Here is a 72,089-nt window from a genome sequence, read left to right on the forward strand (position 1 = left end):
GTTTAAGGCTATGTCTTGGTTACTTAAAATCTACTCCTATTACTATTATTGAAATTGAAGCTAAAGAGCCACCCCTTACACTAGGCAGACAGTTTTGTACAGATAAGTTTGTAGCTACAGCTATCTCAAAAAACTTCAGCTATTTAATAAATATTCGCAACTTGAATACATTAGATTTAAGTCACAAATATTAGCGTAACAAAAAAACTCCCATATACTTTGAACGTTATAGGAAATTGACAATATTTGAATAATAATTGTATCAAAATAAAATACCACCAATTTATACTAAACCTTTTAAGACTCTCTTCTCCAAGGTAATAGAAACATATTATATGGATTCAAACCTTCCAAGAAGTATGATCAACAAAATAATTAAAAATAAGTGGCCTGCATTTCAATATATTTTTACTGACGGCTCTAAAATTCAAAATAAAACAGGTTGTGCAATATATCACTGTAATTCTGATTACAAAGAATCATGTCGATTGCCCAATGAAGCTTCAATACATACTGCCGAACTATTAGCTTTATTACTTACGTTAACATATATAGCTTCTATTGGTATGAATAATTATATCATTCTGACCGATTGTAGAAGCATTGTAGACAAACTCACTTTTATCAAAACCACAAAAAACCTAATCAATATTGAGATAGAAATAAAGAGGTTACATTGTGATATTATTTCCGCAGGTAGCTCGATTATTATTTGTGGGTTATAAGGACACTCTGGAATATTAGGAAATAAGGAAGTCGACAAATTAGTTAAAACTACAGCTTTAACCAAACATAAAAATAAACAACACACTTGTACCAGTTACCGACATAGACAATATCAGTAGAAACAATTGCAACAGTTCCAGTAGAAACAATTGCAAACAAAGATGGCATCGTTTATACAACCAAAGTACAACTGGAATACATTTTAGAACTGGCCAACCACTAATTCTCAATGAGAAATGGTTTTAAATATGAGCCAAATAGGTTATTTATAAAAACAATAAACAGAATAAGATCAAACCACGCACTCACTCCTGCATACAAACACAACATAGGTATCACTGGTAACCCATATTGCTCCTGTGATTAAGTGGGAGATCTACAGTACCTTATATTGGAATGTGGACAGTACAGACAAAGTATCAAAATGATGTATGAAAAACTAATTGAGCTAAATTGTCCATTGCCTGTCAATTTGAATACAATAATTTTTTCAAATAATAAGCAGATATTAAAGGTATCTACGAATACATAACGTCCTGTAAATTTAAATTATAAGTAGTTTTAGGTAATAATATTAAAAATTGTAAATATGCCAAAAACTGAAAAAATGTGTATACGAACATATTACTCCCTATAAATTTAGATTATAAATAGGCTTAGGTAATAAAATCAAAAATTGTAATTATCACAAATAGTCTTGCTAAATGAAGACATTACTGAACTTTTTGAAGTTGAAGATGTTTGAGCTAACCTTATATAATATTTTAGTGTTATGGAAAAACCTGAGAAGAATCATCAAATATGTATTATGTTTTTATTCTTTATTAAATTTTTCTTTAGATAATTTAATTTATTCCTGCCACCACAAATTGTATAATTAAAAGAGATATTAAAACAGTTAAAAGAGATATTGTGATTTCTTTGACAATTAATTAAATATTTATGTGTTCCGAAATAAGTCTTACATTTATCTTACAGATAGGTAACCACAACATAATTTGACGTGAAAAAACGGGTATATTTTATTTTATTTTATAAATAAACTAGGTATATATATATATATATATATATATATACATAATATACATATACATATAAATATATATGGATATATATACATATACATATTATACATATACATATTATACTTATACATATATATATATATATATATATATATATATATATATATATATATATATATATATATATATATATATATATATGAAACGGGCCATAGGAAACTCAATGGAAAATTCTAAATTGTTGAATACTTGCTTCCCTAATTATTTTACACCGAAAGTTATAGGGGACTATTTGTAGAGGATCGAAATCTGTATTGAAATCAAATGTTAAAATTGTTCTTCAAATTAAACGTATTCCAAAATTTTGCAAAAATATAATACATTTTTCAGGCCACCCCCAATCAGACAACATGCAGTGCAAGAATGTGTATGATGTGTTGCGTTTGGTCATATTGATGTTTCTGATATTTGACAATATTTGAATTGTCAATTTTTTTTTGTGATTTATTGTTTAAAAAACAATAAAGTTGATAAGGGAGAGGACCCAGTTGAGACGAAAATAGCAATAATAAAAATGTTTTATCCGGACAATTGTGCGCGAATTGTCAGTTCTTTTTTTAGCATAAGATATCCCAATAGGTCAATTCCAAGTCAATAATTTAAAGGATTTTACAAAATTTTGAAAATACTGGGACCATGATTTCTAATTTTACCTGTACAAAAAATATTGCTGAGGTACCAAGAAATTTAGAAAATTAAAATAAAATAAAAGTAATAATAGCAATAGTAGAAAATCCTAAAATAAGTTCTTGGACCATTGCAGACCAGTTTATTACTCATAAATCCACGGTCTTAAACATTTGGGAAAGGAATAAATTTCGTTTATATTAATTTCAATGTCATCAGGAACTAAGAGAAGGAGATGCTGAGAGACGAGTGGAATTTTGTTATGAAATTTAGGAGGGGGTTAATGCAGACAGACAATTTTTAAAAAACATTTTGTTTAGTGATGCATTAAATAATGAACGAAATGTTCAAAATTATAGGATTTGGTCGACAGGAAAGCCTGAGGATAGAAAGCCTGATGGATGAGAAAGAAAGTCAATAGGCTTTTCTGTCGACGTGGGTATGAAAGCCATACCCAATATCATCGAAAAATAAATGTCTGGTTAGGAATATTTAGACACAATATTATTGGACCATTTTCTATTAAAATTAAAATTCATAAAATTTTTAGACTTGCTACAAGAAGAGGTTTTACCGGGACTTGCAGAAATAGCTCCAGATGAAATAGAAACTTGATTTCAAATGGATAGATGCCCTGCGCACAAAAAGTGGGAGGTTAAGAAATTCCTTAAAAACAGTTTTTATAATTATTTAATTGTACTTAACTGTAGCATTAAGTGGCCTCCGAAATCGGGAGATCTAGCTCCGAACGATTATTTTATCTGGGGGCATCTAAAATTAAAAATCTATTCTGACAAAAAATTATTATTTTTCTATTATTATTATTCTGACAGATAATGCGATTTATTGAAGAGTGTGCAAAAATAACGTCACACGTTCTGGCTAATGTTAGACGATAATTTGACAATCGATTGGAATACTGTTTAGTACAAAATGGCTGATTGTCTGAACATTTGTTATAGTTTTATTTTTAGAAATTATCATAAATTATTTTTAGGAATAAGGATCACAGTAAAACTATATTGAAATTATTTGAATTGTTGTCTAACCTGAAATTAATTGAATTGAACGATTTCGATTGAAGCGATTGAACATTATTGCGACTTTTAGTCAACTGAGTAGATTTCATTACCTATATTGCTTTGTAAACAATATAATTTATTATTTACAAAGTAATATTTATCGTTCAGTAGTAGCAGTAGTATTTAGTAATATTTATTGTTTATAATTTAATCATAAAATAAAAATATTGACAATTCAAATATGGTCAAATATCTTATATCAATATGATCAAACGCAACACGTCATACACATTCTTATTAGGCGTGGCCTGACATTTAGGGGTGGCCTGAAAAATGTATTATATTTTTGCAAAATTCTTTAGGTGTACTTCGTAGAACAATTTTAACATTTGTTTTTAAAACAGATTTCAGTTCTCTACAAATAGTTGCTCATGACTTTCGATATAAAATAATTAAGGAAGCAGGAATTCAACAATTTAGAATTTCCCATTAAGTTTCCTATGGCCCGTTTGACGATTTACCACCCTATATATATATATATATATATATATATATATATATATATATATATATATATATATATATATTGAGATGATATTAAACATAGGAGAAAAATAGTGTTTAAAAAAAAATAATTTATAAGTTATATACTAGAGAATATTATAAAAATTATTTATATGAGGGTATTCTTTAGAAACTAGCATATAATAAATGTAAAAAGTTATTTTTTTAATAATTGTGATATATTTAAGTGAGCCATGTGCATAGGCAACCAAATATACTCTGAATAAGTGACAGTTAAATAATAATTGAGTGTAGAATGGGGTTTTTTATTGATTTGCATGTAATTGCGGATTTGAAGTAGTGTAATTTGTTAATTTAAGGTGTTTGATTAGCATATAAGTTTGTATTCTGATCTGAAGAGCCTAAATGTCGATAAAATTCTCAATAGAAAAGTAAAGAATTCTCTGGGACACGGAAGTTAACCCTGTTTTGCGAGATAGACAATTCGAGAACATTCAGAGATTTAGGAAATAGAACAATTCAAATATGATTTCTTGCCAGATGATTCTGGAACATTGAAAATATATAAATACTCGGTGATTTGGAAAAGAAGACACACACACAGTTAGTAAGCAGTCAGTATGAAGTCAGTATAAAGTCAGTCGGTCATATTTTCAATATAGTGAAGTCAGTTGTTCAGTAATTTTAAGATAGTAAGGACAGAAAGTCAGTCAGTTAGTCAGATTTTCAAGATAGTCAGGTAGAAGGTCCAGATGTTCAATATAGTAAGTTCAATGAAGATTAAGAAACAGAACAAAGAGAATATTATTGAAGATTAAAAAATTATGTTATGTATATTGTGATTGGAGATATATTTATTGGAGTTAATATATGGTTTGGTGATAAGAAGAAAAAAAAATATTATTAGAAAGAAGAATAAATAGAAAAGAGGAAAGAACAATATTTTACTGATTTTTAAATAATATTAAGAAGAAAAATATTCTAAAATGGTGGAAGCTGATAATTAAAACATTGTGGAGTATTTTTTAAGGCAAGTTTACAAAAGAAGGATAACCGAGATTGACAACGAAGACATTGAGTGGTGATTAAAATCTTTTGGAGAACAGTTTCATTTAGGCATTCAGTGACAGAAAGGTGCAAAATTTTGTTAATATAATTTAATTAGTGTCATAAGAATTTCAATTTAAAGATATTTTGTTTTATATTTACATTGTCTATATAATTTAATTAGTTTCATAATAATTTCAATTTAAAGATAGTTTGTTTTAAATTTACATTGTGTATATTAGATATATATGTGTGTTTCATAATAGATATAATAAAGATAATTTCAAAAAGTGCTTACAAACTAATTCTTTGAGAACCGCGATAAAATATATATATATATATATATATATATATATATATATATATATATATATATATATATATATATATATATATATATATATATATATATATATATACACTGTGTGTCAGCCAAATGCAATAAATTAGCTAATAAATAAATGAGGGAGTATTCGAAAAAACGGTCGAACACTTTGATTAGTATTTATAGTTGCGCATTTTTTTCCATAGAAACTTTTTATACGGGGTGTATCAGGTAACGGTGACCAATACCAACTTGCTTATTTTAAATAGAACACCCTGTATATTAATTAATTTTTAGATTCCTCAGGTCATTTTGGACGTTTTTTTTAATACAATGTCGTATACCTATCTTTGACTGTTTCGGAAATATTAAGTAAAATGCAAAAATTCACATTTAGAAAAAAAAATTATCTATTTGACGAAAGTCGTTACAACATTTTTAAAAACTTCTAAATAATACAAATCTAAACAATATTGTCAATGTAGGAGATGTTCAAAATGCTCCCCACGAACGTCTTGGCAACACCCTAACCGTAAATAGAAATTTCTTCTAACGTTACTCAACATTTCAGATGTGATCGATCTAATCGCAAGCGTTGTTCGTCTTCGTAAGTCAGCTAAGTCAGTGGGTTTAGCTTTGTATACAATACTTTTCACATATCTCCATAAGCAAAAGTCTAATGGCGTCACATCGAGGGATCGTGGTGGCCATTTCATCGATCCTCGCCTCCCTATCCACCGATTTGGAAATATTTGGTTGAGGTACTGCCGGACATGGATTTGGTAGTGGGGTGGTGCTCCATCTTGTCGAAACCATATCATATTCGCTAGAACTTGTGGGTTTCCTGGATCAGGATACAAGTTGGCCAATTTTGGCACTACATTATTTTGGAGCAATGCTAAATAATTGTCACCATTCAAATTGCCATCTATGAAAAAGGGACCTACGATCTGATCTTCAATAATTTCTGCCCACACGTTAACCTTCTCACGGTTTTGAGTATTGCCTTCTCTCATTCAGTGAGGATTTTCCCTGGACCAATAGCGGTAATTTTGCTGATTAGCATGACCGTGAAGAGTAAAGGTGCACTCATCAGAAAACAAAACATGTTCTAATTGGATCACATTGCTGTCTAAAATTGCCATCATTTGTTCACAAAAATACGTCCTCCTGTCAAAATCATCTTCCATGAGCTCCGGAGTGTGTATAATTTTATAGGGATGCATTTTGTTTTCTTGTAATATTCGAATAACCGATGAATAGCTAATATCAAGTACTGGGGCTACTTTTCAAACAGATGTATGTAGGTGTTCCTCAAACTGAACATCTAGATTCAGACATAGAAATAAGTAGCAGGATTAAGCAAGCCAGAACAGCATTTACTAATATGAGAACCTTGCTAAGCAACAGCAGCCTTAACTTAACGCTTCGATATCGCTTTGTAAAATGTTACATTTACTCCATACTGCTATATGGTGTAGAAACCTGGACCATAAAGGCCAATGTGATGAACCGATTGGAGGCCTTTGAAATGTGGGTATTTAGAAGACTACCTAAAATTTCCTGGACAGATCACACAACAAATGTCGAAGTATCAAATCGAATGGGCAGAGAACGAGAATTGCTGCCAATATTAAAAAGAAGAAAAACTGCTTATCTGGGTCATATATTTCGAAATTCCAAGTACCAATTCTTAAAGCTCATTATGGAAGGAAAGATAGAAGGAAAAGAGATTGGACAAACCTAGATGCCCACGCACTCTTTAGAGCACTCAAGACCGAGAGGCTATGCCATAATTGTCGCCAATATCCACTTATTGGATATTGCACCATAAGAAGAAGTTCCTCAAACTCAAGCATAACAGCCAATTTGGTATCCTTACTTATTACATTGGCCTATCATGGCCCAGCTCGTGGAATTGCTTCTCTATTTTACTAATTGTGCCTTGAGATATGTGCGGCAAATCAGGAAATGCTTCGTGAAATAAACAAGCTACTTCCATTTGCGTCCGTGTCTTATCTCCATAGCCAATCATCTGTATAATTGTAATTTTGTGCATTTCTTTTAAATGAACCATTTTTCTAGCTTGCGGTTAATGAAATTTAAACGACTTTCTTTTCTAAATGTGAATTTTTGCATTTTACTTAATATTTCCGAAACAGTCAAAGTAACGTAAAGGACATTGTATTCAAGAAATGTCTAAAATGATCTGAGAAATCTAAAAATTAATTAATATACAGGGTGTTCTATTTAAAATAAGCAAGTTGGTATTAGCCACCGTTATCTGATACACCCCGTATAAAAAGTTTTTATGGAAAAAAATGCGCAACTATAAATACTAATCGACGTGTTCGAGCATTTTTTCGAATACTTCTTCATTTATTTATTATCTAATTTATTCCATTTGGCTGACACACTGTATATATAAATGGACACAAGGTGTCCAGAAACTCTCATGACAAACGAAGATCGGAGAGTCCTCAGATAATTTTAAGACAATTTTAAGACAATTTAACCCAATTCACCTAGTCCTAAAATGCTTCCTAAGAGAGCTAGAGCTCTTTTAAGATGGCGCATTGTAATTAGTTTTTTTAAATACATCCAGAACGCTTCTATGTAGAAAAACAAACATTGGTACGATTATTTATCCACTAGAGTTGAATCGATTTCATAAATTGCTAATTTCTAGTACCGATCATAGGCGTCCGTTTTGTGTAGGTCAACGGTTATTTAAACGCACAACTTTTTTTCTTTACCTTTTAAGCATTTGTGAAACTAAATTATTAAATTTTCAGGTATTCTAGTACTAAAAGTTACTCGATAAGATACACCGTTGTCCAGAAACATTTATTTGAAAATTTTTCGTTTTTTAGTCATAAAAGTTAAATTGATATTTTTTGCACTAGTTGGCTTTGACCTATCAACAGAAGTATAACCTACGTTTTTCATTATCAAATTGTGGTCGGTTCGAGAAGTTTATCTATTAGTTTTGTACTTTGTGGCATTTAAATATAACAATTTCAATTCAACAAAAATGGTTTTTGCTAATGAGGAATACGCTGATATGCTTTAGTTTATGGCGAAATGAGGTGTAACGCTCGAGCAGCACAACGTAGATACTCTGAAAAATTTTCTAATCGTAATCCCACTTACTCAATATTTACAGCTCTTCATTAACGATTAAGAGAAACAGGTTCAGTGGTCCCAAAAAGAATGAAAGAGAACGACATGATTATGTAATAGCACCACATAAAGATGTTATTTTAATGGAAGTTACTATGACTAACTAGCAGCACATGAAGATGTAGTTTTAATGGACATGACTATCTGCCATGTATTCTACAATTTTAACATCTTCCGTAGGAAATATCTTACACAACGAAAATTTACATCCTTTTCATTTTACAAAGGTACAAGTACTGCTACAAGGAGATTTTCCTGATCGTGAAGCTAGATGGTTACAAAATCAGAAACATCAAAACGGCAATTTGTTTTGGGTACATTTTGTTTTCGACAAAGCTACATTCACAAAAAATGAAATTTTTAATGTGCATACTGCACAATATAATCCGTATGTTGGTAAAAATTCTCACTTTGTTCAAAAACTTAATAGGTTTAGAATAAGCGTGTGGATATGAGTTGTTAACTCCCAAATGGTGCTGATTACTTACATTTCCTGCAAAATGTTTTACTTGATTCATTAGATGATGTGTGTATAGCAATATCAGAAGAACGTACAGATGTGTCTATATTCTCATGAATCGCTGGTAAATTCTAATACATACATCTAAGACACTGTAGAAACATAGTGTTAAAATACTTGAATAATGGTTGCACTGTTCCCTAAGGAAAAAATTTTCAAGAGTATGTCCTGCGCGGTTTTGTGGTCTTGAAATTTGTATAGATCTAGAGTTTCCACATGAGACAATCTCATAACTTGTTAGGGAGATAAAAAAAACAAAAATATAAATTTGTTAAAATTACAACCTTCAATAATTTGCAAAGTTGTCGAAGTAGAAATAGCATACGTACCAGTTCAATACTTATCTTTAAACATGCTTACATCATGTTAAAGTCATCAATTTCGATCCCTAAAAGTTTACAACTCTTACCACTTGTCATCTAATATTCTTTTCATATCGCTGTTTCACCCTACAAGTTTAGATGCTTGTTACTCTATTTCAGATGTATATTTCACATATTTTCTTACTTCTCTAGTTAGTTCATTTGGATTTCAGAATTACAACAATTTATTTTCTCTTTGATATCACGATAGTATGGTATTTTATACAAAAAGTAAATTATATTTACAATAATATATTTTTACCTGTATAAATTATATTTATACAGGTAAAAATAATGTGGTGGGCTAGTGCCATTGGCTTTAAAACTCTCCACGATTAATTTTGGTGCCTTCCTTAATTTTAACTGTGTAGAAACTTTTTAACTTTTGTAAGGGATAAATTACAAACCATGAAAAAAGCGGTCAGACGAAAAGTTAAACGTAATCCTTTGTCATGTTTAAGATTAAGGCCTAAATAACATTTCAGTTGTATGTTACATTGATTGACATTGTATGGCGTAAGAAATCAATTTTTACAAGGCATTTGCGAATGGTTTGGCAAAAATAAACTCACCAGTTTGTAGTACATGTAAAGACTGAGATATACTTTAACTATTTATAACAATTTACAGAAGAAGTTTTTTACTTTACTGTTAGTTTATTCAAACTATGGTATACAGCCAACTACTGGGATCGTTTCCTTTTTTAAGTTAAAAATTAATTTCTTGGGCTTTTTAAAATTATTTGAGAATTATGATCAGTGTTACGGAGAAACATTGCCTAGGGTGATTGCGGGGTGGATTGAGTAGCTCTGTGGTTACCACAGCCGGTCCCAAGCCCGGATAAAATGTGGAGGGTGATTGGCAGGGTCAGCAACTTACCAATCATAAAAACAAATTCTGCTCAAAGAAACAATGTACAGTCTCAGAACCGGATTTATACTATGAAGACGACTACGGCAAGAAATAAAGACAAGCGAAAAACATCCAAAACCCAGATGAGAATTACTACTTGGAATATCAGATCGCTCAACTCAAGGGACGAAGAAATAACATAAGTGCTGAAAGAAAAAGAAATAGACGTGGTTTGTGCTCTACAGGAAATAAAAAGGAAAGAAAAACGACAATCAAAATTAGGTGAATACATACTAGTCTACAGTGGAGTAGCAAAAGAAAACTGGGCCAAAGACGGTGTAGCCTTACTAATACACCAAAGGTACCAAAATCACATCAAAGAGTGTCAATACATATCAGAAAAAACAGCAAAGATAAGAATGGAGAAGGAAGACCTGAACATCATCGGAGTATACGGCCTAGAAAATAATAAGCCTCAAACAACAAGGGAAGCATTTTATGACTAATTACAACAAATAGTAGATCAAGTCAGACGGAAAATGATAATATTGGGGGATTTTAACGCTCGAATAGGCAATCAGGTAATACCAGGAATTAAGCAAAAACATAACGAGGATGTCAAAAACGAAAATGGAGAACTGATGATAAACTTCAGCACGAATAATGAACTACATTTTTGACCATAAAAACCAACACAAATATACATTTAATAACATCCGTGGACAAAGATCTATGATAAATTATGTTATAACCAACAAATATATACATCCATCGAAAATAATCGATGTTCTAAATCTGTTCTTTTATCGACTGTTTGCTTTGAAGATTGTGCTGTTATGCTGTGAACGTAAACAAACCAAGTTTACATTAGACCGGATATTTTCTTAGCCGTAACAACATATTATACAAAAAGTTGCCAAAATTTTATTTACATATACTGTGTTACAACGATTATGTATTATTAATTGTCATTATAGTACGTAGTATTTGAAATAATAAAAAATCTAACCTTACCGCAAATTAATGGAAACAGCGAGAAACTGCCGTAAGGTAGTGACGCCAAATAAGGCCAGTGTCTTAATAAGACTAATTGTAAATATAGATAGGTATTATATACTAGATGTCACTGTAAATCGCTTTCCCAGTCAAAATCGCCCACGCCATTCAATCGGTAGTATCAAACAGCAGCGCGAAGTATGCTAGACACGTGTTTACTACGGTGCCGAAGTTCGGTTATAAATTTTAGGTAAGTTATAAAATCACCATAAAGTTACTTAAATAATATATATGAAATATTATTTCTTTGTAAAGCAATAGAAAATTACTACTCTTTTAGAAACTCGTACTGTTTTTTCGCTATATTGCTTTTTATTATTGTTCTTTTATGTTAAATAGAAAAGTAGACAGTGCCCTAATAAGGCCAATTGATTGGCCTTATTAAGAGTCGACTGGCCTTATTAAGAGCTGGTTGACATTATAAACAATTTGTTTACATAATCGTTTAAACTATTTTTTCTTTGCAGATATGTACACCAGGGAAATGGCACAGTGGACCGAAGAGGCCATTGAAGCTGCAATGAATGCCGTACGAAATGGTATGGCTGTTCATAAGGCAGCACTTACATTTAATATTCCTCGGCGTACGTTACGTAACCATCTAGTTAGTGGTAATTCACAAAAACGACTTGGGCGGCCTCCAGTACTTACAAAACCTCAGGAAGATGAATTGGTTAGGCGTATAGGAAGATTGTGTGATGTGGGTATGCAATTAACCCCCAAAACATTACGAAAAAACGTGTATGCTTTTGTCAAAGAGACAGGAATAAGGCATCCATTCTCGGTAAAAAGGAGATAGCTGGAAAAAAATGAATGAAATTGTTTTTTTCTAGGAATCCTGACATTGCAAAGCGTCGGGCTCAAAAACTCAATTTGGCCAGAGCCCAAAAATTAAATTGTACAGTTATAAGTGACTATTTCGAGAAACTTCGACAGATTTTATATGAGAAAGGCTTCGCAGGGAAACCTGCTCAAATTTACAACATGGACGAAAGAGGATGCCAGCTTACACTGCATCACCAAACCATACACAAACTGTATTGGCTAGTAAAATGCTAAAAGGGAGCATATAGTTGCACCAGAGCATGGCGAAAATATAACAATCGTGGCATGTGGCAACGGCATAGGCAACAGCATTCCGCTACTTATCATTATGAAAGGGCAACGAGTTAAACCAGAATGGTATTATAATCTTCCAGCAGAAACAAAAATTATAATAACCAAGAAAGGAAGCATGACAGCAGATGCATTTATACAGTAGTTAGATCACTTCTGTCGATTCAAAAATCCTGGACCAGCCCTTTTAATTTTTGATGGAGCTTCATCTCATTTAGACATTAGAATTGTAGAAGCTGCAATAAAAAAAGATGTAACTCTGTTTTGTCTACCGTCCAACACCACCCATGAGCTTTAACCACTCGATAAAGCAGTCTTCAGGAGTTTTGAATCTTACTGGGATGAGGAGGTGTTAAATTTTTGGGTGAACCATAATAACGAACGTACCATTAACCGAGCAAGATTTGGGCAATTATTTACGCCGGTTTGGAAAAACGCAATGACATAAAAAAATATTTGTTCTGGATTTGAAGCAACTGGAATATGGCCATTTAATCCAAATGCTATTCCGGATGCTGCCTTTGCACCTAGTTGTCTGACACAACGAGAGAATGAATCAATCGCCGAAGATTTTCAAGAAAATCCTACAACCCAACCAGAAATTGAAACAACTTGCAAAAAGAATACAAATTTCGAAGAAGAACAGCTATCCTGCAGCGGTGTAAACAAAAATAATAAAAGCAAAGTATTCTCGAGCAATGAGAAAAGGAAAATTACCAAACAAAAAAGGACTCACCAAAGTTTTTCAAACTTAAACTGAGATGAAGACAGTGACTCATCTGGGTCTTACACAAGTGGTACAGCTTCCAGCGAGGATTATAGTGATGCAGTTTACACGTCAAATAAATATGATAAAAATAAAGTTGCAAAAATAAGTGAGACAGAGCCATGTGAAGAACTAAATGCAATTCCAGTGGTTTGCTGATTACACCGGAGTTAAAAGTATCAACAAAAAAACGTCGGCAGGCCATTAATGCAAAAGCACAAGAAGTTACCAGAGATTTATTTAGTGCACAATCTCATAGCTCAGCAAAACCAAAACCGAATTTGAAAACAGATTCATGGTACTGTTTCTTGTGTGATGAAGATAGAGTGGCTGATATGCGCAAGTGTGTTTGTTGTAATAAGTATATCCACGAGGAATGTATAGGATTAACAAAAGACGACAAGGATATATTTGTATGTCCTCGATGTGTGTAAAAGTGCGATATATGTACTTAATGTGTTGACAAATTTTTGTTTTTAATATGAATGTATTGTATGTATGTATGTATTTATTATTTAATTCTTAGGTTTAAAATTTATTAGCCCACGTAAATTTCCTTTAAAAATGAAACTGGCCTTATTAAGTTACCAGTTACAAATAAGGCCAAATATTCAAGATTTATTGAATGTTAAAATTTTATATTTTTTTATTTATTTATTAAGTATTTTATCGTAAAATTCGATAGCTAAAATGTTAGGCAATACGTATACAAGACTTTTCCCCCCATATTTTTGCTGAATGAAATATTACAGTCATTTAAACCTTAACATGGCCTTAATTGGTGTCCTTACCTTATGTAATCTAGCTGAAATCAATTTTCCTTGTAACTGCACATTAATTTCAAGAGAAACTGGTATTAGTGGTAGAACTGTACGAAATATTTTAAAAAGAAACAAGTATCACTGCTACAAATTGCAAAAAAACACAGATTATTAAGGATGGATGGTGTTTTGTGAGGACATGATGGAACGCACTAATCGTGACGAAGATTTCATAAAAGAAATCTTGCTTACAGAAGAGTATTCTTTTTCTTTAACCGGCCATCACAATTACTGTAGGTTACCTCACACCAAATAAGCACATAAGTGGGTCTTTTTAGGCAATGTGTGTCATCGTAAATACCTAGATTTCCTGAGAAATCACATAATTCCAGCAGTTCGAGCATTATCTATTAATATGGATGAAATTTGGTTGCAGTAAGACGGCTGTACAGCTCACAATACATTTGGTGTCAGATTTTTTAAACATTATGTTTCCAGATAGAGTTATTAGTACAAAAGGTACCATAAAAATGCCACCTCGCTCTCCTGATCTTGCACCTTTGGACTTTTTTATATGGGGTTATGTGTGTGAAGCAACAAATTAGCGACTTGAGCATGAACGTGTCTGAAATTTAGACGAATTACGTCAAAAAATCATTCAGGCCTTTTAAAGCATAACACCCGAAATGCTGTCGAATACCCAAATGAAATTATACAATAGATTAGGCTACTGCTTGTCTGAACGGTGTGGATGGTTTGTTAAAAATTTAATTTAAAACAGTTTTAATTAAATTATTTATTTTTATTAAGAATTTATTATGTTATTTTTTATGAATTAAGATTAAAGAAACTGTTGATTTAATCTAAAATATGAACCAGCTTTTAAATCTTGTAATCTAAAAATAAAAATATTATCAATAGGAAAATTATATGGAAAGATACTGCGAGAAAAGGACCAGGCAGGCTTCACGGCAGGAAGATCATGCATAGACCACATATACACACCGGAACAACTGTAACAAAGCAAAAGTGTTTATTGATTTATCTGACCAGATGTCGTCATATTCAACTTCTGTAAGACGAAGTCTTAAATGGTACCGTAAAGTTGCAGTAGAATTGCTTACTGGAACCTGTGTCGTAAATGCTTGTTTTAATAAAAACAATAACAAAGTAGATAAAAAACAAATAACAGAATTCCGAGAAGCTCTATGTTTAAAAATGCTTGCTTTTGGAAAAAAAGAAAATCCTTTAGACTTCCAACTGCAACGTCTACTAAAACACAGATTGATCCCGACTGAAAAAAAGGACGTTGTGTTATATGCTACAAAAAATATAAGGATACCAATGGGCGCGCATACGCAACAAAAAATTCAAGGCAAATTAAAACCAAATGTGAAACTTGTGAGGAACATTTTTTGTGTCTGGAATGCTGTTTTGACAATCATATTTTTTATAATAGAAAATAATTTTTTTTAATTTTATAATAAAAAAATAAGTTTTTTTATTTTTTTCTTTCTTTTATCGTATAAAATTGTTTGTTAACTTTTTTACTTGTACGTACATAAAACTGAAAATTTTATTTACTAAAAAATTTGACGTTTCGATTTCCTTTCCAGAAATCGTTTTCAAAAAACAATTATTTAACAGAGAGGAATATATAATCTACAAAGTTATTGTGCGGTTATGACCCCACAACCTCACAACAACTTTGGCAGTTATACACTCATTTCAACAGAATTCTTAAATAATCTTAAATAATTCTTCAATAATCGAAACGTCAAATTTTTTGGTTAAAAATGTAATTTTCATTACAATAAATAATATTGTGGTCTTATCCCATATAAACACAGTATTTATATTAGCGCATCCTCCATATATTTATGTAACGCATTCACCACTTTTTATAATCATGAGAACAGTCACATCATAATAGGTGAGTTTTTTTCATGTACTGAAACCGATTAGGTTATTGCACATTGTATGTTAAAGTGTGTGTGTATTGTAACGCTGGATAGGTAAAAAGAAGGCTCAGAAATTGGGTACTATTTTGGGTAACGTAAAAATTACCCCAAGGGTATGTTCTGTCTTTGAATATAAGTTAAACGAAGAAACTCAGATTTAAAGACGTCCAAAATGCTACCGGCTCTCATGTGTTTTGAAGCACACAACTGCAATCTTCGGAAAGTGGATGAACACAATCTAGACTGGGGATACCGCAATGGATTGTTTAGCACTAGAAGCACCAGATCGGTCACTTTGACTGCTTTCTATTTTTGACTGTCTGTATTACTCATTCATATATTTTACAAAATTAATAACATAGGACTTTCCTAGATCTATTTGAGAATTACGATTTTTTTTTACATGTACTTAGTTTAATTACTTTTTGAATATGTTGATGTCTACCAAGCTCCTTATGACGGCTTATTTTAATTTTCTGGAAAGTTTTTACTTATTTTCTGTATAAAATGCAACGAAAATTGTTGCTGTACAGTTCAGTAAACGGGTTATGCCCAGCTGCAGAAATTTAGAAAAGTGTTTTTAAGTTTGTGTCTTAAACAAAGTAAAATTTGTGCTGCTAAAGTGTAGTTTGCAGGAAAAACTGTGTTCACAATTTTTGCACGTGTGTCATTTAGTTATAGCTTTGTCCAGCGATTAATTTTTTATGGCTAATGTAAAAAAAAATAATGGAGCCGGTATTGATTCGTGGATATTTCGATTGGAAAAAAAATTGAAAATACATGGTGTTCTTGATGTCATTTCTCAAGAAAAAACTGCTAGGACTGACAATTAGCACAAAGACTTTGTTAAAAATGATTCGACTACAAAGGATATTTTATGTTCAGTTAGTTAAGGATAACGTTTTGGAAATAACTAAAACCTAATAAACTTCGATGGGAATGATGTAAGTTCTTAAAGCTGTTTACAAGCTGTTTACGAAAAGGCAGGATTTCAGTCTTAAGTTTAAATCTAGAAAAACTTGCGCAACTTAGTAATTGAAGAAGACGGCAACTTGGATGAGTTTTTGGTGGATTGTGATAAAACCTTAAGAGAATTAAATGATGCAGGAGGTAAAATAGATAATAATGAAAAGATCGCCACAATTTAATCTGCAAAGCCTGATAAATTTAGTTCAGTTGTAACATTCATTGATATTTTATTCCGTTCTGATCCATCAAAAATTACAGATTTTGTGAAAAATAGTTTAATGGCAGAAGATGATCGTTTAAAAACAAAGGAAGTTACTAGTGTACCTGTTCCTTTGCATGCCTCTATTGATCATGATAAATTTAAAGGTAAGGGCAAATACACTTTTAAAGTTCGTTGTTATCACTGTTATAAATTGGGGAATATTCGCTCTAAATGTCCAAAAAGATTATCCAAAAATCATGAAACTGCTAATGTGAGTAATGATGAAATTAAATAAATTGCATTTCTTGTAAGTCACACCAAACAGGAAGTTGCAGTCAGCTGTGATTCAAATGTAATGAATAGTGTACAACTGCTTTTGGATAGTGGTTGTACAAATCACCTGTTTATGTCCAAATTCATTCAATTTTTGACTAATTCCAAAGCAGTGGATAGACAATTCTAGCAAGGTTAGTGAAACTGTAGCAGCAAAATTTCAAGGTAGTTTCTCAGTTATATCTAAAGACAGACTTTCAGGTTCTTTGAATAATGTTTTTGTTTCTGACGAGCTCTCTTAGAACTTATTTTCAGTAAGACAAATTGAAGCAAAAGGTTTTCGTGTGATTTTTGAAATTAAGGAAGTAAAAATCATGAGGGGCAATACTGCAATTATTACTGAAAAATTGATTGGTAATTTGTATTTTATAAAATTAAAGTTGTATTGAGATGTAGTTAACATTGTTCGTGATACACCTCAGTTGTGGCATAAGCGGGTGGGATGCATATATTTCCTGTGAGTTCAGTATGTGAGATTTGCTTGAAAGGTAAGCAGACACGTCTTCATTTTAAAAAAGAGTATCCCAAGTGATAGGAAAGGTTAAATCTCACTTCGATATGTGTCCACAGAAGTGTGTGGAAAAATTTGCCCTCCTACTCATGATGGTAAAAGTTATTATTTTTCATTCATTGATCATTAAAGAGGTTGTGGAATCTTATAATTTATTAAACAAAAGAATAAAAAGGAAACATGCTTTAAGAATTTTATTTAACATGAGAATGAAGTATTTGAGATGTCATAAGGCTGAGGGGAATAGTTCTCAAAGCTTCAAAGATTTTTGTACTAATAAAGGAATAACTATACAATATTCTGTACTCAGGAATCCAGAGCAGACTAAAATTAGCGGAAAAATACAATCGTACTATTTTATATAAATCTAGATGTTTAATTTTAGACTGCAGTCTTGACAAGTCATTTTGGGAAGAAGCTGTATTGGCTGCTATGTACTTAACAAATCGAATTCCTACGGTAACATTGCCTAATGACTGTACACCAGCTAAAGTTTGGTATGGTTACAAACCTGATATGAGCAAAGTTTAATTTTTGAATGAAATACTTATGCACATATTCCTGAAGAAGATCGATCTGAAAAGTTTGCTGAGAGATCAAAAAATGTATTTTTATTGGCTGCCGCCTCTGGGCCCTCTAAAACCAGCTTTGATTTAGGTAATCATGTGATTACCTAAAAACTGCACTAAAGCTATTTCGATGGGGAGTAAAAGGTAGGAGGCCATAGATAAAGAGTTTTGGCGTTCGAAACCAACCAATTTAAAAGATCTAAGGTTGATCCTCGCTTGCATTTCAATAAAAAAGCTTATGTTTTGATATAGGAGATGATATTTTTGTTATTTAAACATCTGAAGATGTCAAAATTTTAAAATCAAATTTAGAGAGAATATTAGAATTAAGTGATTTATCAAATGAAACAACAAATGTCTTTTTAGGATTAGTAATTAAAAGGAAAGATAAGACTTTATTTGATAGCCAGAAAAATTTAGTTACAAAAATTGTTTATCTGTTTAACATGGTAAATAGCGTAAAAGATTAAAAAAATTCCAATGGAACCTAAATTTAATTTAGAAAAAGAGTTCAAATAAAAATTGTTAGTTTAAGTATGCACTTTGCAAGTGCGTGTATAATTTGTATTTTAACATTTAAGTAACCTGGTTAGAGACCTGGCGATGAAAAGCAAAGTTTAGTGATCGAAACCGGTCATCCAAGGTACAATAAATTGATTATGAGTAAGTCTAATATTTATTTCTTTAATCCTTGTTGAAATGAACTCATGTGCAACCTATTCACCATTCAAATGATTGTTTTGTTTTTTAGTATTTATTATATGTTTATGTATTATGTGTTTATGTACTATGTATGTTTATGTATGTATGATTAATTGTAAATCATGTGCCTCCGACTTTATGTTAACTCATTCATGTTGGTATATTCTTGTTGCTGACTTTTTTTGGTATTTGCAACCAGAGCTTGCTACATTCTGCTTTTTTTTAGAGATTTTTTGAATATGAATTTTGAAAAGCAACAACCATATTTGAAATAGGTTTATGCAAAATTTCTCTCTGATTCTGATTCAGATGTTGAACCTGACAATGACGATACTAGTTTGGAAGAAGATTTCGAAGAGATACAGGACAAAAAAAAACGACATGAAGAAGAAATTGAGGAGTCATTCTCAGAAGTCTTGGATGTTCAACAAAGAGTGGAAGAAGCATGTAGGAAACCACCGAATACAAACTCACACTGAAAATATAATAAAGGTAAAAATGTCTGGAGTAACTGGGAAAGTACGACATATGAAAAGCGCAACAAAGATTTGGAGTTGTTTTTTTTTACTGAATAGATTTTACAAACTATTCTAGATAACACGAATATCTTTATTAAACTGTTTTTCTACAATCTCAGTACATATTTTTGAACTTATGGCACTATTGGGTCATATAGCTGAGGTAATCAAAAATAACTACAGAAATGCAGAATATCTCTTTAGGACAAACGGCTCATCGCTAGATATTCTTAGATTGACCTTGCTCAGACACATCCTTTTTGATAATAAACACGATTAGAGAGGCAAAAATGTAACAAATTGGCAGTTGAGAGAACTCTTCGATTCTTTTAATTAAAATGTACCTAAAAATTTTTGAATTGAACCTGACACCAAGCTCCGCTTGGTACTTGTCCCCCGTACTATATTATTCCAAAGCTACCTCACTAAATTATAAATATTTTTAGTAGCCGTTCCACTCTATAGTCTTTGAAACTATAGTCACCCAAATTGGTTAGTGCCTTAGCAGTATACACGGCCACTACCGTGGGGAGCAAGAAATAGCCAACCACACTACCGTGGGGAGCAAGCAATAGCCAACCACACTACCTTGGGAAGCAAACAACAGCCAACCAATTACCTTGGGGAAAACAATCAGCAACCACCCATACTACCTTAAATCCACTGATGCGTCAGAACGTAATTTAAAACCCATTTACCTACATGGGGACGAAAATGATTGCTATAATCTAGACCAACAACACCCCTTAACCCAACCAACAACCACCGATAGCGGCTAACCTCCACAAATATCGGAACCCTTCCTGGAGAACTGAATGACTCCTTCAGAATGAACTAAAGCTGAGTACTTTTTTTATACTTAAATTATTTTATACCGGCAACCGGCAGAATCTTTGAGTCTCATTTTAAAAATTTATTTTTGTTTCACATTCATAATAATTTGAATTATTAAGTAAGTTTTTTTTTATTTCCTTTACCTTTACGGGTTGGTATGGGGAGAGAATGAACAGGGAACGAACCCAGGGCTAAGCAGTCGGATACAGCACCATTCTGATGGATGGAACGGTGGGCGTTTTTCTCTTAAATATCCTTAGGGATATTCGAAGAATTTCTTCCCTCGTTTCTTCCAACAGTGTGGTGTTGCTTAACGCCCTGGTCTTAATAAGATTAGACGTTACAAGGTGTGGCTTTAGAGTATATGTATGTGCAATGAACGTAATAAATACGGTATAAAAATCTATGCATTAGTAGACGCTTATTTTCTTTATACCGCAAATCTAGAAATGTACGTTCTGATGTATATGCATATTTGGTGCTTGTAGAAATGTAACAATAGACAATTTTTTTACGAGCCTCGGCTTGGCCGATCTTCTTTTAAAAAATAATTATCTGACTGATTGGGCTAGAAGAGAGCTTCCACTTCAATTTACTAATTTTAAGAGGCCAGAAAAAACAAGCATATTTGCTTTTAGAAAAAAATGCACGATTGTGTTATATACCCAGAAAAATAAAAACGTTATTTTACTCTCAAAAATGCACCACGACGATTTGCTAGATGAATTTACGGGCAAGCTAAAAATTATAACTGACTATAATAAACCTAAAGAAGGAGTAGATCTAGTTGATAAAATGTGTGCCACATACAATTGCGCTCGAACCACTTGCCGATGATAAAACGCCCAGAAGAGTTGTTTTTTAGAAGCTATTTGGTATGGTACTAGTAAACCATAATAATAAACTATATAATAATAAACCGTCATCGACAACGTCGATTTTTGAATAAACGTGTTCCTAGATTAATTAGGTCAAGAATAAAAGAAATTTGCCCCATTGAAGAACAAATTGTTCCAACCCAAAATCCACAACAAGTTGTTTTTACTTAAGTAGACAAAAAAATAGGCCAACCAGATATACCTGTCAAAAATTCCAAAAATTTGTGTGCTTAGAACACGCAAAATTCATTTGCTACGACTGCCTATAAGATGGTATTTCTGAAGACAGCAGCGAAGATTGATTTATTCTGAAATCAGTTTGGTTTATTATTTACAGAAACTAAACTTACACAATTTTACAATTTATGAAGCTGCTCCGCCCAATGATGCATTTTGTTATTTTTGGACAGAAGTAAATGAAAAATGGAGTAGCTGTGAAATAAGCACCTGTTTGTCAATTTATATACCATCGCTAACAGAGAATAGAAAAAATGTGCATTTAGCTATCTTCTCTGATACCTGTGGTGTCCAAAATTGAAACATTCAAATAGCCGCTGTATTGCCATCCAACTCTTGATGTCATTGAACAGAAGTTTATGAAGAGTAGACATTCATTCCTACATGTAAGTGCACCGTACTATACATAGCGCCATCGAAACCGTCAAGTACAAAATAGATATTTCAGGTGATAAACATTAGTGACAAAAGGTGATAAATCTGCTTACAAAACAAGGCAAATTGAACATAAAGAGTTTTTGGATTTAAAGAAACTGGCTCAGATGATGATAATAAAAAAATATAATTTTGCAGATGAGTATAAATGTATACATGTTAATTTTAAAAGAACCGTTAGCAAAGAAAATGTTTAAGAGGAAGTTCTAACCATTTCTAAATTGTACACTAAGCAGTTGTCAATTTCTGAAGCAAAAAAGGGACTTGGTGAAACTTTTTAAAGAATATATTGTACCTCCTGCTCGTCACTTTAGTATGAGACTATTAACCAGCGTCAAACTTAGCAAGCGTAAGGGCCAATGCAACCGAACCAGCATCTGTTAGGCATACAGAGGATGAAGAGATAGTATAAATTAAAATATCAACATTTCAAATAATTTTTATACTATCATATTTTACTTAATAAAAAATCAGTTTTTTTGTTATATAGATATAACATGTCTATAAGACTAAAATTTAAAGTACGAATAAGTCAACAATGCGATTATAAAGGTACAAACAAAATGCATTAATTTTTCAGTTACAGGTAAAACAATTTAAGTCATTGCGAGGTTAACGAAAACCAGATTACTATAGTTATATATATTGTACTATAGTTCTTCCTTTATAAAATTTAATGTTTTTTAATAAAAGATTGTTTTTAAAACTTATGTGAAGATATACAGACCGGAGATTTTATTAAAACAACTAACGCGGATCTTTAAATTATGAATAGGACGATAAGTCAAATTTAAAACTGCAATAACTCAAAAGCCACTTTTTTGACTTAGTGTGTTTTGCTTGTAACCCGACGATCTAATACATAAACACGTAATATTATATAAACAGGCAAAAAAATCAAAATTTGATACCATCTTTAGGATACAAACAACGCCCTCAAAATTTCAAACTAAAAGCATGGCTAAGTGTCTACGAGATTGGGGCCAAGTCAATTTGGCAAACAGAAGCGCCAAAACAATTATAGGTTATAATAGCAACTCTCTAATTTAAAATAATCTTTTCTGAAAACGATTTCCGGGGTGAAAATCGAAATGTAAAACAGCAGTTAAAAATTATATTTTCATTACAATCAGTTTTGGCTTAATCCTATATAAACATAATATATGTTACTTATACAGCTGGTTTCTAAAAAAACTGATACTGCTCTTAATGCGTATTTTGTAGAAAATTGAGCAGTGTATTTTGAAAGATAAATACTTATTACTTACATACTGTCACTGTCACTGCCAAATCTTAAAATTTGTCATAAAAATGGCTCCACATGCTAGCAAAGAACTAAAAGCAAGAAGTGTAACGAAATTAGAAGATGGTTGGTCACTATCTGCCGAACCATTTTCACGTAAACAGAACAACAGTTTTTAATATTGATAAAAGATGGAGAGAACAAGAAACTCTCGAAAAAAAGTAAGGTTCTGGAAGACCATCCTTTTGAAGATGCGAAAACTGCAAAAATTATGTCACAGTTTCCGAGAAGAAAGACTACAACTTGGCGCAGAGTTAAACCATCGCGTTTTGGGTACCGAACTGCAGCAAAAAACAAGCTCTTGCACCACAACAGAAGCATTCAAGACTTATATTTGCTTTAAACCAACAGCTACAGTATCACGATTTTTGGGACAGGGTAATATTTACAGATGAGAAAATTTTTCAATGTTCTAAAAAGGGCAAAATTGGAGTGTATAGATAAAGGATTAAATAATAGATTTAATCCTTTATATGTTGATAGATATCGAGCAGCTGTTCATTTTAGCGCCAATATATGAGGATGGGTTTCATCTAAAGGAATTGGAATGGTATGACGTATTTATGGCAGGTTTGTTGGACACTTATCTGAATATTTTAGAAAACATCATGTTTCCCAGTCAAGAACAGTTATATCCAGAAAATAATTTTATTCTCCAACAAGATAATTGTCCTGTTTACACTGCAAATATAATAAACCAGTGGCTCCAGAATAACATCGAAACCTTTCGAGAATGTGTGGGAGGTTATTCTAAAACGTTTGTATCGGCCTAATTTTATACATCAAAATGCTGAGAGCTGTGGCACGGTATACAACGGTTTGGGAAGAGCTCTCTAAAGAAGACAATATCATAGTTCCTTTCACGCAGATGGACTGAAGACTACAAGCTACATATCTAAATTTAATATAGTTTTGGTCCAGACCCCTCCTTTCTTTCAAGAGTTTCTTGTTTCCTCCATTTTTTATTAATAGAAAAACTGTGGTTGTGTCTATGTTAAAATGTTTTGCTGCCTCTGATAGTGCCCAGTTATCTTTTAATTTGGTTACAATTCTTGCTTTAATATATTGTTAAGTCGTTTGTTTTATTCATTTAATAATAAAAATAATAACCTTATTTTATGTAAAAACTATCATTTATATACTCTTTATAAAATCCAGGAATTCAAAATATCAAAATTTAGACCTTAATAATTATTACAATTTATGAATTAACATAAAATATGTAATAAATTGTTTGTTGTTTGTTTGTTTATTTTATTATTTATCTGTCATAATAAATATAATATAATGCATGATACTATGACTAACAAGATAGGATCTTCCCGTAGCATAAAATCGGTCGTATTCGCGCATGCCGTCATTGGAGAGTAGAATTTGAATTCTTGTTAAAGTTAAATGGGATTTTTATGCATTCTGTGATGAAATTATTCAATTAGCAAAATAATAATATTAAATAAAGGTTTAATAATTACAATAATCGTACACAGAAGGATATCTCCAAACTATTTATTAAAGATTATTTATTGACACATACAAAAAACTGACATTACGAACGTGCAACTCTCCAATCACGTCACGACTTATGCGCAATATCCTATCTTCTTAATCATAGTATCATGATATAATGTCCGACCAATCAAATACACTGCTTAACATGATCAAATCTTACTAAAAGTCGTATCAGTTTTTTCAAGAACCAGCTGTACATGCCACAAAAAACAGTTTTGAGAATATTTTATACTTAGTTAATATGTTTAATAAAATTTATTATTAAGGATAAATTTATAAAAAAAACATACATTTGTAATTATTTCTTTATTTGCTATATAATCAATTATAAAAATTAATATTTCTTTATCTGAACAGGCTTCCAACTGGAACACTCAGTTGTTTGTTCTAGTGTAGAGAGAATACATTTTAGTTGTTTATTAACATCAACTTTATTGTACGTTAAATTAGATAATTCGATATTATAGTCGTCATCGAAGTTTATTGTTCCAGTGACCATTTGATCTATATAAAGCACCTCCTCGGGACAATAACACCGGCTCACAATATAGTATTTTGGTGGCTGACTTAGCTTGAAGTCCTTCAAATCTCTAAAGTATGCTCCATATAATGGCATCGAACAGGGATGCAATTCGAAGAATAAAAAGAAATCATCCACTTGTCTAACTGGTCGCATACTGCACCTAAAATCATATAAAAAATTTACTTATATTTACAGCAAAACTACCATATAAAATAGTATACCCGCCAAAGATATTTGAAATCAACAAATATTATAAAACCAGGGAAATAAGCAAAAAAAGTACCCTGTTTGTGACACTAGTCCAGCCAGGCCACCGACAGTTCTTTTGAGTAGTATGGACCTCTATCATCATCATCATCAATCAGCCAATCTCGTCCACTGCTGGACATAGGCCTCCCTCAGTTCTTTCCAGTGTTCTATACACTGGGCCGCTTGTAGCCAGTTTCCCGCTACACGTTTTATATCATCGGTCCATCTAGTCGGTGGTCGTCCTCGACTTTTTTTATATTTTCTGGGCCTCCATTCCATAATACGTCATGTCCACCGTACATCTTGTATTCTGGCTAAGTGCCCTGCCCAGTTCCACTTAAGCGTCGTGGTTCTTTCGATGACGTCTTGAACTCCTGATCTTTACCTGATTTGTTGGTTTGTTATGTGGTCTTGAAGGCTCACGTTCAGCATTGCACGTTCCATGGCTCGTTGTGTAACTTGCGAGTTTATTCGCAGATTTTTGCGTGAGTATTAAAGTCTCTGCTCCATTAGTTTGTATATGCAAAACACATTGGTTATAAACATTTTGCTTGAGATACATGGGAATTGAACTTTTTAGAGTATGGCTTAATTTGCCAAATGCTGCCCATGTCAGGCCTATTCGCCTCTGTATTTCATGTGTTTGATTATATTTTTATCTCGTGTCCCAGATATTTGTAAGTGTCTGTTTGTTGTATGATATTATTGTCTATAGTTATATTTCCGCTCATTACGAGATTTGTCATATGGAGCTCTATAACAAGAACCTATATGTTGTCTGCAGTCGATTTTTTGAATTTAATTAATTATTAACAAATTAAGGTCAAAACACGGTAAATTTTCGTTTGTTCATCATTCAGCAAAAAGTAAAGCGTTTGAAACAAATTTGAGAAGAGAAGAAACATAAGTCATATAAAAATCTACAAAATGACGTTTTCGAGACGTTCCTATTCTTATTTGTTGCTTAGAAAGTTGGAAAAGAAGTAAAAAATTTCGGTTATTTATCAATTTTAATAACTTTTTTTAAAGTAAAATTATAACATTTATATTACACACAATCTTGGGTCTTATAGTGCTTAAAATAAGATCAAAATTTCAAGTCGACCGGTCAAAGAGTTTAAAAGCTATTTAATTTGTTTATCCCAAATTAAATTGTTTTGCAACAATATAAGTTAGAAAATTAAATAGGTACGTTAAATACACGGATGTAATCTAAAAGAAGATTTGTTCTATTAATATTATTTAAAAAAAAAAATTAAGCAAAATAATTTTAAATATTGCAAAATAATTTGGCAAAAACATGTCAATTTTTTGCTTATAAACAATTGGAACTTTTTAACCAATGACTGCAAAAAAGTGCTTTTTTGACAGCTTGAATTTTTTTACAAATCTTAAAGGATAAAATTTGACCTAGGACACTTTGGGACGAAGTTAGTGCCATTTTTTATAAATTGATAGCATCTTTGTTAACAATCAAGAGACCTTATTAGGGTCATCTGAACGAATATACTGTAAGGTTTTAACGCGTAAAAAGATTGCATTTTAATGGAATCGTTCACAAGCTTCAAAATTGTGGTCCTCAAAATTTGGTCCGTTTTGAAACTAGTGAGAGCGCAGGAGGGGGAAAGAGCTGTTAACTGTATCTATGTTTCTTGTTTATATATTTCGACGTTTCTTTTTTAATTTGTATGTAATTTTTGCGTACATTACGAATATGTATTATTATTTAAATAATTAGGTCGTAAAATAAACCATCTAATCTGTTTAAACTATTTTTTTCCAGTTTTTATTTTTTTTAGGAATATTTGAGGTAATTTTTATTGTAAAAAATAGTTGTGATTAATATACAGGGTGGTCCTTAAGTAATTGTACAAAAAGAAACAGTAGATTCTACACTTTAAAATATTACGATTTAAGCCAAATTGCTTTAATAAAATATTGATATTAAGAAAGATACAGGGTGTTAGAATGCAAAATTAAAATTTTATTTTTCGCTATAACTTTCATGTTTGTAAACATTTATGTTTAAAAATTTACAACTGGGTACTTTTAAATATGAGAAATTATATAATGTGATGCACACTTTGATGTAACTGATAGAGGGCGCCACTTATGCCACATATGTGGTATAAATTTGCAACTAACTTTTTTGCTCTTTAAGTTACCTGTATTTAGGATAAAAAATATTAAAGATAAATTATTTTAACAAAAAAAAAAGTATACTTATTAATAACTTCAAAACTCTGTTTACCTGTTAAACTAAATAACATAACTTTTTGTCAAAGTAAGTGTTCGATATGTCCTCCATTTTCTTTAATTCTTTTGTCAATATATTCCATAAAAGATCGTCTCATATTAAATAGCATCATTGGTTCTAAAGAAACTGCTGCAGTATTTATTTCTTCCCATAGTTGGTTGCGAATGTTTATGGGATTCTTATAGACACGTTGTTTTAATGCGTCCCATACACCAAAATCAAGCGGATTAAATTCGGGGCTACGTGGTGGCTATAATGTATAATGGATGAATATATTATTTTGGGTACATATCCAAATCTTATGGTATATTATGGAACTACATCTTATTTGTCGCAGAAGTTAAATTATGTATTAAACACATTAATGTATAATAACAAATAACACATATTAATGTATAATTATATCTCGAACAAATGGGACTATTAGAATTTACTAGCGAACTAATATTATGCTGAACTAAATTGCCTGTGTGTTTACTATATTTATAACAATATCGGTTCTTAGGACAACGTTGATGTTTTTGTAAAAATGCTGAGTCTTTCAGGTTAGATTTGTAGCAAATGTTTTATTCAATACCTGTGCTCTAGTTTCTATTTGTCCTAATAAAAATGAGTAAACAATTTACGTAATGAACAATAAGTATTCTTTTCGGATTTTTTATGAATTAAATAATTATATCAATATCTCACCACATTGCCAAGGAATATGACTACCACGACCAATTCAACGTTCAGAAAAGTTGTATTTAAGTATGTTCTAACTGCCTTCTCTCTAGAATGTGGTGGTGTACCATCTTGCATAAACCACATATTTTGGGTTTTTAGCATTTTACAATAGAGAAAAAGTAATACAACGCCATTATAGAAACTTAAGAAGCGATAGCAAAGGGAAATTGTAAACATGATGACGGCCAACGTCTGAATACGGACACGGCACCTAAAGAAGATGAAATATATTTTCTCCAATAAGACATTTAGCACCCATAACAAAGTATTTTGTGATGTTACATTATCATCTTTGAACTGTTTTAATAAGAATAAACTATGAATTAGGCCTATCTACAGGTATTCAGTGCTTTACCGCGCAAATATCAAACTAAGAATTATTGTGCAGCTGACTTATAAAATGCATTTATCTCGAAAACGGTTGAATTCTCAGGTTACTAACAAGTATACCTTTTCTTTGTAAAAATAATGTAAAATAATGTATCTTTAATGTTTTTTTTTTCAAATTTATGCCATACATGTGGCATATGTGGCGCCCTCTATTAGTTACATTAAAGTAAGTATAAAATTATAATTTATCCTACTCAGCAGCATCCAACTGTAAATTTTTGTCCAAAAATATTTACAAACCTAAAAGTTATAGCAAAAAATAAAATTTTAAATTTTCACTTTAACACCCTGTATCTTTCTTAATATCAAGATTTTATTGAAGCAAATTGGCTTAAATCGTAATATTTTAAAGTGCAGAACCTACGGTTTCTGTTTGTACTATTACTTAAGGACCACCCTGTATATACTGCTTTAATAAACTTCGTAAATATTTTACTTATAATAGATTTTATGAAAAAAAAAAACAAATTATCCTATTCAATTCTTTCTACTTTAAAGAACTTACTTTTAAATTTTCTTTAAAAATAAAAAAAATTCTTAAAAAATAAAAAATCTCAAAGAACAATTTATGATTTTCTTCAATGGAAAAAGCATCTCAATGAAAAAATTTTCAGACCAACCTATTTATTTATTTATTATTATTTATTTATTTACCGCTTTTTAATCAAATTATAAAAAATATATTTTTTGCTTTAAAGTTTCTTTTAATAATTTGAATTATTCTAATACGTTATTCATGTATTATTTTCGTAAAATACTTTAAACTTAAAATGCAACTAAAGAATTAACATGCCGAAAAATGGCGATTTCAACGTTTTTCGATGCCATTTTTCAATAGGTTATATATCGAATTTAAAAACCAAAAAATATGAGGTGAAAGTTTACTACATAGGTTCACAAGTCTATTTTGATTTGATATAGCAAAAGTCAGTTTAAAAGATTCATGAACAAATTAATATACCTTTGCGTTTCAGGATATATTGACTTGGCAAACATCTAAACTTAACGTTCAAAACACATTGTTTATTTTTTACCCATAAGCTGAATCTTATTTTAATCGAAAGCATGAATATTATGCTACATTACAGTAAAAAGTTAACCCAAAGTTTACCATGGGAAAATGTTTATTTATAAAAAACTTTCAATTTCAAAATAAAAAATTTCATTTGTGTTTGAACTATTTACACTATTTTTTTTATATAGGTATTAACCAAGTACGCGTGGTTATACTTCGGGTAAACTTTCTACTGTAATATTGCAGCATCATATTCTTCCGACTAAAATAAGATTAACATTGTGGTAAGAAATAAACAATGTATTTCAAACGTTAAAGTTTGGACGTTCAACAAATCTATATATTCCAAAACGCAATGATAGACCAATTTGTTTATGTATATTTTAAACTGACTTTTGCAATATAACATCAAAATGAAATTGAGCATTTTTAAATGAATTGAGCTTTTAATTAGTATTTTTTGTTTTATTTAATTTAACAACTTACACGCCCTAGAGAGTATTGCCGAAAAGCATGGGTAGCAAGTATAAGACGTGCAAATACATTTCTTAAATTTGATAAGAAGGTGATTGAGATAATTAAAAACGAAGTATCGAGTATTATCAAAGAAGTCTAGCGAAAAAGAATACCGAAAGTCATCAAAGTTGAAAAATACTTTAAGAAGATTGGACACTTCCACAATAATGGAAATAAATTTATTAATAAATGATGATAGTGTCGCAGAAAATACGGAAGCTGAAGAAACTGAATTAAGTTTATTATTTTACTTGATTTCTTGTTAATTACTGTGTTGTGCAATTAATATTCCGACAAATTATAACTGTAATAATAAAAAGTCTCTTTTAAAGAAGTTGTAGGTTTTGTATTTTTAAAATAAATAAAAAAAATAGCGGGGACATAGCTTTTTTCCTGAATTTTATAAATTTTGAACTGTATGCTTATTGTAATTTTAGATTTAACTCTGTTTTTATAAAGTAATTTTAGTATCAATAATTCTAACAATTACAAAAAATCTATCTGATTTCTTGTTAATTACTGTGTTGTGCAATTAATATTCCGACAAATTATAACTGTAATAATAAAAAGTCTCTTTTAAAGAAGTTGTAGGTTTTGTATTTTTAAAATAAATAAAAAAAATAGCGGGGACATAGCTTTTTTCCTGAATTTTATAAATTTTGAACTGTATGCTTATTGTAATTTTAGATTTAACTCTGTTTTTATAAAGTAATTTTAGTATCAATAATTCTAACAATTACAAAAAATCTATTGATTACAAAAGCTATGCTACATTAGTTAAGGGGGATGGTTGCTGTAAGATTAAATGTTAATAAAAAATACTCAAAATACTACGCTGTACTATATTTCTTACTTATACTATACTATGATAGCTCGAAAAGGATTTAAAAAATGCAAGTCAATATTTACAAATAAGAAAGAGTATGGTTATCACATTGAGGTTTGTCGAATGTTCTGTATGGTCGCAACTGCTATATGGGGTAGAAACTTGGACTCTAAATGCCCAATCCGTATAAAAATGGGAGGAACTCGAAATCTGGCTATATAGACGTATTCTCAAAATTCCTTGGAGTACAAATTTCTCAAGATGTGTTAAGACGAATTGGACATTGCATAAATCTTATGAACACAATTAAAATAAGAAAAACATCTTATCTGATCTGGACCACATACTTCGAAACGATAAATACTCTCTTCTCTCTTCTATACGATATCATGCAGTAGAAGAAAAAAAATTTTAGGAACAAAGAAGAAATCTTAGCTGAGGAATATCAGAGATTGGACTAACCTCAGTGTTAAGCAGATAAAAAGCAGTGTTAAAAGATAGGGAAGCGTTAAAAGAAGTGACCACCAACCTTTATTGGAAGACGGCATAATAAAAAGAAGACTGTACTAGAAACTTAACGAAGTTAGTATATAAATTTTTATGACTGATAAAGAAAGAAAACTTACCTGAACGCAGAATAAAATACAGGGTCAACAGTGACTTCGTCGCAATACTGTTTGTAATCATAAATATGCTTGACTTGGTACCTTATAACGATAATTTGTGATTTTACTTCTTCCATTATGGTTAATATAACATTCTGTAAAATATAAGTGAGACACTTGTTTATAGCTCTTATGACTTTTGAATGACGTAATCATTAAAAATAGCGAAAGTGTGCCAATTTCTCTTGGGATCTTTATGGTCTCTCCATGGCGCTTCATTGGAGAGCCCATTTTACGTTATTTTCAAGAACAGCTATATGATTAAGAATTTTTTTCCCTATTTAGAATTAGCCTACAAAATAGCGTCCGATATTTTTAATGACCAAAAACTATTAAAAAGGTCCTAGTTCAGATATCAAAAAATTATAATTTAAGTACAAAGATGAATTAAACAAAACATAAATTCACTCACATCTGTTTACTAAGTTTAGGCTACATGTTTAGTAGTATCAAGAATCTGTACACCGTAGAAAAAAATATTTGAAATAAAAAATGTAGCTGAGATAATTTTAAGCAAAAATATGTTTAAGCATTTTTTGTGTAGAATGAACCATTGCCCTCTTGAAACCTCTTAGAAACAACGCTTGAAGTGACCGTCGATTTTGCATGTTAGTTATACGCGCGAAATGAATGTTCAATAAAATTTGTATCAGCTCGACGGTAAAAATTTGATATCTTTTGATTCAAACGACCTATCGACAAAAGTCAAAATGCGTTTTAAATTTAGGAGGAGGTTTAGCTTTTGTATACAGTTTTTGGATTTTGCCGCGAATAAACTCAGATTTTATACAGGTGATAAATAAATAAACGTGGCGCGATTTTTGCCATTTTTTATGATTCTTGTGAGATCAATAAAATTGATCACTTTCAGTGACCAGTTGTAGTAAAATTTTAATTCTTAGAGATCAATCTTTAAAACTTATGACATGAAATTTCAATTTTAAGTTGTGGTAACAAATATGAGAAATTTGAAATGTAAATAAAAAACGCAGAATTTAATGTTTTACATTACAACAAATTACACGTCATGAGAAATGCATTTAAGAAGACGGTTTGTAGTTTATTGCAGAAGTTTTTTCTTTTGAAAAACGTACTAGTGTAATTGAAAAGTATTTAAAACTTGGTAATTAAAACTTCATAGTGGCTAGTCAATGAAAAGGATAGATTGTATTGATCTCGTGAGAACCACCTGTATAAAATCTGAGTTTATTTGCGGTAAAATACAAAAACTGCATACAAAAGCTGAACTCCTATCCTTTAAAATGCATCTTGGTTTTTGTCGATATGTCACTTGAATCAAAAGATATAGAATTTTTACCATCGAGCTAATTCAAATAGTATTAAACATTGATTTTGCGCTCGTAACTGACATGCGAAATCGATGGTCACTTCAAGCGTTGTTTCTAAGAGAACTGTTTATTCTACACAAAAAATGCTTATAAACATTTTTGTTTAAAATTATCTTAGCCACTTTTTTATTTAAAACATTTTTTTCTACGGTGTACAGATTCGTGGTAAATCGATTTTTTTGCGTTTTTTATCCCCCTTCGAGGGGGTTTTAGGGGGAAGCCCGGGGGTAAAAGTGGTAAACTTTTTTGCATCCTTTGTACAGTCCTAAAATTAATATGCTCAGTAAAATTCAGTTATTTCGTATAATTTTTAGAGTTACAGTGGTATTTTCGTCTCTGACGACTGGAGTAATATAGCAATTTGCAGGACAAAAGCACACACCTTATAGATATCCGTACAGGTATCAATTTCTGCTGTACATATTCCTGTACCCATATCTGTCAATACCATAATATGTAGACCACGAAACCGGTCGCCGTAAAGAGATTGTGCATAATATATTATATAACATACTAGTTCATTGTTGTCTTTTTATTGCTCAGTTACCAACTACATAGCAGTATACGTTATGCCCGGGTGGGCATTAAGTGCACTTTATGGCCCGCACAGGCATAAAAACAAAAAAAAAAATTGATAACTTCTTAACCCTGCGGTGGTAGCGCCTCTTTCGAATACAAATTTTATAGCGCCGGGTTCACCAGACCCGATAATATATAATATCGGGATATAAATATAATATAAAATAATATATATTTTTGTATATTTTTAAATATTTTCTTTGCCTTTATTAATTAACTGTATTCCTATAAATACGGATATGTGAATATGATATTGAATAATATACTATTTTAATATGTTTTGACATTTCTTTACAACCCTACATTTTGATACAAAAAAAACGTTTATTAATAAAAAAATTATTTAACCACAAATGAAACATGAGATATTTATTTTAAAGAAACATTTTCTCTGCCCCAGTAGGCATATCTGGCAAATTTTCTCGAATTCTAGTATTTGCAACTTCTTGACGTCTATCTATATTACTTGCGGTGGTACATTTTAAGATGATGATCTCCTGCTCGTCTATTAATGTTTTCATACTGGTATCAAGGATATTACCATTGTATACAATTTGTGCATTTACACCTGCTATGTTCATAGTTGAATAAAATATTACCATAGGTCACCTACTCGTATTACGTGCCACATTGTACAATGAACAAAGTTGGTCTAGTATATGAACACCACCTTTTGTCTTATTATAAAATGTGACAATTTCTGGTTTATATTCATTGCCTGAATCTTCATCAATTATGTGATGTAGACTAAAGACTAACAAAACGTTTTTATTTTGTTTTGGAGTATAAGATACAAGGGTAATATCTTTTTGAAAACCAACCATACTTGATAGTTGAGTTCTAGACTGTATATTCTTAAAGTCGGAGACTCTTTAAACAAAGGAATTCCACGTCTATTTTTCCTTATTGTGCCTACATAAGTTTAATGTATGTATGCCCAAAAATCATTTATAAGTGGTAACATTGTAAACCAGTTGTTCAGCGACATTCTACTCAATGCGACTACTAGTGCAAATATTTGAATGCCGTATTTATTAGGCTTTTTTTGGTAAGTATTGGCGGAAACTACATTGTCCCCTAAATGCCTCCAATTTTTCATCAATCGTAACGCAACTCTCAACTGTATAATGGTCTTTGCAAGTCATAACAAATTATTCAAAAAAAAAAAATTATTCAAGCTAGTTTATCTAGGGCTTTTCGTATTCCTCTTGTTTCCCTATCATTAAAACGTAACATACGAAGCAAAAAACGAAACTTTCCCAGGGACAATGTCAACCAGAACATTTCTACTCCACACCCTTTTCTATCCCATAGTTCTTCAAGATTTAGTCTAGCACCTTTTAAACAGCCTGACAAATAGAAAAGGTCCAATAAATCCTTTATTTCAGTTTTATCTGTGGGTCGTGCCGATCTTTCTCGGTTGTATGTAACATTTTCAATATTTTTTTTTTTTGTAAATTCAACTATTGTATCTAGCATACCGTCGGAAATGAATAAACTCCACTATTCTGCAGGAGTGTTTGCCTCTTTCGCCACTCCTCTAACTTCATGTAAATAAGTAATTAATTACTTATTGAACCAATCTCTATTTTACTGTCAGATGATACATCTTCCAGTACACGAAGAAGTCTGGCTTGCTGGGCCCCGAAATCCATTATCTGCAAGTAATTATTATTGTCATAAGTTATAAAATGTAATGTAAAGAAAATTATATGATCGACTATGGAATTTTCGACTCTTATTATGAAGAGTTCGAAAAGTGTATCGGACAGATGTATGCCCTCTGGATTTGTGTTTTTCTATAATTTAAATCACCCAGGAGAATGGCTTTATTAAGAGCAGCGAAGTACTCGAAAAGCTCGTCGGAAAAGGGGTTCATGCGGATGTTATTATTACGAGATTATAGTAAATGTTTCGTTATTGATATGTATATTAATTGTCAGATAGTCAGAATCGGGGATGTTGACATTCGCCGGAATGATGTGAGGGGAGCTAGGGATGTTACCTCTCACGAATATACCGTTTTTGCTTGAAATTAGGTCCTTAGAACGATGGTAATAAAGTATAAAAGATTATTAATTAAGTGTGTATTTCTACTGACTCCCGTCAGTCCACAGTACCTGTCACATCATCATCATCATCAATGGCGCTACAACTCTTCGTGAGTCTTTGCCGCGTTTACTATTGCCTTCCATGTTTGTCGGTCCTGTGCCAGTAATTCCCATAGTACCTATCACACAATCCATTCATTAGATTAATTTAGTATATTGGGAGTGAAAATGTGTTAAGGTGATTGTCCTGTATTATAGGACAAATTACGTGTCCAAACATGTTAGACACGATATCATTGGATATCTGTAAAATTTGCTGAGTTTACAGCGGGAATAAAGCTGCAAGCAGTTAGATATTGTAGAAGATGAGAATTATCATCTCCTGAGTTAGGGTGAGCGGCGGTATTTCCCTCCTGGGAGACAACGGCTGTACCTGTTGTGGTTTCGGCGGTTTAGCTGTGTGGGCCTTGCAACTATGAGAATATGCCGGGTGACTCCTCTGGCATTAAGAACAAATAGGTTTGTTGGCATCGGAGCAGGCGTTTGAGCGGTGGTTTCCACCGCAATTAGGGCATTTCAAAGAGTAACACTTTGTGTACGTAACTGGAGTGGGTATTTTGTTATTTGCCGACCGGTGAAGCAGACGTGGAAGTTATTACTCCAGCTTTAGAAGAGAGTCTCGAAGAGAGTCCCGAGTATGAAGGAGATTTTGTGGAAATGATTTTGTTCTTGTCTTTGTGCATTTTTTATTGATTCACGATCTTGTTTTTATTGTGTCACGATCCCTCTGTTGGATCAGCGAGACCATGTTATGCATTTTGCTGACTGATTCAGCATCCGTACCTACGTTTGTAAAAGTGTTAAAGTGTCAAACATGATAAAGCTGTTGTCGAAATGGTTATGTCATCATAGGGTTGGGTAAGGGAAGAAGGGAGAGGAGGCGAGGAGGTAGGGGCCAAGAAACTTGCATAGGAGATTATAGGGCTGATAGGGGGAAACTCGCATTCATAGTCGAGCGCCTGGCAGCTCTGTGGTCGCAAAGTGCGGTCAGACGATATTGGGAGATGTTTACTTGGACGACTCTGTTTTTTGACAGTCTACTGAGCAAAATCAATTCTCACCTCATTATCTTAATATCTATTTCTGTTTACTTATTATTTATATGTTATTAATATCAGCAGAGGCAGAGCACTGTCTTCCCGACGCGCCGAATGAGTATTCTGAGGGCTTACCCCAGTTGCACTAGCTACCCGTATACAACTGCCTCGAGAGATGCCTCAGATTCAAAAATACTAATTTATTTCTCTTGGTTGAGCTGTAAACCAAGTAACTTGCGATAGATTTCTCGCAAATTTTGTCACTGCTCCTACTGACTGACGTCAATGCTACTAGCTATTGTAGGCCACACCCACTAGCTGGTTTTATAGTTGACAAAGATCAGTCCGCGGCTGAAGTAAAGTATCATCATCCCAACCGAACTACAGGACCTAATAAAGGACAGAAATAATGCCAGAAAAGCATTCCAGAGAACAAGAAGACAGGAATTCAAGGAATACGGAGATACACTATCTGAAGAAATAAGGGTAAGACTGAGAAGTCTTACAGAAAACCAATGGCACAACAACATTAGAAAAGCTGAAGAAAATCAAGGAAATATATGGAAGATGCTGAAAGCCAAGAGAAGAGGAAAACAAAAGATGCCACAAATTATAGACAACGATGGAATACACTTTGACACCCAAGAAAAAGCGGATGCAATACACATATGCAGAACCAGCACATGTCAGACGCAAGAACAAGAGAAGAAGTCAACAATGAATACAACAGGATCGAAAGAAGAAATGAATTCCTAATAGAAGAAGAAGACTACACCAGCCCTAAAGAAGTTTCCAAAATCATCTGGAAACTTAAAGGAAGCAGAACACCAGGTCCTGAAGGAATTCACAACATCACCCTCAAGGAACTACCAAAGAAGATTATAGTACAACCGTACTATATCTTCAAATTCTGCGTAGAAAAAGGACATTTCCCAAACAACTGGAAACACGCCAAGATTATCCCACTACTAAAACCTAGGAAGAATGGAAGAAGACCAGAAAGTTACAGGCCAATATCTCTCCTCGAAACAATAGGAAAAATACTGGAAAAAATCATTTACAAAAGACTGACGAAACATGCAGAAAGAAGAAGAATTATACAAGAAGAACAATTCGGATTCAGAAAAGGAAGGAATTGCGAACTTCAGCTAGCAAGAATTATCAGCGATACGAAGATAAGATTCAACAGAAAACAAAGAACATCAATATTTGTAATATGCATTTATCTAATAGAACTTTTCAAGTTTCAGCTGACCAAAAGATGTCAACGAAACAAGAAATCCAGGAAGGGATGCCTCAGGGCACCCATCTTATACAATATTTTTGTTTCAGATCTACCAACTGATCCAAAAACCTCAACAGCACTTTACGCAGACGATACAGCAGTGTATGCAACCGGAGAAGATGACAGAAGAATAATCAGAAATATGGAAAACCACCATGGAAAAATCACGGAGTTCACAGACAAATGGAAGAGAATGGAAGATAAAAATCAACGCAGAGAAGACTCAATTCATCATTTTCACGCAGAAACATAACCCACCAGTACACGAAATCACAGTAGAAGGAAACAGGATCCAAACAGGAGACGCAGTCAAATACCTAGGAGTTCACCTCGACAGAAAACTCAACTTCCGGTTGCATACACAAAAACAAAGGTAAAAGCTAATGCTGCTAAAAAACTAATTCTCCCCTATATTTTCAGGACCAGTCCACTAACGAAGGCCAAGAAGATCCAGTTGTACCAGGCCTACGTTAGATCGGTGATACTATATGCAGTCCCAGTTTGGAGTTCAATAGCGGAGACCAACTGGAGGAGACTTGAATCCACAGAGACATCATGCTACCGAATCATAGACGGATCAACATGGGAAGAAACAATATCCAATGCAACTATCAAAGAAAGGCTCCAGTACACACCACTGAGGGAGGTGGCTGAGAAAAGGACAAGATACTTCTTCCATCAGGCCACAAGAAGACTTCGAAAGACCAGGGACATCCTCGAGAAAACCAGGAATCAGAGGATATACAGAAGCACCCATAAGCTGATCGACCACCTGATCAGGGTCTAGCCGAAAGGTTGCCGAAGAACAGCCAACCAGGGAAGTAGGTACGATGCCACAAAAAGTACCTACAGAAGAAGACGTCAGGATGCCACCAGCAGAAGTCCAGGAATCCGAGAGGAAAAATGACCAATATCAAGCGGTGCAAGAGCGGGACGTCGTGAAGAAGAAAATGAAATATAAACAATTTGAAATGTAGACTAATAATGGCAATAAACATTTTATTTTTATTTTTATTTTTATTTTTATTTTTATTTTTATTTTTATTTTTATTTTTATTTTTATTTTTATTTTTATTTTTATTTTTATTTTTATTTTTATTTTTATTTTTATTTTTATTTTTATTTTTATTTTTATTTTTATTTTTATTTTTATTTTTATTTTATTTTATTTTTATTTTTATTTTTATTTTTATTTTTATTTTTATTTTTATTTTTATTTTTATTTTTATTTTTATTTTTATTTTTATTTTTATTTTTATTTTTATTTTTATTTTTATTTTTATTTTTATTTTTATTTTATTTTTATTTTTATTTTTATTTTTATTTTTATTTTTATTTTTATTTTTAGTTTATTATAAGTAACGTGGATTTGCTTTCGCTTCTGTGTTAACACTGAGGAACATATGGAAACATACTGCCTGTATAAATTGTAACGGCTACATGGTTCCCGTCTGAGCAAATTAAACTTAAGTCTAATAATTTATATTTATATAGAAAAAAATATTTTAAACAAATTTAAACACTATTTGAACTATAACTGATTTGTTTTTTCACCATTTTATTTAAAATTATTGACTTACTGTAGTTCGAAGTTTAAAGAAATGACGTATCTTTTGTGAATACACTGTATTTACAAATTCGATTTCGATGTGAATTGCTGAAAGAACATTTTTAATCGACTCAGTGTGATGGGTAATATACGTTGTATATATGTTCGTAATATTGTTCTGAAGCTATTTTTTGTGGCATTTTAAAGTAATTATTATTTAAATGGGAATAAGCCACAATTATAGGTTAAAGTACGTTTATTGACGTTTTAATTTCCACTTCGGAAATCGTTCTCAAAATACAAACATTAGTAAATTAAACAAATTTTGTTTTTTTGTTACTTAGTGAAAAATTCTTCTAATTTAATTTTAACTGACTCATCTATATTAACAATTTAGACATACATTATACATTTTAAAGTAGACAACTTTAAAATGATGGCCAATATTGTTGAGTTGCATTCCTGGGACGACTTTACTTATAAGATAGTACATTCGATTACATGAAATCAATTTTAACTTGAGAATATCCTCAGAAAAGATCATGACATGTAATTCGTCTTTAAAAAGACGCCATGATGACAGTAAAATTTTCCTGTTAGTGATTCCATAGTAAATTATGAGGGAAAAACCAGGAAAAAAACCTCATAATACTATCCTGACATTGTAAGTATTTGATCGTGCATTTAGTTTACTTTCAATAAACACCAAATTCCGATTTTATATGTTTGTTAATTAAAAAACATAAATGATGTATCCTCTATATATTACTGACTTACCAATACTGGTATTTTCCTTTTAATAACTTCCTCTTTCATTATGGGTAACCAGATTTTTCACTAAGTAACAAAAAAACAAAATTTGTTTAATTTACTAATGTTTGTATTTTGAGAACGATTTCCGAAGTAGAAATTGAAACGTCAATAAACGTACTTTAACCTTTAATTGTGGCTTATTCCCATTTAAATAGTAATATGTTCGTAGTTACAATAATTTTTTGTTAAGATAAATCAATAAATCAAACGCAATTTTTCATAATTTAAAAAAAAATACTGATATCTGTAAAATAAATACATACCACCATTTGTATTTGATTATTTCGACCTTTGAAAAGTATATATTCCGGAACATCTTGAAAAATATTAAAACATGGAGTTATTGAATGATCGTGTATACACTCAACATTAATGAACTCACAGATGCAAGGAATCCGATCATTCATTGAATCATACAGGGGCCAATATCCAGTACTAAGATAAAATGCGGTGGGCAGAATTTGTTGAAACATGTCCGCTACCTAGAAAAAATAAATTAATTTTAATAAAAGGTAAAAAAATATATTTAGGAAAGTTGTGCCAAAAACTGATTTGGGTTGATTTAATATTTTATTGAGGGCATTAATTTTTTATTATTAAAAGAAAATGGTACGCCTAATCTTACGATTAACCAAAATTTTATTATTTTGTAACGAAAAAAACAACAAAAGTAGGTGAATAAAAAGCTGATCAGACAGATAGATAAACGATAGATAATAATTAGATAATAGTTTGGCAAAAGAAAAATAAGAAAAACGGAATACAGATAAAATGCAAAATAAAATGTGCGCCAATGACCCTTAACCTGAGAGTCATAAAAGAGTCGACATTTCTCTCAAAGACATCAGAAAAAATATGTCAGAAAACATATCAATGAATTATCAAATATAATTATAAAAATTGACATATTTAACCATAAACCGAAGAGAGTGTATATTTTAGTAAAATCTTAAAAAAGTTATATCGTCACTAAAATATTATTATTAAAATAAAATAATAATGTCCAGTTGCACCAACAAATTAACGATTGATTTTGAGGTACGGTCCTGACTACGGTACAATATACCACGTTTAAAGCCGTACAAAAATAAAATTATTTTGAATGTTGAATTCAAAATTGTTGTTTCATCTGTGCATAAAGTTATAGTGCTACACTAGTGCTCACCAATATAGACTGACGTGAGTACTCGAAATTACATTATTATAAATAATATTATCAGAAAAATAACCTGCAAAATACAGAAAGATATAACAAGTTTGGGTCTGGATCCAGAATGACGACCAGTTTTTGAACTGGCTACAGGGCCGGACTTGCGGCATCTTAAAATATCATGACTTCAAATGATATTGCTTTAAATAACACTACCTCAACCAACATGAATCAAACACAGAGTTTCTAAGATGACTATCTTAAGAATAGGTATGCCTGAAACAGAATACAGCTATATCCTCAGTTTTAGAAGGCAAAAAATTTATCACTCCCCTAGAAAATATGTCTCCTACTAGAATTTGTACAATTTTTTTAATAATCGATCAATAGAAATTAGAATAAATGGTATTAAAATCTCAACAAGAAAATTAGATAATCGAATCCCTCAAGATTCCATAATAAGTCCAACATTATCCTTAATTGCTATCAATAGTGTTATTTATGAAATTAAAGAAGCACCTATTAAAGCCAGTATCTATTCAGATGACATCGTCGTTTATACTAAATCAAACAATATAGAATCGGCAACTAAAAATTTACAAATTTTTTTAACTCGTATTGAAAATTGGAGTGTGTCTCTACAGAAAAAACACATTAAATAATTTTTATTAAAAAAAGATCTCTGTATTCAACTTACCTAACTTTAAATAATTTATCATTAAAACAATCAGAAGAGGTTTATTTTCTAGGTTTATCTTTTACCAGAAATATACTCAAAATTCTGTCTAATAATGTTTGAGGCGCAGATACTACAATATTATTAAACTTATGTAAATCACTCATTAGGAGTAAACTAGATTACTGTTGCATTCGTTATTATAACGCCGAAAGCAAAACTACCTTAAAAAAGCTTAACAGTATTCAATATACAGCTTTGAGATTGGCACTTGGTGCATTTAGAACTAACCCCACTAGTAGTTTACAAGTTGTAGCTAAAGAGCCACCTCAGCCTCAGCCAAAATTTCCATTCAAAAACAACATCCTCTTTTCTCCCCAATTTTCCACACTGGCATCCTGTCTTTTAAAAAGACAACAAATTGTATTCCTCTAATAGAAAGAATAATAGTCACAAATTTTAACATGGAGCAAGTTGGTCTATTTCTATATACAAATGCAATTTCTCATCCATGGACAACCCGCCTACTGACCATTGACCTAACACTAAGAAAGTATCACAAATCATATACAAACTTCTCGATAATTAAACATATTTTTGCAGAAATCATATCCCGTTACCCCAACTACTTACAAATCTGTACCGGCTTCTCTAAAACCCCAGTTGGACATACTGCTGCTTACTATTCTGATGAAGAAAACTCCTACAGCATACACTTACCTATAAATTGTAGTATACTTACAAGTGAGACCACAGCTATATTAAATGCCTTAACTTTTTTCGAAACGAGTAACACGAAGAAGTGCGTCATCATTACAGATTCTCAGAGATGAAGCAGTGGCATACGCAATGATAGAATGGAATCCAAGAAGAAGAAAGAGAAGGGGAAGACCAAGATCACAGTGGCTGTAAGAAGTTGAAGAAGACCTCCAAAGGGCAGGAGTCAGAGAATGGAGAGGAAAAACTAGAGACAGGAAAAATGAAAGGATATCGTAAAGAAGATACCATTAACAAAAGGGACTGATCCACCCAAGAAATAGGCTCTAGAAAGCATTTTGCAGTTTCACCCCACGCTAGGGTGTATAGCCATTATAATAAATGTTGCATGTTAAATTTTGACCAAGATATGGAACTTTTAATATTGCGCACGGTCAGCTCGCAGCGAATAAAAACCAATACAAATACGAAATATCCATGTAGATTCAGACATGCATAGAACGTTATCATTATACATAAAAAAGTTATAGCAGTTTATAGTTAAAATTTTCGGTAAAAAGTGGGGAAGTAATTTGTTTTTAAAAGTTTTAAACAAAAGTGAGGAGTTTGATTTATGGAAGTTGTACAAAAATTCAAAACGAACATTTTAAGCTTTATTTAAGCAGGGCGCGTTATTAAAAATAGCTTATCTTAGTCAAAAATTAACATAGAAACTTTACCAAATCTTAATTTATTCGTTTTAATTTGTTTTCAAAGTTTATATCTTAATTTTATTTAAATCTCTTATTAACAAATTAGTTCGCAAATTTTTAATTTTAATAGTTACAACTTTTTCATAGGTTACATAGGTTTTTAATACAATACAACAAGATAAAGTAATTTTGCAAAGTTTATTTTAAAGCTGAAACAATAATTGTTGTTGAAAAATTGATTATACGCACCAAAAAACACATAAAAACGTCAAGGTAACGAGGGGACATAAAAGTGCGTACTCAACGCCCCCTTGGTCCTATACTATAATCCCATATAAAAAAATATTCAACTTTTAACATGTCTAAATGTCACAAGAAAACAGTTTCAGAAGCTATCTAAATTCTAGTATTCAGAAATGTATTACTTTCTCTTAGAATAATTATACGTTTAGTAATGTAAACGAAAATGTCAATTTACTAAAATAGCCGCCAATTTAAAGATTAATCAACTTTATGGAAAATGTGTTCAAACTTACCAATAGCGGTCCACAATTTAACACAACGGTATTACAACAATGCTGAATAATTTCAAACGATTCAAAAATTATACGTTGAAGCCTCGTCACTTTATTTAAATTTATTCTGCTTATTTCTATATTGAGTTGTTCCATATTAAGCAGCTAAACTAACTGAAGAATAAACCGACGAACTATTCTCAGTAAATTTGGAACTAAAAAACAAATGACTGAAATTTAAACACTAAAAGTACCAAGTACTTTTTAAATGTAGAACGTGCAACTATCGTAATGTACTGCACATGTATGAGTATGAAATAACTTTGTTGCCCACTTGACATATTTGTTGCAATGGCATGGCAAGTTAGGCGCATGCGCTATTGAGATATGAGTTTTTATTTTCGATATTTTGGTATTGTAAATTGTAAATTCTTATAATTATTATTAGTAGTGTATGTGTGTAAGTCTGTGTGCTCGTGGTATTAAAAAACTATTAGAAAAATATAGATATGAAGTTCCCGGAGGTTTTTTCATTGAATAAAAAAATACAAAAGGTAATTATTAGGTACGCCTCAAATATGCCCAATTTTGGTGGACTTAGTCGAAAAAGTTTAAATAACTCAAATTTTAATGTTTTCTTTGCTGGAAAAGTGACAAAAAAAATAAAAAATACAGAAGAAATACAAAAAGTATTATTAACCAAAACAATTTACGTAAAAAGCAAATGCGTGTGTGTTAAAAAAACGTAACTAAAATATAAATATCACTTGTTTTTACAATTAAATTATAAAAAAATACATAATATTGATTTAAATGATCAAGATTTTTAATATGTCAAAACAATATAGCCGTCATGCGCAATAATTTTATGTACAAGCGGCATTGTTGCCACTTTTAACCTTTAACAGATCTAATAATTCAATGAAGATTACTTACCTTAAAAAAATAGTTGAATGCATTCTTAATAAGCAGGCCACTAATTTTAATAGTGTTTCATCATTTAATCCTGAAAAACTTTTTGCAAAACGAGTAACAGTCAACCATCGTCTTAAAAGAAATCCCGAACTGGTCTTTTACAAATTATTGCCTATGTGGCTTTAAATGTTATAAAGTTGTCACCAACATAAATATTTTCTCTACCGGCAGTTTATTCGCTTTCAAAAAAGTCCCTTTCTTTGCCGATACCTAGCAAATCCAAACCTTTTGGGTGTATTTTTGTGTATTGGGACAAGTTTATTACATTTAAACTTACTTTGGTGTTCATTCGCAACTCGTTGCTACATCGACACACTATTTTGTCTTTTATTACACCTTCTGCTTGGTTTTGTAGTGCTTATCCGTTTCGAATGTTGGGGACCATCATGGCAATCTGTATTTTGCAAACTGCTCCTCTGAACAGATTTGTGGTTGTTGTGTTGAACCACGTACGTGTTGGTCCTCGGTTTCCTTCTACTTTTCCTTAAGATAGAATTAATTGCAGAAATTCATATCTTTTGCTGATCCTCATGATGCGACCGAGTTATTCGATTTTCGCTGTTTTTATTGTGGTTAACAACTCTTTTCCTTTGTGCATTCTTAATAAAGCGTCCTGGTTTGTAACGTAGTTGGTATAAAATATCTGCAGGATACGACGATAAAGCCAGATTTCGAAAGCCTCAATTTTCTTGCAAGTAGCGTCTGTGAGAGTCCACGACAGTATAGGTAAGATATAACATCGTACTAACTTGATTTTTATGGGTACTGATAAATCATGGCATTTGAATAACTTAGCTATTTTTTGAAATGCAGATCTTGCTTTCTCTCCTACATTTTATTTCTAGAGAATGGTCCCAATTCTCATTGACGTCCGTACCAAGGCAGTTGTAAGTTTTTACTCTTTCTATAGGTTGACCATTCAAACTGATTCTTTCAATTTGCTGTTCCTTCTTAGAGATCATCATATATTTTGTTTTAATGTTCAGTGAAAGTCGATATATCGGACTCACTTCTGTAATTCTATTCATTAACTCCTGGTTGGAGTGGGTGACACGTATCCATCAGATACGTGTCACCCACTTATCTGATGTTATTGATACATTCTTTCATCATCTTCTACTGCTTTTTAAAATATTTACTCAGAGTTTATGTTAAACAGCAAAGATAATAGTATACATCCCTGTAGGACCCCACGTTTGACTTTTATATCATCGTATTCTCCTGCCTCTGTACGGATAGACGATGTTTGATTCCAGTAAATAATTTCTACTAATTCTTAGATCACAAGTGTTAATTCCAATATTTGTTAATATCTCGATCGGCTTGTCGTCCATCATTTTACCCCATCGAACGCTTTATGGTAATCAATAAAGCATGCATAAATATCACAATTCACATATCTACTTCGTTGAAACAGCACTTGTATGCTAAATAAAGCCAAACTGTAAGTGTAAGGCTGATTTTTTCTTCGCGTAGTCTATAAATATATCCTTTGATTTATGATTTATAGAAATAAAAAGAGGTTTAAATCTTTGTATGTAGGTATATTTAAAAACCCTTAGAAAGGCTACATGAAAAAACACAAACGTTCCATATACGTTCCAGTATAACCAACACTGTTCCATGTTGCATTGACATTCTGTTTTCGACATCGTTCATAGTTATCTTGTCAATCAGTTACCAGCTGATGTCCGTTTGAAGAGGTTTACTCCCCGGGCGCTGGTACTCACGTGAGGCATGGTTATGTGTTGCCTGAAGTTAAATCTAATAAAGTGTTAAACATCACTCACTTTTAAACAACAACATGTACATTTTTTGGTAACTTCAATTTTTTGTAAAGCGTTGTACCCTAATATTTTGGTGGCTCAGGCATGTTAACCTGTAAGTATAACCATTTTGCTTTTTTAACCTTAGTCAACATTTCAATCACGTTTGCTTTAATTACATGGTTTATACTTATTTTAGGCTTTTTAACCTGATGATGGAATTATTATTCCGAAAACGTTTGTGTTTTTTGATGTAGCCCTTTTAAGGGTTTTTAAATATACCTACATACAAAGATTTAAACCTCTTTTTGTGATACATGGTATACAGCCAGCTGCAGGAATTTATTTTCCTTGTGGATTTTTTAGAAATAACTTTAAAATGATGCTCATTAAGCTGATGGTCTGAAAGTCATTACAGGATACGGATTTTGTTTTCTTCGGTAGAGCAATAAACGTTAACTTCAGCCATGACTTTGGTATTACTCCGTTTAAATATATGTCATTAAATATTTTTGTTAGTTGTTGAGTATCGTCGGTGTTAAATAGCTTTATGAGTTCAGCATATGCATTGTCAGGTCTAGGAGCATTGCCATCTTTTAGTAGTGATATTTCTTTTTCCACTTCATCTGATGTGATTGGTAAATGGTCATTATCCCTATTGATGATGTTCTTCTGTTGATCTTGCAGTTTGCTAACTGTATTGGATTTTTGGAGACCAGCTGCTTGTTTTACCTTTTTGTGTAAATGTATCGTATTTTTGTTCCAATAACTCGTGTTCCAAACGTGTCTATCTTCTAGAGATGTTGGCGACGACATTGATCCATCTTAATCTATTTACAGCACCTCAAAATAGATAAGTTGACGTTAGACCAGTTCACTTTCTAAGATTGGCCAGCCAGGATATACGTTTTCGTCCAGGGCCTCTCTTACCCTCAATCTTGCCTTGTAGAATCAACTGTAGAAGTCGGTACTTGTCATTACGCATGATGTGGCCGAATTAAGCCAATTTTCTGTTTTTTATGGTGTTAATAATTTCTTTGTCTTTTCTTAGCCCCTGGAGAATAGTTATGTTACTTGTGTGGTGTATATATGAGACCCTCAACATACGTCGGTAGCACCACATTTCAAATGCCTCTAATCGTTTTATGGCGCATCTTCTGTAAGGCTCCAGCTTTCTACTCCATAGAGGAGGACACTAAAGACGTAACATCTAAGAATTCTACGCATATATTAATATTTAAAGATAAGTTGCAGAGAATTTTCCTAAGGCTGTTAAAAGAGCTTCTGGCTTTTTCGCCAGAAGCTCTTTTCTTAGGCGAAGGTGTATCGCCTATTGTAATTTGGGCGTTTATGTTGGTGTTCTTACTAATGATCCTTATTTTTGCCTTTTTGCACTTTAGTTTTAGGCCGTATTTGTTACATGCTTCCACAACTTTATCAATCATCCTTTGAAGACCCTGCGCACTGTCTGCCAGCAACACTGTGTCATCTGCATATCTAATATTGCTTATAAGTTGGCCATTTACAGCCATCCCATCTTTTGATTCGTCCAAGGCCTCTCCAAAGGTGTTTTCAGAGTATATGTTAAAAAATACCGGTGACAATATGCAACCCTGTCTAACTTCTTTTTCAACTGTGAAGATCTCGGACAGTTCATTTTCTAATCGTACTAATTGGTTCTTATTTGTCTCTGAATATTTTTGTACATTCTTTTGTTATTCTTTGATTTTCTTCTTTCTTCCATGAGTTGAAGTTTTTGGTCATTTATCCAACGTTTCCTATTCTCTTTTTTTTCTATTAAATGTTCTTCTCTAATCGTGTTAATTGTTTGACATATATTTTCAAGTGATTCTTCTGGATCATATGTTTGCTCCTTGTTACTGAGCTTTTTTGAAAGAATCCGTGCAACTGTCTCCTTTGGTTTCTTACCTTTTAGTCTTCTCATATCACATTTTTTGTTATTATTTTTTTTCTAAACATTTTAAATCATGTTATTTTTAAACATTACCTATTCTTGGTACTACCCTTATTTAAGCACAACGCAAAACTTTCAGTAAATCTTGGTATACACCCACTGCACTCCATTATAGCTTTCTTTGGTGACAAACAAACAAGAAATGGGTTGAAAATGCTTCAATGCAATGTTTTGATATTGCGCATAACACAAATACACGTTCACAGAACATATTGCATTGATTCCTTGAGAATTCCTAGATTCTGTATCTAAGGGTCAGAAGTCTGTATGTGAATCCCACAATATCGATTTATTAAAATACTACATAGGTATATTAATAATACATACATAAATCACTCTGGGAATCTCACAATATGTATTAACTTAAAATTTCATATTTTCCATGATATCTTTTAATTAAAAAATGTAAAGCAATATACCTGAACCTAACTTAAAATAGATTGGGAAGCTCACAATTTATAATATTTGAAAAATTTTATATTTTTCTTAACATTTTATTATTAAAAATGTAAACCAAAGGTAATAAACCTAACTAAATCTTACCAAATCTAACCTAACGCTGGTAAAAAAACAGTAATTTTTTGTTAAAAGTAGGTAAGAATAAAATGACATATAATTATTATAAATCAAGATTTTTATTTTTCATAAGAGAACATTATTTTGTATAACCATGGCAACAGTGGTTAGAATTACTCTTCTAAATAAAAATTACATAAAAAAGAACGTTTTCCACATCCACAGAATAAAAATCATTGTACAATCATCAGTAAGTGAAGCAGAATTCATTGATATAAATTTCATCTTCGTAGACATCGTATCGTCTTACTACAATACCATTTTGGTATACATTAAGGTATCGATACTCGATATTTTGTTTCGATACCATGTTTGGTATCGATACACCGAATTATAATATCGTATAGAAAATCTAAAATAACTAAGCATTCAGTACCTATGGCTGAAACCAATTTTGTCGTTTATCGAATTCTGGGATTCACATATTTTATCTATAGGATTTTTTATATTCGGTAAAATATAATTATATTTTATTCTAATCTAATTTTTTTCTTTATACCTATTTATATATATTTCATTGTCAGTGGCTAAAATAATATCTTGTAATCGATATCGATATATTGTACCGATACTTGCAATGTCGATACCTTTGATTAAGATATCATAGGGTATCGATACAGAGCCTAACAATCCGTATAGATACGATGTATCGATACTTTGGTGAATATCGAGCATGACTACTATATTATAGCTCTTTTACTATTCTGTGCATTTTCCAGTGATTCTATCCTTATTTACCGTTACGTTGTTGCCAGTTCTATGTTGTCAAGCATTTGAATGTTATGTCAAAGTTTTTGTTGTGTGGCTATGATCATAGACGTATGTATTAACACAGACAAAGCATACCCGCCGCGCATACGGACGACAAAATCTCTTGCGGTTGTTAGTTCTGTCCCTCTCTAGCACATTGCAAATATTCACTCTCTCTCTCCTTTACCAAAAGAGACGGTGCTATACTTACTTGCTGTAAGACAGAGATACAACTATGATGTTAATTATTCAGTTAACCAAACCACAGAATAAGCTTATTGGTCTCTGTTCCGTGAGCTAACTCAACTGTTACCGTTTCAGTTTTTTGTTTTCAATTATTTTTCTCAAATCGTTCTTTTCAGAACTTGCTTCAAGGACTCGCGGATTCTGGTTGGACACCTGGAAATAGACGTATATTTGGGATATTCAGCCGTAAAGAAAAATAAATGGTTGTCAATGATTGTAACTACTTTGCAAGCTAGATGAATGCAAGTGCTAATGTAAATTGGCCAACATTCAAGTTGCAAGAAACTCAAATCAAGTCAATTTGAGAAATAGTCATATGAAAACTTATGATGCCTACATACAATCGTAATAGTAAAATTTTGACTCTTTTTCTTCTCGGTTTCGATTGCCAATTATTTTTCGGCAATCAGTTAACAAATTCTCTTCTTTCAAACTTTTGTTCAAATCTCTAAACCATAGAATGTGAATATTTTCTTTCCAAACCGTTTAATTGATACTATTATGTGTAAGGAATGGAAGGGCACAGAGGAATACAGATATACTTCATACTCTGGCTTCTGTAGGGTGTAGATATTTACTTATTTAGTTAAATTAACAATAGAGTCTGTTAAGATGCTTCTGGATTAGTGTCGGCTTTTCATTCTGCACATAGTTGGTAGAATATCTTGTGCAGAGTCACATTTTTTTTGTTGAAGAAGGGTGTTTCGAATAGTCTTTCTTGTATTTTCGCATAGATTGTTACTTTATTTTGTTAATTCCGTCAACCATCCCATAAAGATATTTTAACTTAAGATAACTATATGATATCTGTGTAGTGTAATACAGTTTAAATATATATATATATATATATATATATATATATATATATATATATATATATATATATATATATATTTATATTTATATATATATATATATATATATATATATATATATATATATATATATATATATGTATATATATATATATTTATATTTATATATATATATATATATATATATATATATATATATTCATTTGTTTTGCTTTGCTTTTATTAGGCCTGTATTCGCATCATTGAAATTAAGACACAATTGATAGTAATAATAATTTTTTTTCTTTTGTTTTAAAGTTTCGATTTTCAATCCGGAAGCCAGTTTCAAAAAAAAGTCTGAAATAAAATTGTAAATAATTTATATTAGAATCTCTATATAAAATGTTGTTTTCAGTTCACGATGAATGAAATCATGACAGTAAAACTTACTTTTCCTTGGTCGTAAAGACTTATACTTTTAGAGCGGAAAATTTTAAAAGATATTGTTATACCCGTGGTTAATTTCAAATTGCGATCTTTCTGTACTTATTGTTAGTTGTGTGTTGTGTTATTTTCTTCTTCTTTTACTATTGGTAACTAGATATTGCGCCATTTTATGTATTGAGTTTAGTACACAATTTGCATCATTTAGGAAGATAAAAGGACTTCCTTGATTTTCCTATTTTTAATGTCTCAAAACTATTGATGCATATTTCAATCTATTTTGAATGCCTTAAGCCTTGTTTGCTTAACTGATATCTGTTAAAATTTCTATTCTTTATATTATTTTTATATTGAAGATTCACGTTAGTTTATCTCAACACCTTGTAGTGTTAAAGTTTTGCATAAGTATGGTTATGTATAATCATTTTTTATTAGACTGGATGTTAATAAGTTTTTTAATAAGTATTTTGGGTTCGTATATAATAATTATTTGATGAACCCGTTTTTATTATTTATGTTATAATTTGAATGTTAATTTGAACACACACTTACACATACAGGGTTGAGACATGAGACGCCATGCTGAAGACTGTATGCCAGGCGACACTTGGTCATGAACCTTAGGCCCTTAAGACACCTGGCAACCTCCATTGTAAAAAGCCTTACTGTCGTATACGGGCTCCGCAATAGTGTAACTACCATCATTCCCCAGATACTCGTAGGTATAACATGGAGAAATGTACAAATACACAAGTTAATGGGAAGAGAGGAAGTAACAGAGGACAGAAGGTCCAAAAAACAGCTTTGAAAATAAAAGCTGATACGAAGAAGGAACAGGCGTGGGAGTATCTGCACAAGCTTATTATCGGGTTACAAAAGTTTATCCAACTTAAGATAATCAAGATTAAGATGATCGTTATTGATCTTTCAGAAAGCTAAAATCGATGGAAAACGAAATAAAAACCACAGAGTCGTCCTGTAGATAATCAGAAGTAGAGCACTCAGCGTGGTTTGCTCGTAACTGCACTGAATTGCTAATGGCGATGGACACCGAGACCGAGTCAGCCACCGAAGAAAGCCAGAATACCAAGTCGGTTAAAACAATGCGTTGGACGCTACCAGAGACGGAAAAGAGGCAAAATAAGAAGAAGAGGGAAATAAATCTAACCCCTCCGGATAACACAGAGTGTATCCGGATGGCGAGATAACAGGTAATTGGCAACTGGTGCTTCCAAAGAGAGAGAGAGAGAGAGAGAGAGAGAGAGAGGGAGAAGCAGCGAAAAGGACAGTTAAAGCAGCAGACTAAGCAGAAAAACCGACTAAACCCAATGCACTGATAATAAGCCCGATAAAGAAGGCAAAGAATGTAGAAATACTTAACCGAATCAAAAAGGGCATCCCTGACGAACAGGTTTGGAGAACTGTTCTAAGTAACTAAGGAGAATACTGATGGAGCTCTAGGGTTTTTTTTTATTAACATTTAAGATTTTTACAATCTGTTTTGCAGTGAAAACAATAAGTAAAATTTTTTGTCTTTACATGACAGAGATGTAAGGTCCAGTGACCAAATCATCACGACACAAATTGGCTTTTTACTGGTAGGATGCGCACATACACTGATACGCGAGCACTAAAAGCGGCACTGATCACAATGGCAGGGTGCTGTTGAAGGCGTAACTCCCACTGCTGTAGGCTCTGTCAGGATCGGTGAGGTAGGTCCAAGGGGTCATGTCGCTTCAATCTCTTCGCTTGTTGGTTGTTGAGAAGATTGTGTGCCAGGGTATTAGGATGCACCCGCAACCTGTTTTGATATTGTTCAGAAGATTTTTTGCACTCTTCAAAGACTGTTAGTACCTGAAGATCTCTATGTATTGCATCATTCTGGATATACCAAGGTGCATTAACGATTGTTCTCAGAGTTTTGGATTGGAATCTTTGTATTATCGTAATATTAGATTTGCTAGCTGAACCCCAGATCTGTGAGCCATATGTCCAAATTGGTTTTATTATTGTATTGTATATCAGCAGCTTGTTCTCAATCGATAGGTGAGAGTTTTTTCCCAACATCCAGTAAAGTTTTCTGTATAAAATTCTCAATCGAAGCCTTTTCGTCCATATATGTTTGGTCCAAGTTAGACGTTTGTCAAGGTAAATACCTAAGTATTTCACGTCATGCTTTTGGGGCAAAGGATGTCCATTAAGGTTAACTTGTGGACATGTACCTCTTCTTAGAGTGAATGTAATTTGTGTGGATTTTGAGGGGTTTACTCTAATTCTCCAGAGTTTAAGCCATTCATTTGTTTTGTTCAGATGTAGTTGCAGTCTCTCTGATGCTATTATTGGGTTGCTATGAGAGGCTAAGAAATCAGTATCATCTGCGAATGTTGCAAGCGTTAGGTTATTGCTTATTGGCAAGTCAGCCGTATATATCGGGTACAGAATCGGTCCGAACACACTACCCTGAGGTACACCAGATAGGATGGGGTTTTGTATAGGCTTCACTACAGTTTACCAGATATCTCCTTTCTGTAAGGTATGATTAAAGCAGTTTAAAGTAAGGGTAAGGTAAATTTTTCTTTAATTTGTACAGAAGTCCTGTATGCCACACCTTGTCAAAAGCTTGAGAGGCGTCTAAAAAGGCTGCAGTACAGTATTGCTTGTTCTCGAGACTACTTTTTATTGTTGTGTATAGTCTGTGAACTTGTTCGATTGTACCATGTTGGTTACGAAAACCGAATTGATGGTCAGGTATGAGACAGTTTTCGTCCAATATTGGTTTGATTTTTCGTAGCAGAAGTTTTTCGAAGACCTTAGAGATGACTGGGAGTAGACTAATCGGTCGGTATGAGTCGACATCTTTTGGATCTTTACCAGGATTTTGAATGAGTATAATCTGTGCCACTTTCCATTGCAGAGGGAAGTAATGCAGACTAAGCATAGCATTGAAGATCATAGTGATTATTCTGTAACAGTCATTGGTTAGTTCCTGGAGGATCTTACCCGTTATGAGGTCGAATCCCGGAGCCTTATTGGGTTGTATCTCATTCTGTATTATCTGTTTTACTTCTTTAATATTAAACTTGGTGATTGGTAGATCCATTTGATATGGAGCCTCAAGAAAACAATTAAATGGTTCTTCTTGTTCTAATAGCACTACTTTGTTAAATGGACTAAATACTATAGAAAGATGTTCAGCGAATGTCTCAGATTTTTCTGTGTCTGTTCTTGCCCATTTACCTTTGACATTTTTTAAAGGAGGTATGGCGTCTTGTGGACCTTTTACCTTTCTCGTCGCCTTCCATAGAGAATAATTGGTGTCTTTGGACGGAGTCAAATTTTCTAAGTAAGTTTGGATCCCCCTGTTTTTCTCATCTTTTAATAGATTTTTAAGTCTTCTGGTAATTTTGTTTAAATTTTGTTTGTCAATAGGAGCGTGTGTGTTTTGCCACTTTTTCCTAAGTTTTCTTTTCTCATCGATCAGGTTTTTTCCACTTTGCGAACAGTTTATGCGTTCCTTCCATGTTGTTTGTTCAGGAGTAGAAATCCAACCTGCCTTTTGTATGGAGGTAGTAAGTTATTGTACCGCATTTTCAATTTGTAATTCTGTTTTAAGTGGCAAGTTCGTTGGTATTTGTTCTGCTAGTGCGCTTCGGAATATTTTCTAATTTGTGTGATTATTGGTTAGGACTGGAGGCTTATTTCTGAGTATGATTTTGGAGTCTAGGTCAATTAGAATGGGAGAATGATCTGAAGGGAGGTCCCAGCATGATTCTATTGCTAAATAGTTAAGAGAGATACCTTTAATCACACAGAAGTCTAAGAGATCTGGTGTTTTATTTGGATCTGTAGGCCAATAAGTTGGTTCTCCTGTAGATATGTGTTGTAGGTTGTTTCCTGTTATTGACTTCAGCAGTTGTCTACCCCTTGTTGTAATTACCCTAGAGCCCCAGTGATGATGTTTACAGTTAAAGTCTCCTCCTGCTATGAATTTGTGTCCAAGAGAACTGAAATAAGTTCTAAAGTTGTTTTCGTTGATTGGTTGACCAGGAGGACAGTAGACCGCAGATAAGGTAAGGTTGCCTAGCCAGTCTTCGATGACAATGCTAGTTGATTGCAGGTACTTTTCACTGAGCTTATTTAACTCATGGTGTTTTATATTAGATTTGATAATGATAGCTGTGCATCGGTGCAAGGCACCGTGTGCCTTGTCATTTGGATGTTTTGTGTAGTGGACAATGTATTTTGGAATTTTGATATAGTTTTTGTCTGTTAGATGAGCTTCTGATACAAGCATAACATCAAGTTTCTTCTCGTCGAGGAAAATGTTTATTTCTTGGATGTGGTTCGTTAGGCCATTTGAGTTCCAGACGGCTATTTTAACTCTGTGTTGCATTAGTGCATTTTGGAAATCATAGTCATAAGAAGATTAAGCATAGTGTCCATTCTCTCTACTAGTTTTGTCATCAGGTTTTCAAGGTTGGCAATTTTCGTTGAATGGTTTGGGCCGACATTAATTTGTTGATTTGTGATTTCATCCGCTCGACTATTTCCTGAAGTTTTTTGAGCGTAAGAAACACCAGGGGTTACTCTTTGACTATTGGTTTCATGGGTGTCTGTTCTATGGGTCTCTTGATTCTTTCTCAGTTGGGGGAATTGAATTTTTCTTTTTGTATTTGTTTGTATACGCTACAGCCCTTATAGTTGGCCGGATGGTTTCCCATACAAAGTACACATTTTACGTTATTGCTGCGTTCTTTTCGTCGACAGTGTAAAGAAAGATGATTACTTGCACACTTTACGCATCTTGGAGGCATATGGCAGAATTTTTGTGTGTGACCAAAATTGTTTGGCTTAGTTTTTAATTCTATATAAAAGAACGGAAGCGCTATTTTGGATCCATTCTTATATATATTAGCTATGTTGGTTACTTCGTGTCCCATTAATCCTAGCTCATGTACTAAAGCATCTTTATCTGCTGTCTGATGCATATTACAAAGCACAACTCGGAATGTTCTTTCTTCCTTTGTTTGGTAGGTGTAATAATGTATTTTTTTTCTCATTGAGTGCTTTGGTTATGTTTCGGTAATATTCAGAAGTTGAGGGCTGGATCTTTACTTGGTCGTTATAGAGACATTTGATGGAATATCCCAGAGGGGATATTGTTTCTAACAATTGTCGAAGAGGTTGTATATCACCTACATCTGAAACAAATATGGGTGGGGGTTGAATACTTTCTTTAACTGCATCAGTTCTGGTTTGGTTGGTCTCATCAGGTACTTCATCTAAGCTAGCAAATCTATTAGACGTTGGTGTGGGTGCTTTGAGCCAGTAATCGCTCATTATTGTTTGTTTTAGTTGCTTATCACCTCCAGGGCTGTCATTTCTTGCTCGTTTGTGGGCTTGGACAATTTTCCATTCTTGATCTTGGTCTCTAGGGTTAAAGAAAACTATTACCGACCTTTTGAAAAATGATGTTACTCTCATCAGTAAAGGATCGCAAGAAAATCTGGAGATTTGAGATCTAGATATTTTGGCGACGAAGAAGGAAATCCTTTTCGCGTTACAAAAGGCGACTGGAGAAAAGTATTAAATAAGAGACCAGTAGGACGCGATGAAATCATTTTAAAATGCCTATAGAGGTAGACTTCATTATCATCACATATTGGCACTGGAACTGCCAATAGCAAAGAATATTCTAGGTGAGCACGGCAAAATTAGTACTGGCTTAGTCAATTGTAAAATATGATCAGTGAAAAGACCAATCAAATGCTTTAAAGACTGAGATTATGGTCACCTCACCTCTCAAAGCAAAAGGGAAGGGTACCAGACCCAACTTTACATAAAATATGAAAAAGGACGCCACAAAGTCGTAAAATGTAGGAAGGAAGCCCTATGGGTCTTATGCATTGAAAATTACAACCTGGAGACGTGTGTTTATATAGCGGGTACTAGCAGATGTCCAATCTACAAAGAGCCACCCCAGGAGATAGAAGATAAACGGTTATGAGGGTAGTATAGCTCAACCTTAACCATTGTGAGGATGCACACAATCTGCTCATACAGATTGTACGCGAATTAAATATAGATCTGCCGCTACAATCTGAGCTAAACAGGCATCTAAATGTCCAATCTTGGAAAATGGACTACTGCGGTTATCTGGTCCTGTGACAAGCTACCCTTCCAGAACATAGTTAAGAATATAGAAGCTGGCTTTGTTATGGTAAATATCCACTTCTGCAGTTGCTATGTCCCTAATAGTCTCTTAGTCAATGAGTTTACTAAGTTTCTAGATCGACTGACTAAGGATGCGAAGCAGAATTTTCCCGTGGCAATAGTCGGGGACTCCAACGCTTGGCCAGTGGATTGGGGCAGCAAGAAAACTAATGTGTGGGGCAAATGTTATACAGCCAGTGGCCATAATGCGTTACTATGGGAAGTATTCATTGAACACAGTACTAATGCAGCTGTTTGGAGGGTGAAATCTATTGATCCAATTGCCGAAACCGCGGCAAAAACTAACGTTTACCTGTAGAATGGTGGAAATATCACGAAGGTGCTCTACGTAAAGACTGAATCAAAACTAGAAGTGCATCTCAGCGTGACGAGGCAATCAAGGACAGCAAAATACAATGCTGTATAGAGCTTATTAATGAATGATTCGTGGTTCAGGCTGTATAAGGTGGTCATAACTCCTTGGGAAAACATATGGGAGTTTGAAGAAACCCAAAAGAGCAATAAATGCAAAAGAGCGACAGAGTTGGTGCAGGGAAATAAGTTTTTCTTAGGACATTTTAAGATCCAGGTATTTGACGAGTTTTTTCGTTAATATATACCTTCATATCTATAGTTTTCTGCAAAAATTTGGGTGTGATTTTTTAATTATTATTAATTTAGTGCAAAAATACGATAAGCGTAGCGTCGAATGTCATATAGAATACTAGCATCAAAATGGCAATTAAATGTGAGTAGTATACATGATTTTTTTCTACGATCGTTCACAGCAACAAAAAATATATTTAAACTTATTTTGTAAAACAAACAAATTAAATAGCTATATGAATAAATTAATTATTTTGGTAATACATTTATACTTTGAATATTACAATTATTAAAATGAATATGTATTAAATTTTGAATATCTCGATCGTCCACAGACATTTTCTTTAAAATACTGAATCTTGAACTTTGTCAGTTTGTTTAAATATTGGGTACTTCAGTCGTTAGGGACGGAAATCCCACTGAACCTCTAAAAATCATACGAACAACCGAACAAGCTGAATTTTGCTAAGAATGACAATTTTGAGACCTCAAAAAATATGTAAAAACTTCACTTCTACGCGTGAAACTTCACTTCGCACGTGTCACACGTGCGAAATCAATCGTCCGTATGCACTTTTTGAATTTTGGTGGAAATGAAGTTAGTTTTTATACAAATTTTTAATAAATAAACGTTACTCGATTTTTGCCATTTTTTACGATTCTCATGAGATCAATAAAATTGATCACTTGCATTGACCAGTCACTATAAAATTTCCATGGATAAAGCCTAATTTTAAAAACCTTGGCGTTAAATTTTGGTTTTGAATTTTGGCAACAAATATTGAACTATGCCCAAATATGTTTAAACTTTCACATTACAAACAACCTAAAACATTTAAAAGTAGTTTTTTTGTTTACAGAAGTACATTTTTGGCAATTACACTATTTCAACTATAAAATCCACCCTATACTGTTTTTAATGTAAGAGTTTAAATTCATCGTCTTTAGACATATTTCAATTGCCTAATATTTGTTACCAAACTCAAAATCGAAATTTCATGTAAGAGGTTTCAAAGATTAGGCTCTATGAGTGGAAATTCCACTACGACCAATCAATGCAAGTGATAAATTTTACTAATCTAATGAGAATCATAAAAAATGGAAAAAATCCCACAACTTTCATTTATTTAACAGATTTATAGAAACTGACTTCATTTGAAGCAAAATTCAAGAATTGCACATGAAAGCTGCATTTATTACCTTTAAAACACATTTTGATATTTGTTGATAGGATTCTATGATCAAAAGATATCAAATTTTTACCATAGAGTTGGTACAAATTTGATTTAAAATTAAAACACTAAGAACCATATTAGAAAATAAAATAATACAAAAACAATACAACATAAAATAAAATATCACAACAACAAACCGATTTAAAAAATGATTTAGAAAATAAAATAGTAGGGGGGAAGCTTGTACCTTGGGCCAGCTTGTACCATGAGCCACCCCATTTTTTTTTAATTTGGCGCGCAAACTTCATAGCAGCCTTTCGGGAGGACATTTCGGAATTAAAAGAACACTTGCCAGAGTTCAAAATATATTTTACTGGATGAATAGCCACCAAGATGTAGAAGATTGGTGTAAAAAATGCCATTTATGTAATTGTAGAAAAGGCCCTAGAACATTCTGATCAAGAGATTGGGATACTTTAACTCCTCTATTCCTGTTAGCCTATAGAGTTCCGAACATGACGCAACTGACTATTCTCCATCAATATTGATTACTAAAAAAGAAATGAAGCTTCCTCAAGATCTTATTTTCGGAAGAATGCTTACCTTCGAAAAAGAACGTTCATCTCTGATGTACATTGAAAATTTGAAAAAAAAAATTGAAAAAAGTCTGATTGGAAGAGTTTCAAAGAGATAAATCCAATGCCAGGCTGGACATGCATGTACAACTTTCGAATGAGGTGACCCAGTCAGTATGGTTATACAATCCCACACGTAAGTTTCGCACTTTGTGCGAAACTGGGAAAACAAAACTGGGAAGTCCCGTACACTGTCTTGCAGAAAATAAACGATCTAATCTATCACATCCAGTTTTCAGCTTGAAGTAAACCCACCAAAGTACTTCATATAGAGAGACTAGCTCCATGAGCTGATCCACCCTGTTAGCTTCAATCGATCCCTGATAGTCAAATTATTCGAGGCGAATAACTAACATAAAGGAGCAGTGTTAAAAAGTTCCTTAAGATTTATTTTACATAGAAAAACTCCCTTGAGAAAAAATAATAAGTAGTTAGAAAACATTCAAGATGACATCGAAAATTCTTGGAATGTGTCGTGAAGTTTGAAACGTAGCCTGATGCAACTTTATTTCTACCTTCAAGATTAAATTATAAACTATGATCTTTCTTTTTTCAGTCCTGGGTGCTCCTACTTTACCGTCGGTAGCATCTCTGGTGTGTGCAAAGCTTGGAGGCTACCCCCGAGTGAGAAAAGTTTATACCTTTGTTCTGTTGTCTTACTAAAATTTTAGCCTGTGAAGGATATATAAAATAAAATACCAGTACAAGTATACATGTAGAATAACCCAAAACAAACAAAGGAAGATTATAAGTGTAGGTAGACACTGATTGCTGAAGCAAGACAAAAAGTTGTCTAGCCTCGAGGTAAACTGGGTAAATTGTCTAGGACATAGCCCAAAAAGAGAATAAGAAGAAGAAGGAGAAGTTTGAAACGTCAAAAAATAATAGATGAAAATCTGATTATAAGAGTTAAAGAGTTCATAAATTATTGGATATTGAATGGGTAACATTTTGAGCATTTATTACATAATCTTTTTAATTGTTCAATGTTTAACTTGTTTAACAATGTTTTAAATTAACACAACATAGTTTACGAAAAAAATTGTTTTTGAGACAAAAATGTATAGTAAATATGAAAACTGCGAGAGAATATACATGTATCTTATATAGAGAATATTAATACAGATCGATAGTGAAAAACATATTTTTCTAAAATAATTAATCATATACAGGGTGTCTCATTTGAGAAAAGGAATTGGGCCAAAATTTAGGATGCCTGTTGTTTAAATTTAAATATGGTTGTATAAATTAATCAATACATTTGTCCTCCCTGTATTCCTACGATCCCTATAAGTACCGCCATCGGGCTCGTGGAATGCGTCCCTTTAAGACCAGAAGAGCACTAGTCGTTGAAAAGAAAAGACGTAACCCGGCACGGGAACCCATGCACGCATATTGAATTGATTTCGTTCGTTGTTGTGTAGTGCAAACCCTGGTAATTAGACCCAGCGGTAAGTTTTTACCTAGTTTTACCTAAACCTATAAATTGTCTTTGATTGTTTATTGCAACCATTTAAATATTAATAATTATTTGCACCAATGAGGAAAAGTCCATTTTTCTCGCCAGAGTTATCGAAGGAATAGTTCTGCTAATTAAGTACTATTAATTTGTAATAGTACATTTGTTTGTTAATACCCCACATTGGCCTATCTAGCCGGATTTAAACTCATTTGTTGAAAAAATATTTTTGTTTTATTTAAATTTGAATGGTTGGTTTCGTCGAATGTCGTATTTTTTATCGTTTTGAGGGTTCTTATCTTAAGTTTGCGTCTCTTGTCGTGGCTCGAGAATAATTTATGACCTTTTTGTAAAGTCGACCATATGGGACTTTTTAGAAGGGAATTATCGTCGTTTTAATAAAGTATCGAATTACAAATCGGTAATTTCGGGGTTTTAGACCACATTTTGTACATTTTCGTTTGTATAATATTATTGGAACTTGTTAGAAATTTAAAATGGAAAAACTTGAAGAAAAGAATAGGAAGCTCAAATTTTTAAGAAAAACTGCTTTAAATGATATTCAGTTAATTTTCGATTTAGGTTTTAAGGCCCTTTCAGACGTTTCTATTCGCCCTTTATTTAAAATTAGACTAGAGGATTTAGATTCGATTCGCGAAGAGTTCTTAAAACATCACAATAATATTATGAGTAATATTCTTTCTGTACCAGACGCGGATACGAGGGTTGAAGAAAATGTTCGGGAATTATTTTTGGAACAATTTTATAAAATAAAACTATTTAGTGCGGAATTATTTGAGCCACAATTTGAAACTCCAGAACCGTTTAGATCGGTAGTAGTTCCACAATCAAATATTCGCTTGCCTAAAATAGAGCTGCCTAAATTTAAGGGTGATTTTAAGGAGTTTAGTTCATTTTTAGATTTATATAATTCGGTTGTACATAATAACGCAGGCCTAGCAGACGTAGAAAAGTTTAAGGATTTGAAAGGATGTTTAGAAGGGACTCCACTTAGTTTGATTCGTAATTTGTCAATAAATAGCGATAATTATCAAATTGCTTACGATCTAATTGTTAAACGGTACACAAATGTTCGTCGTTGTGCGACCGCGCATTGGGATGCGATCTTGGGCGTACAGAAAATATCGGTAGTTAATTCGAAAAATCTGGCTAAATTAGTAGATACGTTTTTAGAAAATTTAGCCGCATTGAAAACATTAGGTCTTCCGACAGAACATTGGGATTTTATTATGTTTAATTTACTTTTGTCGAAATTAGACGCGGATTCAGTAAAGTTATTTGAGTTAGAAAATAAATCGAATAAAATCCCGTCATTTCAAAAATTGGTAGAGTTTATTGAAACTCAGTACATTGCTTACGATAATTTGAATAGTAGCTTAAGTGAATCTAAGAAATCGTCGAGGGCTCCAACTTATACGGAGCCAAAGTGTAATTATAAACATTCCAATGAGTCAAGGCATAATAGTAGTTCATCCTTTGTTACAAATTCGTCGTCAATATGTTGTGCTTTATGTAAACAAAGTCATTTTCTTAACCATTGCTCGTTGTTTTTGAAAAAATCTCCAAAAGAAAGATACCAATTTTGTAAAGAATCTTCCTCGTGTTTTAGATGTCTTAATCAGGCTAATCATTCTGTCAAGTCGTGTCCAAAGGCCTTTAAATGTAGTAAATGCAACAGTCACCTTCATAATAGTTTGTTGCACTTTGATAGAAATCGTTCCAATAGTCAGTCGTCCATAGAAAATACTAATAATCCAGGGGCATCGGGAGTCGAACAAAATTCGCCTGAAATATCACATTGTGCTGCTAGTTTTATAGGGAAGAAAAACGAGACAAAAAAGGAAATTTTGCTCGGTACCGTTTTAGTTCACGCGATTGATAGTAAGGGGTGTAAACAGCCCTTGAGATGTCTGCTAGATTCAGGTTCAATGAGTTCGTTCATTAGTCGTAAAGCTGCCAGTAGATTAGGTTGGCCTAAAACTCCTTGTTCATTTGAAGTTAACGGACTCAATTCGATGCAAACGAAACTGAATCAAGGTCAAATAAGTTTTTCTATCCAACCTCGTCATCAGGAGTCACCGGTGTTTCACTTGGAGGCTATTATTACAGATCGGGTTTGCTCGGATTTGCCGAGCACCAAAATTGACATATCGACGTGGAATTATATTAAAAATTTGAAGTTAGCCGATCCCGAATTTAACTGTAGTCAATCTATAGATTTGTTAATTGGTTGTAGCATATTTTCGAAGGTGTTGTTAGAAGGTAAAATTGAAGGTAAAGCGGGACAACCAGATGCCCTAAATACCGTTTTTGGTTATATTTTGTTAGGACCTACTAGCACACCTAACCTTTCGTCGACTTCGCTTGTTTGTCTTTCAAATATTGAAGACCCACTAAATTCTTCGTTAACGAAATTTTGGGAACTGGAAAACGTACCGGAAAAGCCAGTTTCAGAACCAGAAGACGTTCTGTGTGAGAACATTTATCTGGAAACGCATAATCGGGACGTCTCGGGTAAATATGTTGTATCTTTGCCTTTTCGTGAATCGCCGCCTGGTTTGCAAGATAGCTATGATATTGCTTTAAATAGATTGCTATCATTAGAACGACGCTTATCTCGTCAACCAAGTTTGAAAAAAGAATATTCTTTTCATATGCAGGAGTATCTTGATTTAGGTCATATGCAGTTAGTCTCTAATGCCGAAAATAAAAGGTGAAAGTATTATATTCCACATCATTGCGTTGTGAAACCAGATAGTGTTTCAAGTAAAATTCGAGTTGTATATAATGCGTCTCAGAAAAGTCCCAGTCGCGGTAAATCTTTAAACGACTATTTACTGGTCGGTCCTAAGCTGCAACAGAACATAATCTCGCTGTTGTTGAATTTTAGACTTAATCGTTTTGCGCTGTGTGCGGACATTCGTCAGATGTATCGTAATATTTTAGTCGCTCCTGAACACACGGATTATCAACGCGTGTTATGGAGATTTTCTAGCGCTGAGGAAATTCAGGAATATCGTTTATTAACCGTTACTTTTGGAATAGTATCTTCGCCGTATCTCGCTTTAAGAACTCTCCAACAATTAGCATTAGACGAAGGCTCTCGTTTTCCTAAAGCCGTCTCGCTTATTCGTCATGCTTCGTATATTGATGATTTTGTTTTTGGTGCTTCGACTCTCGAAGAAGCACAAACTTTAGTTGACGAATTAGTCGCTTTGTTAAAGTTAGGAGGCTTTGAGTTACGGAAATGGTGTTCGAATGAACCCAAATTGTTGTCGCAGTTTCCTGAATCCCATATTAATCCTCACTCCATTAATTTTGATCCAGAAGCAAATGGTCCTTCATTAAAAATCCTTGGTTTGAAGTGGATTGCACAGTCCGACGTCTTTCAATTTTCAGTCAAATTGCAAGACGTCCCTTGTACCAAAAGATCGTTTTTGTCCGAATTAGCTCGAATTTATGATCCTTGTGGTTACTTAACACCTATTACCTTTTTCATTAAACATTTAATCCAACAACTTTGGGCAACCGGTCTTAAATGGGATGATCGTCCTCCTTCGGAAATAATTCGTGTATGGGAGCAATATAAGAGCGAACTATCTCTTATTTCACAGTTCAAAATTCCTCGTTTTTTGAATATTTCCTCATGTCCGATCTTAGAGCTTCATGGATTTGCCGATGCTAGTGAAAAGGGATATGCTTGTGTCGTTTATATTCGTAGTATTGATACTCGTAACCTAGTTCAAGTTAATTTACTGTGTGCCAAATCGAAAGTAGCTCCTATAAAACAGATTACTATACCTCGATTAGAATTGTTAGCTGCTGTTCATTTGGTAAAACTTATGTCGTTTGTGTTAGAGTCGTGGAAGCATATAATATTTCAAAATGTGTATGCTTGGTTAGATTCTGGCTTTGTACCTAAAATCGGTGCCTTAGTTGTTTTAAAGGAGGATAATTTGTCTCCGTGTAAATGGCCTCTCGCGCGTCTTGTTGAATTGCATGAGGGTAAAGACGGTGTAGCTCGAGTGGCTACCGTGCGTACGATCACCGGAACCTTAAAACGGCCTCTTGTTCGAATCTGTCCCTTGCCGATAGATGAAGATTAGATGGTCAGCCTTTTTACTGATTTTGTTTTGTTCGACTTTTGTCAATATAACCGCGACGAAACCACCATTTTAATTTTAATTTTTTTATTGTAGTTTAAGTTTTGAATATTTGTGTAAGATTTGTATAGGAATTGTTTGTATTAATTATCGTTTTAGTTGTTTAAGTAATTATAGTATTTGGAATTCGTTTTGTTTTTTAAAGACCTTATGGCCTTTAAAGGGGGGAGAATGTTTAAATTTAAATATGGTTGTATAAATTAATCAATACATTTGTCCTCCCTGTATTCCTACGATCCCTATAAGTACCGCCATCGGGCTCGTGGAATGCGTCCCTTTAAGACCAGAAGAGCACTAGTCGTTGAAAAGAAAAGACGTAACCCGGCACTGGAACCCATGCACGCATATTGAATTGATTTCGTTCGTTGTTGTGTAGTGCAAACCCTGGTAATTAGACCCAGCGGTAAGTTTTTACCTAGTTTTACCTAAACCTATAAATTGTCTTTGATTGTTTATTGCAACCATTTAAATATTAATAATTATTTGCACCAATGAGGAAAAGTCCATTTTTCTCGCCAGAGTTATCGAAGGAATAGTTCTGCTAATTAAGTACTATTAATTTGTAATAGTACATTTGTTTGTTAATACCCCACACCTGTTTTATGTCAATTTTGGTAGCCCCCTGTAGGTATAATAAAAAAGGCAACTTTAAGGCAAATAGCAATAGGGCAATAGATGAAAATTATTTCATTAAATAGGTTACTCTTCAAAATCCCTTTATTCCAATTTTTATGATTCAGTTACCTTTAGTTCTCGAGACAATTCTTTTTAATTATCGTTCATCTGCCGCACCATATATATATATATATATATATATATATATATATATATATATATATATATATATATATATATATATATATATTATATATATATATATATATATATATATATATATATATATATTATATATATATATATATATATATTGTGACGATTAGGGTTTATAGAAAATAAAATATAAGTTATATACTACATAATATTAGATATTTGGTTGTTTTAAATAAGTTATATACTAGAGAATTTAATAAAAATATATTTATGTGAGGGCATTTTTAATAAATTAGCATATAATAATTATAAAAAGTTGTATTTTAATATTGTAAATATATATAAGTGAGCCATGTGCTTAGGCAACCAAAAATACTCTCGGAGATTGACAGATATTTATACTCTGAAGTGACGTTTAAGAATATTTACGAATATAAGTGGGTTATAATAATATATTGTTTGAAATGTGTATTTTAGTAAATTAGAATGTTAAGTTACTAATTTAATTATATATTCTGATCTGAAAAGCCTAAATGTAAACAAAATTATTAATAGAAAAGAATGGAATTCTCTGGATCTCCGGAGATGGCCATGTTTGCGAAATGGTTTGTTCCAGAAAATTCATACAAGTATGAAATAGAAAAAATTGGAACATGATCTCTTACGAGATGGTTCTAGAATGTCCAAAAGATATAAATACCCGTGATTTGGATTCAAGATGGCAGTTTATGGCAGTTTATGGCAGTTTATGGCAGTTTTTATTCAGAAGAGGTAGTTTTTATTCAGAAGAGGCAGTTTTTGAAAGTTTTTAGTCAGAAAAGTTGTAGATAGTGCAGTCAGAAGAGTTTTTGGCAGTTTTTAAGTTTTTTAGTCAGAAGTCAAGCAGTTTATTATGAAAGTTAGTTAGAGTCAGTGAATCAAGTACAAATAGTCAAATAGTTTAATATAGTGAGTTAAATGAAGATTAAAAATTATGCATATAATTTAATGCACATTTATAATTATACACAAATAATTATTGAAGATAAAAAAAGGTATATTGGAAGAAATTAAATTATATTATGGTTGGAGATTAGTATAAATCAACTTATAATAATTGGATATTGGTATATTGAAAAGAAGAATAAATATAAATGCTGTTTGCTGGTTTGGTTGGTGGTGTATAGATGCTGGTGAAGAAAAATATATCTTAAATTGGTAGAAGCTGATAATTGAAAAAAGTAATTTCACAAAAAACAAGGATAACTGAAGTACGAAGACATTCAGTGGTGATTAGAATCTATATACTTAGTGGAAAATAGTTCATTTAGGCATTCAGTGAAAGAAAGGTACAAAATTTTGTTAATATAATTTAGTTAATGTTATAATAATTTCAATTTTGAAGATAGTTTGTTTAAATTTTAGATTGTCTATAGAATTTAATTAGTTTTATAAGAATATCAGTTTAAAGATAGTTTATTTTAAATTTACATTGACTAGGTTAGATATATATGTGTGTTTCATAATAGTTATAATAAAGATAATTTAAAAAAGTACTTACAAGCTAATTCTTTGAGAACCGCGATAAAAACCCTATATATTATATTATTAAAAATACTCATTGCTCATCATTCAAACAAAAAACACATCATAACAATTTGGCACCCAACGCGGTGGCTCTCTATTTAAAAGAATTAGTTTGGGAAGATAAGTGCTCTCATATAATTAAATTAATTATCAGTAAAAAAAAAAAAATTATAGATTTTATTTTTAATTATATTTGAACAAGTAAAGTCTCAAAATGTCTCAAGGAAAGAAAGGTACAAGAAGCAAAAAGAATGAAGAAGATGTGGAAGTAGAAACACAACCTATACAAGAGGAGAGTTTAGTTCAAGTTCCACAAGATACTGCAGAAATGAATCCAGAAAGAGAGGAAAATGTCAATATGGCAGCTTTGATGTCATTAATGATGCAGATGAACAAGACAATGGAAGAGAATTCAAAAGAAATCAAAGAAGACATGAAAAAAATGGAACAGAAAATGGAAGAGAATACGAAAAAATTGGAAGAGAATTCAAAAGAAGTCAAAGAAGACATGAAAAAAATGGAACAGAAATTGGAAGAGAATTATAGAAAATTAGAAAAGAAAATAGAAGATAATAATAATAAAATTGTAAAACAAATGGATAAAAAACTTGAAGCTGCAGAGAAAAAAGTAGCAAATGAAATAAAAAGTATACGGAATGACTACAAGAAAAGGATAGACAATGAGAGGACAGAAGTAAAGAGGATTATTCAAGATAATAAGATAGATATAGAACAGAAAATAGAGTTACAGAAATGTAACTTAGAAGTAAAAATTAACGAAGACAGGAGAAACACAGAAGAAAAATTAGACGATATACAACAAAATATCCAAATAAATTGTAATCAAATAAGAAATGTGGAACAGAGAATAGATGATATTTCACAAATGAGAGACATAGGGAGACCTTACTTAAATTTAACAAATGAGACTGGGATTAAATTCTCTGGTAATATAAAAAATTTGCATCCTAGAGTATACATAAATAGTTTAAAACATAAATTAAGATTGGTGAATAATATTAATGATATTAAAGATTATATTAGAGTGACATTAAATGACAATGCAGCAACTTGGTTTGCTAGTATTGAGAATGATTTAGATAATTTTCAAACATTTGAAAATAAATTTTTAAATTATTATTGGGGTGAATTAGAGCAAGCCAAGTTTAGAGAAATTCTATATTTTGGAAAGTATAATCAAAATTTAAAATCAAATATGGTAGATTATGCATTGAAATTGATAACAATTGCAAAATATTTAGAACCACCACTTAGAGAGGATGAAACAGTCTTAAATGTATCTAGACATTTTGATGCTGATGTTGTGCAAACCGTAACTGTACAAAATATTCAAACAATAGATAGTTTCATTAATTTTATTCAAAGAATACAAAGAGGCAATATGACAAGTAATACTAACAACAGAAAAAACAATAATAACTTTCAATATAAAAAAAATGATAATCAACAATCATATAATAATTATAGATATGGTAATAGTTTACAAAATTTTAATAATAATAACAGTAATCCAAATAGACAGAACTTTAATAATAATACTAGTTATAATAGACAAAATTTTAATAATAATACTAATTATAATAGACAACATTTTAATAACAGTACTAATAATAATAGACAAGATTTTAATAATAGAAGAAATACAGAGCGACCTAACTATAACAGACAGGTAAATTGTGTTCGAAGGAATAGAAGCTGCGAAGACAGGGAACGAAGTAGTACAAGGCAAGAAAATGTGAGTAGAAGTCATAGTAGGGAAAGACATAGTACATCAGATCCAAGTGGTCAGATACAATCTGACAATTCTAATAATCAAAATTTTGTGCAGTAAACTTTCTGAATTACAAGTTAGGCCATTGCTATTATGAAAAACCTTCTGAATTTATTTCTTTAGATGAAGATAAAATTATTGAATCTATTAATTTAATTTATATAAATGCTTTGGCCAAAAATAAAATGATTAAGATTATGATAGATACTGGTTCAGAAAGTACTTTAGTCTCGGAGAATTTTATTTTTAATACATTAAAACTATCAGATATAATAAAGATTCCAAAAATTAAAATTATTGGTGCAAATAATAAGAAGTTGGGTGAAATTGATAAACTAGCCAATTTTAAAATTAATATTCTTAATAAAGAAATTAATATGCAAGGATTTATTGTCAAGGATTTATGTGTTGATATATTAATGGGAAATGATGAATTGGAAAAGAAGAAAGTAAAGATAGATTTTGAAGAAAAAATGGTAATTTTGGAAGGGCAAATAATTAAATTTATGCAGAAAGATGAGGTGGAAGAAGGAATAAGAGTTGATAGGATATTATTAAAAGAAAATAATGATGTTTATGAAGAAGAAATGTATTTTGATGATAGGGAAATGTTCCAAAAGAATGTAAAGAATAATTATTGTAGTGAATATTTAAGGAATGGAAATTTTAAGCAGATGGATGCCTACGAGGCGGAGTGCGTAAAATTGGAAGCAAGGAATAATGAGTACATAATGAAGAATAATTTTATTTGTAAAGAAGAAGATATAATGAAAGTTTTAAATTGCCCTGAAGAATATAAATCAATAGTCATTTCCATATTGCAGCAACACAAGGGACTTGTCAATAAAGAAAATAGAATTGCACAAAATTATATCCATAGTATAAAAGTTAAAGAAGAAAAAGATTTTAAAACAAAATCATACCCAATACCATATAAATACAGAGAAGAAGTAAACAAAACAATTAATAATATGTTAGAAGATGGGATCATTGAGAAGGCAGACACACGTTTTATTAACCCCATAGTAGTAGTACGAAAAAGATCAGGTGAAATCAGGTTATGTTTGGATGCAAGGAATATTAACAAGATTACTGAAAAGCAATTTGAAGCACCAATGAGTATAGATGGAATATTAGGAAGAATTACAGGAATGTCATTTTTCACTAAAATCGATTTACAGCATAGTTTCTGGTTAATACCTCTAGAAAGAAAAAGTAGACAGTATACAGGATTTCAGATAGATGGAGTAGTATATCAATTCAAAGTAGTACCATTTGGACTTCAATCATCTTGCAGTGCTCTATGTAGATGTCTTCATGATATTTTGGATCAATATGAACATTTTGTAATTCACTACATTGATGATATCTTAATTTTTTCTAAAACGGCTGAAGATCATGAGAAACATCTAAAAATTATAATAAATAGATTAGACAAAGTGGGACTAAAAATAAATCAAGAAAAATGTACATTTTTTCAAAAAGAAGTCATATATCTAGGTTATAAACTTAACACTAAGGGAATCGAAATGGATCCAGAACGGACACAAGTCATTCAGGAATATAAAACACCACACAATTTAAGAAC

At 32.1% G+C, this 72,089-nt stretch overlaps 1 protein-coding gene across 2 annotated transcripts; it reads right to left on the reverse strand.

The window, feature by feature from the left end:
• Positions 1-25,209: 25,209 nt before the first annotated feature.
• Positions 25,210-44,862, reverse strand: LOC140439296 (uncharacterized). Of its 2 annotated transcripts, XM_072529135.1 has the most exons (5): positions 44,596-44,862; positions 41,207-41,306; positions 41,088-41,140; positions 32,063-32,196; positions 25,210-25,617 (listed from the first exon to the last, which is right to left on the reverse strand). In XM_072529135.1, the coding sequence occupies exons 1-5, from the start codon at positions 44,728-44,730 to the stop codon at positions 25,269-25,271; spliced, it is 771 nt and encodes a 256-aa protein (XP_072385236.1). In that variant the 5' UTR covers positions 44,731-44,862; the 3' UTR covers positions 25,210-25,268. The 2 variants fall into 2 exon arrangements, with proteins under 2 accessions (XP_072385236.1, XP_072385227.1); XM_072529126.1 differs by having other exon boundaries at positions 25,211-25,617; positions 41,088-41,306.
• Between the last annotated feature and the right edge of the window lie 27,227 nt (positions 44,863-72,089).

This window comes from Diabrotica undecimpunctata, chromosome 1 (genome assembly GCF_040954645.1).
Source record: "Diabrotica undecimpunctata isolate CICGRU chromosome 1, icDiaUnde3, whole genome shotgun sequence".
Lineage (NCBI taxonomy): Eukaryota > Metazoa > Arthropoda > Insecta > Coleoptera > Chrysomelidae > Diabrotica > Diabrotica undecimpunctata.

Excerpts from the sequence above, each read along its gene's own strand:
- LOC140439296 (XM_072529126.1), bottom strand. The coding sequence starts at position 44,730 with ATGGAACAACTCAATATAGAAATAAGCAGAATAAATTTAAATAAAGTG. Across the intron at positions 32,197-41,087 it reads ATAATCAAATACAAATGGTG|AATGTTATATTAACCATAAT; the intron begins GTATGTATTTAT and ends TATATTTTACAG. Across the intron at positions 25,618-32,062 it reads GTATTTTATTCTGCGTTCAG|GTGCAGTATGCGACCAGTTA; the intron begins GTAAGTTTTCTT and ends ATATGATTTTAG.